We start from the raw sequence: 72,089 nt of genomic DNA on the forward strand, positions 1-72,089 counted from the left end.
TAGCTCACAAACCGACTCACATTCTAAAATGTGAAGTACGAGTGTTGTTCGGAAAGTAAGGATTAGTCACGAAATGGAAACCACAGTGAAAATCAAAACTGTTTTCTTTGCACATTTAGCTACACCTTCCAAGTACTTCTCTACATAGTCGCTGCTCCGACTTAGATATTTGTTGGAGCGTTATACCAAATTTCCAACACCATCGTCACTAGTCTATAGCGTGTAGCCCGCGCCCAAGTGTTGTCTTTGTATCCTGTGTTTCATCTGAACAGAGGTGATACTCAGGACGAGCCAATTAGGGCTGTGTTGTGGGTGATCGAACATTTACCGTCGAAAAGGCTGCAGGAGCGTCTTCACTGCCCCTGCAGAGTGCGGCTCAGAATTGCCATGAAGAAGGAAGTGCGTGGCTGCTGTGTTAGGTGGGCTGCATCCATTAAGGCGAAGCCTCTTAGCGGGCCCTCCTACTTGGCGGGAGACATTATTGTTCTAGGCACCTTTACTCGCTCACAGTGTGCTCACAACTGAAAAGAGCATCTTGAGGCGATCGACGGGAATACTAGAGACACTGCCTCGTCGGATTTTCACAGTGGTTTCCATTTCGAGACCGATCGTTCCTCACTTTCCGAATAGCCCTCGTACTTGGAAATGAGCGTCTGGTAAGGTGTACTGTAGGGGACACCAAAGACTGAATGTACACAGAAAGATCGAGGTGCACGTCTGCAAGCGTTAACATGCTTTCAGCAACTGCTTGTAGGGATCTTTTGTATTCGTGAGATGTATTTCATTTATCTAATTTCAACAGAAACCATTTTGTCCTAATAATATTTAATACTAGCTGAGTACCAGGCATTGATCAGATATGTTTTTCTTCCCACTTCTATTCCTTTTCTTCTGTCCCTCTCTTCCTCCCCCCATGATCTGACATCTCCTCCCATCTTCCTCTTTGTCCATCTGCTCCTCCCTCCTCTGTCCATCTGCTCTTCTCACGTCTTTCTCTCCATCACCTCCTTCCCCCACCTCTTCTTCAGCCCCTCTTAGTCCATCTCCACCTCACCCTCTCTCTGTCCATCTCTTCCTTTTTCCATTTCCTTCTGCAGCACTCCATCTTACCCTCCCACATCTCTTTGTCCATCTGCTCCTTCCCCTTTGTGCATCTACTCTTATCCCTTCTAAGTTCATCTCCTCACACCCTGTAAGTAAGTTATTCTCCTGCCCCCTCTCTCTCTGAATCCCCTCCTCTCTGTCTTTCCATCCATGTAAGCCTATTCCCTTTCTGTGCCCATTTCCTCTTCCCCTCACCTTACTCACCTCCCCGTCACCTCACTGTATCTCTCCATCTCCTCCTTACCCCTCTCTGTCCATCTCGGCCTTCCACTTTTCTCTCCAAGTTATCTCCCCCACCCCAATATCAAATTAGTGGTTCTTATAGTGTTTCTTTTTAGATAAGGAGTAATAGGTATACCAAGTTTCGATGAAATCGATCCAGGGTTGTAGGAGAGCATTTCATCGGCGTGTTTACCAGAATACACACATTAAACATGAATTTCATATATATTTCACACATTCCACGACTATTTGTACACATATTTCACCTGTAACTATAGCGAATTTCGTCCTGTAGTTTCGTTTCTGCACAGCTCAATCTTGACGGCGTCATATTTCCTAAAGCATGTGGCATACAGTGATATAATTTTGTACATTCATTCAACGGCAAATGTGGGTACACTATCTGCGAAATTTTTTGCGAATAAAGTTAGTAGCAAAGAAGTAATAAATTTAAACGTCATGCATGATGTGGCAGTATTTCATACCTCTCAGTGTTTATGACGTCATATCTCCTGATATTCTGCAGCTACGTTCAGTGGCAAATGTGAATACTGTCTGCAAAATGTAGAGCGAATGTGGTTAGAAGTAAAAAAGTAATAAATTGAAACGTCATGCGTGATGTGATAGTTTTACTGCACGAACAGCGAAGATGTAGTAAGCCATAAAAGTTTCTCTTTCATAATTTTATGTGGGTTGTCAGAGAGAAAAAGTTTCGTAATGGTTTGAAATAACGTTCAAAGTTCGCTGCTAGTCAATAAGAGCTCTCGTTCTCAAATACTTGATGAATAAAGTTAGAGTATTCGCGTGTCGTGGGCTGCCCTGTTATTTTCACCCCCACTGCCACCTCTTTGATAGGTAGGTGGTTCTTATACCTATAATCTTTCTTTTCAGACAGTAAGCGCCCGGTATAGCAGGTTTAGGTGAAATCGGTCCGGTGGTTTGGAAAAAGATGTGAAACAGACATATATACAGTTTCATAATAAGTATGATTATTTCGACGAAACATAGAATGTGTCGTCGTCGTGGCCCTCAGTCGTTATCTGCAATAACCCAAAACTGTTCCTTACCTTTTTTACTGTTACTGGATCGCCATCTGAATGCTACATCGAACTGCGACATGAATATACTTACTCTGTTTTACTATACTTTATTAGCTGCTGGTGGGCTGTCATAAGTGGCTGTATTTATTACCAAAGCTGACGTTATTCTTTAATAGCAAAGCTGACGTTATTCTTTAATTAATTTGACTGACGTTACGTAATTCATAGTTAAACTTTTTCTTGACAACAATAAAATTTTGCAAAGTTTTACGTTGATTGTTTTTGGGATGGATTATAATCAGTTATGCAATATTGCTGGCAAAAATTAATTATATTCCGAATGAAATCATTTTACAAACGTTTAAATGGGATTTGCTTTTTACAATAATCTTACAACTAGCATTGCGCAAATACACCTTCAGTAGCCTTGAGTTTCTCAAAAAAATAGTTCAATATTATTAGTTCCTCTTATGATAATAGTTAGCTGATGTCTCTGTACATCCGTTTATAATCTCTTGTAAATCACAGCTGGTGGCTGGCAGGCACACCGCTCCTCTCAACCTCTCGCTTCAGACCTGCTACCGACTCGCTTCACATTTCGATTACTACTGACTTCCAACGAACGCTAAAGTCCGGTCTCTCCTGCCAACAATACTTTGGTGCAGACATTCCCTGCTACCACAATTATTTCCAACATGACAAATATTTATTATTCCTACTTAATCTATTAATAAAATACAAACATCTTTCATAAATTGTGGTTTGACAATAGACAATAGATATACACGTCTTACATGTTGTCTTTGAGATTTTTGCCAGACAAAGAGAACCGCGTGAAAGCTCTGTCTTTTAGACTCACGTGAAGATGGCAGTGGGCCATGCTAGGGAAGCTCCAGCTTGGTAAATGACAGATGAACTAACGATATTTTCTGGTTAACCAACACCATAGCATTGCTCCTGTTTTCCCTTATTTCTCAGTTTGTTTATAGTACAATGTGACAGTCACTTGTGGTACATTTTTGACTTAACACTTCTGGCCAAAGACCATTAAATTTTCGATTGATCTTTTGACTTGTGTACTTGTGTTCATAGATTGTGATACAATCACGCATAAGGAATCTGTTTTCTCTTCATTTATGGAACTTCCGATCGTTATGATATTCGTAGAATTTGTCCACAGACCTCATCCTTACTGTGAGTTGACTATTCAGAGACGTCTTGTGAAAAAATTGTGTCTAGGCTGTTCGCTTCGTTTCCTGGCCTTAAAGAACCGTATAGTATATGGAACCTCGGCTAGTTCTTATTATGTAGCCATTTCCGCATTTGCACTATCCTTCCTAAAAGTCTTGTCTTTAAAAAATCAGATTATTGTGCAAGTTGGGTAATTTACTACCCTGTCTTATCTATGCTATGTGCACATGATTCCACCGTGTACTACCTGCACCAAAAAGAGTATAATAAATATCTTTCGTGTATAGTGCAGTGAAGGTTGCTCTTTACGGTTCAACCCCTGTACTTCCTCAGCAACCCTAGTTCATTTACAGCACTTTGAAGTTATGAGAACTGTCAGATGTCATGTTAGCAGGTAAGACCATCATCCTCAAAAGGTAAGGACCTTAATTTTAACCTTCTAAGAGCACACATCTCTTCGCCTTCCCAAGCAGGAAACTGAAAGGTTAGGACCAAAACAGTAAATTCTGGAATTTTTGGACCTCTTAATTTAGGCCAACTTGTCAAGATTCCAGACCATAGCAGTAATGAGGAGTATGTGAGGCTGACAGTCTGTCTCATTTGGATATGCACTGCTTTATTCCAATAAAACAAAATCTGATTTTTTGTATTCCTTCTACTTCATCCTACGTTGTTTTATTATTGCTATGCAGCTTGCTTATGAATTCCTTCGAGACATTTTCTAATATCTAAGACAGAAATTTGCCAGAAGTATAACGTAGGATGGCTCCTGAAATAGTGTGCCTGACACGAAATGTGTCACTTTAGTTCTTCAAAACGAGATCTACTTTTCACAGATAATGGACACGACCATTGATCGTTCAACTTGTCTTGGAGCTTAAAATTACAGGAAGAGAAGGGAGGTGATAACTTTGGGCAGAAAATTTTACTGATTATGTTAACACGTTGACTCTTCCACTTACCACAAAGATGCTCTGCGCTGAACGTTGCTCCTGTAGGTTACAGCAGAAATAAGTTAAATAAATCCCAGCGACAACAGTAAGCAGTAACAGTTTAGTAAAATAATTATGTCACGATTAGAAACCCAGACATTACACATTAAACATCGGTCTCCAAACTATGCAAAACCCAGTAGTATACTAATTTTCTGATCGTAGTTGAGCTCCTCGCCCAGATAAAAAGATTTATTTTTTACATAGCTTCTTTAAACAACTGGTAACAAATGACGTGATGGTTTCTTTGCGTAGTTAAGTACTACGAATTATGACGTTGAGGGAGACTACACCACACAATTCCTAATGCCAGCAAACCAGTTACTGGCCGGAAAGAGAATACACTAAAGCAACCGAATGAAAATTCACTTGCCAGCGCTGTATTTGAGTGGAAATGATTAAAAAGTTAAACCTAGGAATGTGATTCCGAATTGTTTCCTGAAACAATAACCCTATCACAGTTTGTAATCAAACAATGTCAGTTCTCGTTTAAACAGCACATAGAATGGTATTTGATAAAGAATTGTTTAGGGTACATAACATCAAGTTACCTTTAGTCGACAGTGGATAGTTCGTGTAAATATAAAATATATTATGTAATGCAATTTCACTGTTTTTGCCGACAAACCATATCTATTGGCCTGAAGACACCACACTCAGATTATGCTGTCTCATAACAATTTGACACATTTCAGTGCACAATTTAAAAAAAATGTAACTAATCTAAGGAGGCTTCGCAAGGTAGATGGTATGGTAAATCCATCACCTCTTAAATGGCTTCCCAAATTCACCTACATGGAATAAATAGCGTGATTTGGTGTACGGTGCTTTTGACGATGCAAAAACTTGTAAGACTTTAGCTTAATGTACATGTATTTCATAGGCGTCGGTATTTTTTTTTGGTCATCAGTCTACTGACTGGTTTGATGCGGCCCGCCACGAATTCCTTTCCTGTGCTAACCTCTTCATCTCAGAGTAGCACTTGCAACCTACGTCCTCAATTATTTTCTTGACGTATTCCAATCTCTATCTTCCTCTACAGTTTTTGCCCTCTACAGCTCCCTCTAGTACCATGGAAGTTATTCTCTCATGTCTTAGCAGATGTCCTATCATCCTGTCCCTTCTCCTTATCAGTGTTTTACGCATACTCCTTTCCTCTCCGATTCTGCGTAGAACCTCCTCATTCCTTACCTTATCAGTCCACCTAATTTTCAACATTCGTCTATAGCACCACATCTCAAATGCTTAGATTCTCTTCTGTTCCGGTTTTCCCACAGTCCATGTTTCACTACCATACAATGCTGTACTCCAGACGTAAATACTCAGAAATTTCTTCCTCAAATTAAGGCCGGTATTTGACATTAGTAGACTTCTCTTGGCCAGAAATGCCATTTTTGCCATAGAGAGTCTACTTTTGATGTCCTCCTTGCTCCGTCCGTCATTGGTTATTTTACTGCCTAGGTAGCAGAATTCCTTAACTTCATTGACTTCGTGACCAACAATCCTGATGTTAAGTTTCTCGCTGTTCTCATTTCTACTACTTCTCATTACCATCGTCTTTCTCCGATTTACTCTCAAACCATACTGTGTACTCATTAGACTGCTCATTTCGTTCAGCAGCTCACTTAATTCTTCTTCACTTTCACTCAGGATAGCAATGTCATCAGCGAATCGTATCATTGATATCCTTTCACCTTGTATTTTAATTCCACTCCTGAACCTTCCTTTATTTCCATCATTGCACCATTTTATATTGTCGAACGCTTTTTCCAGGTCGACAAATCATATGAAAGTGTCTTGATTTTTTTTTAGCCTTGCTTCCATTATTAGCCGTAACGTCAGAATTGCCTCTCTCGTCCCTTTACGTTTCCTAAAGCCAAACTGATCGTCACCTAGAGCATTCTCAATTTTCTTTTCCATTCTTATGTATATTATTCTTGTAAGCAGCTTCGATGCATGAGATGTTAAGCTGATTTTGCGATAATTCTCGCACTTGTCAGCTCTTGCCGTCTTCGGAATTGTGTGGATGATGCTTTTCCGAAAGTCAGATGGTATATCGCCAGACTCATATATTCTACACACCAACGTGAATAGTCGTTTTGTTGCCACTTCCCCCAATGATTTTAGAAATTCTGATGGAATGATATCTATCCCTTCTACCGTATTTGACCGTAAGTCCTCCAAAGCTCTTTTAAATTCCGATTCTAATACTGGATCCCCTATCTCTTCTAAATCGACTCCTGTTTCTTCTGCTATCACATCAGACAAATCTTCACCCTCATAGAGGCTTTCGATGTATTCTTTCCACCTATCTGCTCTCTCCTTTGCATTTATCAGTGGAATTCCTGTTGCACTCTTAATGTTACCACCGTTGCTTTTGATGTCACCAAAGATTGTTTTGACTTTCCTGTATGCCGAGTCTGTCCTTCCGACAATCATATCATTTTCGATGTCTTCACATTTTTCCTGCAGCCATTTCGTCTTAGCTTCCCTGCACTTCCTATTTATTTCATTCCTCAGCGACTTGTATTTCTGTATTCCTGATTTTCCAGGACATGTTTGTACTTTCTCCTTTCATCAATCAGCTGAAGTATTTCTTCTGTTACCCATGGTTTCTTCGCAGCTACCTTCTTAGTACCTATGTTTGCCTTCCCAACTTCTGTGATGGCCCTTTTCAGAGATGTCCATTCCTCTTCAACAGTACTGCCTACTGCGCTGTTACTTATTGCTGTATCTATAGCGTTAGAGAACTTCAAACGTATCTCGTCATTCCTTAGTACTTCCTTATCCCACTTCTTTGCGTATTGATTCTTCCTGACTAATGTCTTGAACTTCAGCCTACTCTTCATCACTACTATATTGTAATCTGAGTCTATATCTGCTCCTGGGTACGCCTTACAATCCAGTATCTGATTTCGGAATCTCTGTCTGACCATGATGTAATATAATTGAAATCTTCCCGTATCTCCCGGCCTTTTCCAAGTATGTCTCCTCCTCTTGTGATTCTTGAACAGGGTATTCGCTATTACTAGCTGAAACTTCTTACAGAACTCAATTAGTCTTTCTCCTCTTTCATTCCTTGTCCCAAGCCCATATTCTCCTGTAACCTTTTCTTCTACTCCTTCCCCTTCAACTGTAATTTCAGGCGTCGGTACAGTAGTGGAAATCTGAGGATGGTTTATACACTGCCCAATAGAAAAATAGTACACCCTCCAGAGGCTTCGAATTCAGTAAATATTTATTGCTACAGTAGTGCGTATGGAGTACACTAAATGATTACATTTAAAAATCAGTGCCCAGGCGGTTCAGTGGTATGGGGTAACGACCTACGCTGAAACACTCGGACATTCATCCGATCGTAGAGATTGCGGATACTCTCCTGGGATACGTTCTGTCACGCCCCCTCGACCTGTTCGCGTAGTTCTGTAAGAGTTGTTGGTTCGCGAGCTACACGAGTCAGTTCTCGTCCCATCATATCCCACACGTACTCGATTGGAGAGAAGTCCACAGATCATGCTGGCCAGGGAAGTTGATGCACGTTTTGTAGAGCACGGGACCTTCCTGGCGCGATCTAACAACATTCTGCGCTGGTTATCATTCCCTCCAGGAACACCAAAGCTGGGCGAGACTTGTAACTCATCGCATCGCAGACCATGACACCTTGGTTGGGGCCAGTGTTTCTTCGACGAATGCGCTCTGAGACCAGGTATACGTTGTACGCGCGATCGACCACCACTTGCGGTGCAGGTGGAACGTGCTTTCATCGCTGAAGACCACGGTGCAACATTTCATCCTCCAAGTGATCCTTTGACGGCAGCATTCAAGCCGTGCTCTTCGATGCTGTGGCGTGAGTGTAAGACGGGCTGGACGTGTGCGTGGCCGTAGTTAACACAGCTAGTTAGATTAGAACAGATTAGTACTTGTTCCATATACCATGAATACGACAATTCGTAATGATGTGGAACATGCCAGATTAATAAAAGGTGTCTATACAAGATATTACATTACACAAAATATTACATGACACTTAATATTTATTTTTGGGAGGGGGGGGGGGGGAAAGGAGTTGCCATTCAGAAATTCTTTTAATTTCCCTTTAAATGTTATATGGCTATCTGTCAGACATTTGATGGTATTAGGTAAGTGACCAAAGACTTTTGTGGCAGCATAATTTAACCCCTTCTGAGCCAAAGTTACATTTAACCTTGACTAGTGAAGATCATCATTTCTCCTAGTGTTGTAGCCATGTACACTGCTATTACTTTTGAATTCGTTCGGATTGTTAATAACAAATTTTATAAGTGAATATATGTATTGTGAGGGTACAGTGAAAATCCCTAGCTCTCTAAATACGTGTCTGCAGGATAATCTTGGATGAGCTCCAGCACTCTTTTACTCAATGATGAGTTGCCCCAGAATATGATGCCATACGAAATCAGGGAACGAAAATAGGCGTGGTAAGCTAATTTACTGAGATCTATGTCCCCAAAATTTGCAATGACCCTATTAGCATAAGTAGCTGAAATCAAACGTATCAGTAGATCCTCAGTGTGTTTTCCAGTTCAACCCCTCATCAGTGCATACACCAAGGAATTTTGAATATTCTATCTTATCTACCGATTTCTGGTCAAAGTCTATATTTATTAATGGTGACATTCCATTTACTGTGTGGAACTGTATACTCCGTGTTTTGTCAAAGTAAAATGAGAGCCTATTTGCAGAGAACAACTTAATGATTTTCTGAAAAACATCGTTTACAATTTCATCAGTTAATTCTTGTCTGTTGGGTATGATAGCTATACTTGTGTCATCGGCAAAAAATACCAGCTTTGCATCTTCGTGAATATACAATGGCAAGTAATTAATATATATAAAGAACAGCAGAGCACCCAAGGTCGAACATTCCGGCACCCCATTCTTGATTGTTCCCCAGTTTGAGAAATCATCACTTTTCTGCATATTACACTACTGGCCATTAAAATTGCTACACCACGAAGATGACGTGCTGCAGACGCGAAATTTAACCGACAGGAAGAAGATGCTGTGATACGCAAAAGATTAGCTTTTCAGAGCATTCACACAAGGTTGGCGCCAGTGACGATACTTACAACGTGCTGACATGAGGAAAGTTTCCATCCGATTTCTCATACACAAACAGCAGTTCACCGGCGTTGCCTGATGAAACCTTGTTGTGATGCCTCGTGTAAGGAGGAGAAATGCGTACCATCACGTTTTCGACTTTGATAAAGGTCGGATTGTACCCTATCGCGATTACGGTTTATCGTATCGCGACATTGCTGCTCGCGTTGGTCGAGATCCAGTGACTGTTAGGAGAATATGGAATCGGTGGTTTCAGGAGGGTAATACGGAACGCCGTGCTGGATCCCAACCGCCTCGTATCGCTAGCAGTCGAGATGACAGGCATCCTATCCGCATGGCTGTAACGGATCGTGAAGCCACGTCTCGATCCCTGAGTCAACAGATGGGGACGTTTGCAAGACAACAACAATCTGCACGAACAGTTCGACGACGTTTGCAGCAGCATGGACAATCATCTCGGAGACCATGACGGCAATTATCCTTGACGCTGCATCACAGACAGGAGCGCATTCGATGGTGTACTCAACGACGATCCTGGGTGCAAGAATGGCAAAACGTCATTTTTTCGGATGAATCCATGTTCTGTTTACAGCATCATGATGGTCGCATCCGTGTTTGGCGACATCGCGGTGAACGCACATTGGAAGCGTGTATTCGTCATCGCCATATACTGGCGTAACACCTGGCATGACGGTATGGGGTGCCATTGGTTACACGTCTCGGTCACCTCTTGTTCTCACTGACGGCACTTTGAACAGTGGACGTTACATTTCAGATGTGTTACGACACGTGAATCTACCCTTCATTCGATCCCTGCGAAACCCTACATTTCAGCAGGATAATGCACGACCGCATGTTGCAGGTCCTGTACGGGCCTTTCTGGATACAGAAAATGTTCGACTGCTGCCCTGGCCAGCACATTCTCCAGATCTCTCACCAACTGAAAACGTCTGGTCAATGGTGGCCGAGCAACTGGCTCGTCACAATACGCCAGTCACTACTCTTGATGAACTGTGGTATCGAGTTGAAGCTGCATTGGTAGCTGTACCTTTACACGCCATCGAAGTTCTGTTTGACTCAATGCCCAGGTTTATCAAGGCCGTTATTACGGCCAGAGGTGCTTGTCCTGAGTACTGATTTCTCAGGATCTATGCACCCAAATTGCGTGAAAATGTAATCACATGTCAGTTCTAGTATAATATATTTGTCCAATGAATACCCGTTTATCATCTGCATTTCTTCTTGGTGTAGCAATTTTAATGGCCAGTAGTGTATGTGAACTGCTTATTTCAACTTCCTGCGCTCTTCCAGTTAGGTATGATTAAACCTACTTGAGCGCTGGTCTGCCACAGTTCCTCTCATGTGTTCTGTGGCAGCTGTATGACCTGACACCGCTGCGCTTTCAATGCCACGCTCCCCACGGGCGTTTGTGCTGCGTTGACATCCAAAAATTTGTCTACAGGTTCACGTGACCACTGGCACCAGCATCGATGGAGAGTAGATGTAGCACTCTATGAAAGGGTAGACACAGATGGTGCTCTGGTAACTATGCCACTACGCTGTTTGTTGGTGGACGACGTTCAAACCATTATCAGTAAATGTACTATCCCCCAGGTGGCACACGGCATCATCGCATCAAAATTGACGTCGTCTTTTCCGGCAGTGTAGATGGTCAAAGCAAGTAGAAACCTAAGTCAAGGGGCAATTATATTTTTGTGGCAGGTTTATTTTTATTTATTTATTTATTTATTGTTCCGTGGGACCAAATTAAGGAGAAGTCTCGATGGTCGTGGAACGAGTCAATACATGAAATTATAACACGATAGAAGAAACAGATAAAATGAAATATAAGAAATATATTCAGGCGACAAGTCGTAAGTTTAAATAAAGAAAATCAATAATGTAACACTGGAATTTGCTTAATTTTTGACCTCTTCCAGGAGTTCCTCGACAGAATAGTGAGCTAGGAGGAAACTCTTCAGTTTAGACTTAAAAGAGTTTGGGCTACTGCTAAGATTTTTGAGTTCCTGTGGTAGCTTATTGAAAATGGATACAGCAGAATCTGCACTCCTTGCTGCACAAGAGTCAAGGAAGTGAATTCCACATGCAGATTTGATTTCTGCCTAGTATTAACTGAGTGAAAGCTGCTAACTCTTGGGAATAAGCTAATATTGCTAACAACAAACGACATTAAAGAAAATATATACTGTGAGGGCAATGTCAGAATTCCCAGTCTATTGAATAGGGGTCTACAAGAGTTTCTCGAACTTACACCACATATAGCTCGAACAGCCCGTTTTTGGGCCAAAAATACTCTTTTTGAATAAGAAGAATTGCCCCAAAAAATATTACCATACGACATAAGCGTATGAAAATATGCGAAGCAGACTACTTTTCGTGTTGAACTGTCACTTATTTCAGATACTGTTGTAATGGTAAATAAAGCAGTATTCAGTTTCTGAACAAGATCCAGAACATGGGCTTTCCACACCAGCTTACTATCTATCCGAACGCCTAGGAACTTGAACTGTTCCGTCTCGCTTATAATATGCCCATTCCGTCTGATCAAAATATCGGTTTATGTTGAACTGTGAGTTATAAACTGTAAAAACTGAGTCTTACTGTGATTTAGCATCAAATTATTTTCCACAAGCCACGAACTTATTTCATGAACTGCATTATTTGATACTGTTTGAATGTTACACACAAGATCCTTCACTACCAAGCAGGTGTCATCTCCAAAGAGAAATATTTTTGAATCACCTGTAATAATAGAAGGCATATCACTTATATAAATAAGAAACAGCAGTGGCCCCAGCAACGACCCTTGGGGTAACACTGGATATCTAGTTAGCTCATACAACTGCGACTTCCCTCTCTGAACGTGTCGCTGCAACCGGAGACTTGGGCAGCGATCTTCCACAGACGGACGCTCCTGCCGGAGGAAGGGCCCGTCGTATCGACTGGTTCTCGTATTTTTCCGCAGCGTCGCGTCACGTCGGGCGCGCGCTGGTTATTTGTGTCGCTGGTGAGGCCGGCCGCCTATAAGGCCAGTAATGGATCCTGCGGCGAGATGAATGGCCGTCTGAATAGCGACGGCGCACGCAATGATTTATTGGAACGGCCCGCCCCCCACCCACAGAGCAGCAGCCAGCATTCGCGCTGCTCCGCGAGACGACGCCGCAACAGCATTAGGAGCGATCGGAGCAGCGGCGCCCATTCGCCCGAGAAAACGCGCCGCCACGAGAGAAATCGTGGCAGCGTCTCGTCCCGAGAGTTATTTGGCCCGCCCTGCACGACATTTATTACCATCCGTCATTTGTTACACATTCGTGTAAGATTATTCTGAAGTTTTGTAATACGCACTAAAGAAAAAAAAATCACAACACCAAAAAATACACTACTGGCCATTAAAATAGCTACACCAAGAAGAAATGCAGGTGATAAACGGGTATTCATTGGACAAATATATTATACTAGAACTTACATGTGATTACGTTTTCACGCAATTTGGGCGCATAGATCCTGAGAAATCAGTACCTAGAACAATCGCCTCTGGCCGTAATAATGTTTTCAATTGTTGAGAGATATTGGTTCAAGAATCATGAAAGAATCTTGTATACATGGAAGAAGCCTGGAGACACTGACAGGTTTCAGATAGATTATATAATGGTAAGACAGAGATATAGGAACCAGGTTTTAAATTGTAAGACATTTCCAGGGGCAGATGTGGACTCTGACCACAGTCTATTGGTTATGAACTGTAGATTAAAACTGAAGGAACTGCAAAAAGGTGGGAATTTAAGAGAATGGGTAGCTTTGAGGGATGAAGTAGTGAAGGCAGCAGAGGGTCAAGTAGCTACAAAGACGAGGGCTAGTAGAAATCCTTGAATGACAGAAGAAATATTGAATTTAATTGACGAAAGGAAAAAATATAAAAATGCAGTAAATGAAGCAGGCAAAAAGCAATAAAAACGTCTCAAAAATGAGATCGACAGGAAGTGCAAAATGGCTAAGCAGCCATGGCTAGAGGACAAATGTAAGGATGTAGAGGCTTATCTCACTAGGGGTAAGATAGATACTGCCTACAGGAAAATTAAAGAGACCCTTGGAGAAAAGAGAATGACTTGCATGAATATCAAGAGCTCAGATTCAAATTCTAAAGGTGATAGGGGTAAAATACAGGGAGCGAAAGGCTATTTACAATTTGTACAGAAACCAGATGGCAGTTATAAGAGTCGAGAGGCACGAAAGGGAAGCAGTGGTTGGGAAGGGAGTGAGACAGGGTTGTAGCCTATCCACGATGTTATTCAATCTGTATATTGAGCAAGCAGTAAAGGAAACAAAAGAATTATTCGGAGTAGGTATTAAAATCCATCGAGAAGAAAGAAAAACTTTTAGGTTTGTCGATGACATTGTAATTCTGTCAGAGACAGCAAAGGACTTGGAAGAGCAGTTGAACGGAATGGACAGTGTCTTGAAAGGGGGATATAAGATGAACATCAACAAAAGCAAAACGAGGATAATGGAATGTAGTCGAATTGAGTCCGGTGATGCTGAGGGAATTAGATTAGGAAATAAGACACTTAAAGTAGTAAAGGAGTTTTGCTATTTGGGGAGCAAAATAACTAATGATGGTCGAAGTAGAGAGGATATAAAATGTAGACTGGAAATGGCAAGGAAAGCGTTTCTGAAGAAGAGAAATTTGTTGACATCGAGTATAGATTTAAGCGTCAGGACGTCGTTTCTGAAAGTATTTGTATGGAGTGTAGCCATGTATGGAAGTGCACCGTGGACGGGAACTAGTTTCGACAAGAAGAGAATAGAAGCTTTCAAAATGTGGTGCTACAGAAGAATGCTGAAGATTAGATGGGTAGATCACATAACTAATGAGGAAGTACTGAATAGGGTTGGGGAGAAAAGGAGTTTTTGGCAAAACCTGATTAGAAGAAGGGATCGGTTGGTAGGACATGTTCTGAGGCATCAAGGGATCACACATTTAGCATTGGAGGGCAGCGTGGAGGGTAAAAATCGTAGAAGGAGACCAAGAGATGAATACACTAAGCAGATTCAGAAGGATGTAAGTTGGAATAGGTACTGGGAGATGAAGAAGCTTGCACAGGATGGAGTAGCGTGGAGAGCTGCATCAAACCAGTCTCAGGCCTGAAGACTACAAAAACAACATGGAGAATGTGCTGGCCAGGGCAGCAGTCGAACAATTTCTGTATCCCGAAAGGCCCGTACAGGACCTGCAACATGCGGTCGTGCATTATCCTGGTGAAATGTAGGGTTTCGCAAGGATCGAATGAAGGATAGAGCCACGGGTCGTAACACATCTGAAAAATAACGTCCACTGTTCGAAGCGCCGTCAATGCGAACAAGAGGTGACCGAGACGTGTAACCAGTGGCACCGCATAGCATCACGCCGGGTGATAACGCCAGTATGGCGATGACGAATACACGCTTCCAATGTGCGTTCACCGCGATGTCGCCAAACACGGATGCGACCATCATAACGCTGTATAAGAGAATCTGGATTCATCTAAAAAAATGACGTTTTGCCATTCGTGTACCCACGTTCGTCGTTGAGTACACCATCGCAGGCACTCCTGTCTGTGATGCAGCGTCAAGGGTACCCGCAGCAATGGTCTCCGAGCTAATAGTCCATGCTGCTGCAAACGTCGTTGAACTGTTCGTGCAGATTGTTGTTGTCTTGCAAGCGTCCCCATCTGTTGACTCAGAGATCGAGACGTCGCTACACGATGCGTTACAGCCATGCGGATAAGATGCCTGTCATCTCGACTGCTAGTGATACGAGGCCGTTGGGATCTAGCACGGCATTCCGTATTACCCCCCTGAGCCCACCGAATCCATATTGTGCTAACACTCATTGGATCTCGACCAACGCGAGCAGCAATGTCGCGATACGATAGACCCAAATCGGATATACTACAATCCAACCCTTATCAAAGTCGGAAACGTGATGGTACGCATTTCTCCTCCTTACACGAGGCATGACAACAACGTTTCACCAGGCAACGCCAGTCAACTGCTGTTTGTGTATGAGAAATCTGTTGGAAACTTTCCTCATGTCAGCACGTTGTTGGTGTCGCCACGGGCGCTAACCTTGTATGAATGCTCTGAAAAGCTAATCATTTGCATATCACAGCATCTTATTCTTGTCGGTTAAATTTCGCGCGTGTAGCACGTCATCTTCGTTGTGTAGCAATTTTAATAGCCAGTCGTGTATTTGATGTACAGAAACGAAGTTTCGGAAATATACACTCCTGGAAATGGAAAAAAGAACACATTGACACCGGTGTGTCAGACCCACCATACTTGCTCCGGACACTGCGAGAGGGCTGTACAAGCAATGATCACACGCACGGCACAGCGGACACACCAGGAACCGCGGTGTTGGCCGTCGAATGGCGCTAGCTGCGCAGCATTTGTGCACCGCCGCCGTCAGTGTCAGCCAGTTTGCCGTGGCATACGGAGCTCCATCGCAGTCTTTAACACTGGTAGCATGCCGCGACAGCGTGGACGTGAACCGTATGTGCAGTTGACGGACTTTGAGCGAGGGCGTATAGTGGGCATGCGGGAGGCCGGGTGGACGTACCGCCGAATTGCTCAACACGTGGGGCGTGAGGTCTCCACAGTACATCGATGTTGTCGCCAGTGGTCGGCGGAAGGTCCACGTGCCCGTCGACCTGGGACCGGACCGCAGCGACGCACGGATGCACGCCGAGACCGTAGGATCCTACGCAGTGCCGTAGGGGACCGCACCGCCACTTCCCAACAAATTAGGGACACTGTTGCTCCTGGGGTATCGGCGAGGACCATTCGCAACCGTCTCCATGAAGCTGGGCTACGGTCCCGCACACCGTTAGGCCGTCTTCCGCTCACGCCCCAACATCGTGCAGCCCGCCTCCAGTGGTGTCGCGACAGGCGTGAATGGAGGGACGAATGGAGACGTGTCGTCTTCAGCGATGAGAGTCGCTTCTGCCTTGGTGCCAATGATGGTCGTATGCGTGTTTGGCGCCGTGCAGGTGAGCGCCAAAATCAGGACTGCATACGACCGAGGCACACAGGGCCAACACCCGGCATCATGGTGTGGGGAGCGATCTCATACACTGGCCGTACACCACTGGTGATCGTCGAGGGGACACTGAATAGTGCACGGTACATCCAAACCGTCATTGACCCCATCGTTCTACCATTCCTAGACCGGCAAGGGAACTTGCTGTTCCAACAGGACAATGCACGTCCGCATGTATCCCGTGCCACCCAACGTGCTCTAGAAGGTGTAAGTCAACTACCCTGGCCAGCAAGATCTCCGGATCTGTCCCCCATTGAGCATGTTTGGGACTGGACGAAGCGTCGTCTCACGCGGTCTGCACGTCCAGCACGAACGCTGGTCCAACTGAGGCGCCAGGTGGAAATGGCATGGCAAGCCGTTCCACAGGACTACATCCAGCATCTCTACGATCGTCTCCATGGGAGAATATCAGCCTGCATTGCTGCGAAAGGTGGATATACACTGTACTAGTGCCGACATTGTGCATGCTCTGTTGCCTGTGTCTATGTGCCTGTGGTTCTGACAGTGTGATCATGTGATGTATCTGACCCCAGGAATGTGTCAATAAAGTTTCCCCTTCCTGGGACAATGAATTCACGGTGTTCTTATTTCAATTTCCAGGAGTGTAGTTGTATAGGTAACAGATTTGCGTGATTAAAATTGCAAGATTATAGGTTAATGTAGGCATGACGTAATCCACTGGAAATATGGAATGCTTGTACATAAAACCCTTTAGTGACCACTTTTTTGCTTTCGCTGTAAGTTCAATGGTAACCCGTTTTCCCACTTCTAACTTGTGCTGTCATCTCTATTATGGTATGCTAAATACATGTAGATTGTGGACGGGTGTGCGAAAATGGTTGTATTTCTACCTTGTTAGTCAGTCGATGCAGAAGCGCAGTTTTCGCGTGAAAATGAGCCACTGTTTCGACCGCTACAGCGTTTTTTGTACAGTGTGCTTTCCTTTTGTGTGTGAAATGACTTGTGTTGTATTACCTACTTTTATATTTACGAGGGAGATAGTGTTCATGTATATTTGCTTTATTTCACTGAAAATTATGTAAATAATACAAGGTAAGTTAGTGGGAACTATTTTTCCCACTGAACTTGTGTGAAGTGCAATGCATATGGCTGTGCAATCAGCATCGTAGTTATTGTTTGTTTCTTATTGTTTAGAATGTGTGGACTGATGCCAGATGAGGTTTTCAGAAATTTGTACGCTTTACCAGAAGATGTAGAAGATAAGCGAAGAGGAAGGCCCGTTCATTTTCAAACACCAGAAAGAGGCGTGTCTGGAGTACCAGATGAAGTTCATCTGAAGAAAGTTGGAACTCATTTTCCTACAAAAGGTACAACAAATAGAATATGCCGCCGATGTAGCACCAAGAACAAAGAAAAGATAACAAGAATAATGTGTAGCAACTGTCGTGTACCTTTGTGTGTAGCGCCACGCTTCTCTAAGTTCCACAGTACATCACGTTAGTGAACTCAAAGGACAATATGAACTAATACAAATATAAATGTAATAAAAATAAAGGATATACATTTTTTTTTAAATTAGCAAGTGAAGTTACTCCAGAGTTCGGTGGGAACAATAGTTCCCACGAATTTTTTTATATTCGTAGGCTAAACTCTCACTTTCAAAATTTAAACTATGATTTTGTGAATGGTTTCTTAGTCCAATAAAGTGCTCATAAAAAGTCTACAACTTCTGGAAATAGTTGGGTCACTAAAGGGTTAATAACTGTTGTAGAGCCGACCATTGAATGCAAGCATACAAATATGTACGCATTGTGTTATACAGCATGTGGGCTGGAGTTGCGTATGTGCTGCACCGGGTCGGGCAATACAGCAATGGTTAATGTTGGAGTTGTCGTCCGATAAATATAAATGTCGTGTGACTAGGGCCTCCCGCCGGGTAAACCGTACGCCACCGCAGTGACTTGCGCGTCGATGGGGATGAAATGATGATGATTAGGACAACACAACACCCACTCCCTGAGCGGACAAAATCTCCGACCCAGCCGGGAATCGAACCCGGGCCCTTGGGATTGACATTCCATCGTGCTGACCACTCACATACCTGAGGCGAACGTCGTCCGATGATATTACATATGTGCTCGATCTCAAGATACAGCTGCCGCAGTCAACTTATCGACAGGGGTTGCAACAGCGAAACGTGGGCGAGTGTTATCCTGCTTGAAAACACCCCCTGGAATGCTTTTCATGAATGGCACAGTTGGAATCACCAGGTTGACGTGCAAAATCGCAGTCAGGGTGCGTGGGATAACCACGGGAGTGGTCCTGTTGTCAGACAAAATAGTACCCCAAACCATTACACCAGGTGTAGGTCGAGTGTGTCCAGCACGTATATAGTTTGCTTACAGGCCATCAACTGGCCTCCTTCTAACCAACACACGGCCGTCGTTGGCACCATGGCAGAACCAGCTTTCATCAGAAAAAATGGTTCAAATGCCTCTAAGCACTATGGGACTTAGCATCTGAGGTCATCAGTTCCCTAGAACGTAGAACTACGTAAACCTAACTAACGTAAGGACAGCACACACATCCATGCCCGAGGCAGGATTCGAACCTGCGACCGCAGCAGCAGGTTGGTTCAGGACTGAAGCGCCTGGAACCGCTCGACCAGCTATCAACAGAAAACACAACAGGCTTCCACCCTACCCTCAAAAAATTTTTCACTTGAAACTTCCTGGCAGATTAAAACTGTGTGCCGGACCGACACTCGAACTCGGGACATTTGCCTTTCGCGGGCAAGTGCTCTACCAACTGAGCTACCCAAGTACGACTCACGCCCCGTCCTCACTTGGCGGAAGTAAAGCTGTGAGGACGGGGCGTGAGTCGTGCTTGGGTAGCTCAGTTGATAGAGCAATTTGTAACCTCCCCCTCACTTATCGACCTTAATGACAGTGAAAAATTAAACCGCGTGTACCTAATGGAAATTTGGGAAAAGCAATCGTCACCGAAGTTAATCTGTCCGTAAAGAGGGAGGAAAGGGTTACATCTAAATGAAAGGAAAAATGCTAATGAAACAGGTGAGAATTAATTTTGAAAAGGGGTGAAGTTAATAAAGAAAGTAAATGTGCGGCCGTTACGTTAACAATTAACTAGTGGTAATTAGATATTTGAGATTTGGGGGAAATTACGGTCGCCAGTCCTAAGGACAAATACTATAGTAACTGAAAAAGAAAGGTTATTACACATATAATTAGCACTAGAAGCGTGGCAACTGAAGGTTGACACGCGCAGTGTGAAAACTGAAAGTTTGTCAGAAGTAATAAATTCCGCTACACTCTGACTTAATTTAGCAAAAGAATTAATAAAACCGGAAAATTGAAAGTTAATTTAGTGACTGAAGTTAATAGTGAGCTTTCTTTCGGAAGCACATCGAAATTCAGTAAAATACGGTTAGTCTTGGACTACCTCAACAATCATTTCAAAAGTTACTTGAATCTACGCAATTTAGAAATAAGAGATTTAACTTTGAACTTGAATTAAATGATTCTTAACAATTAACAATAGTAAAATTTAGTACGTACCAAGCTGAGCTGCAGTCACAGGTAAGCTGAAATACGGTAACAAAACTCGCACTCTTAATTTGTGCTTGTGTAATCTGAATATTGTAGCCAGCTATGAATACCTTAACTGAACTTTGAAATTAAAGCAGCGAAATAGGATAATGTTACTTTAATGCTGGCGTTTGAATTTCAACGACACTCGGGTTCATTCCGGAAAAGGAAGGGACCCTGCTTGGTAATGCAATTGGGACAATGAGCAACGAAGGTTCATTCTACGTTGCTGTAATTTTGTGATTTGAACCGTTTTAAAAGCTGAGGTCTGCCATACAGTTCTAAAACTTTACGTGCGTCCAGTCTTCCTTGTCGGTTGATTGAAGGTTTGAAGCCGTCGATCGAGGAGGTGGCGACAGTCACTCATTGTCGGCCGTCGCTGTTGGAGAAGCTGGATGTTAGCGCGCCTTCTTCTCGACACGGTCACCAGACGAAACGGGCTCTTGATGTGCGCTAGCTAATGTTTCCCGCCCGCGACACCGTGTCAGAAACTATCATCGCAAGTCGAGCGCAATTACTTGCTGCCAAACCCCGAAAGCGCGGCAACTCGGCGGGAGCTTCACACAACACACCTCCTCCACTCGCTACTCCCGCCAGACTCTCTCTGCTCTGGCCGCGCTCCACGCGGCAGAGTTAACACTACCCAAGATCCTACACACTTTGATTCTCCACACGACTTATCGACGTATTCGTTCGATAGCATAGTTTTCCCTAGGCAAGACCCAGCGTAAAAATACAAATAATATTTACAAAACAACCAATTATACATCGACATAAATGCATAAATATATATATATATACAAATAGTAAAACAACTACAATATGTAAAGACACAGAAATGTCATATATCCAGGTAACAAAAATAAGGAAAACAAATTTATAGTATAATAGATGGAAATAGGAGGATATGCATTTCCGGCGTTAGAACTTGCCCGCGAAAGGGCAAAGGTCCCGAGTTCGAGTGTCGGTCCGGCACACAGTTTCAATCCGCCAGGAAGTTTCATATCTGCGCACACTCCGCTGCAGAGTGAAAATCTCATTCCAGTTTTCACTTGATACCACTATAGTCGCAAATGAAGCTGGTTTGTGGTCACTGCAATGCACGCTACAGGGTGTGTGGCTCAGAGCTGCCCTTCATGTAGCCGATTAGTGATAGTTCTTTTTGCGGCACTGTGGCGCCAGCTGCTGCCCACATTGCTGCTGCAGATGCAGTACGATGCTCCAGAGCCGTAGACCGAACGTGGTCTGTCTTCCCTCTCAGTAGTGGCACGTGGCATGCGGTGTTCGGCCTTCTTGCGATCGTACATTCCCGTGACCATCGCTGCCAGCAGTCATGTACCGTGGCTGCCAAGTCTATCTGCAGTATCACAAAAGGAACATCCAGCTTCTTGTAGACTTCAGAGGTCCTGAGAATGGTATTTTTGTCGCCTTAAAGGCGTTCTTGACTAGCATCAGCTCACGAAGTCCAATCTCAAAAGTAACTTGAGCTCCCGGCCGTTACACCGCGTGTTTAAGGCAAACCCGATTTTCATGCTCAGAGTGGCACTACTAGCGCCACTCCTATGCGACTGGAGCGACATTTGAATATACGTCATCCTTAAGAGGTAGAAACTCCTAACAACTTTCGTTTACCTCGCGCAACTTATTCATTGTGTTGAGACGTTTCTTATATTTATTTTCATAGCTCAGAGTTTCTCTAACACGTTCATGTGAGATGCCGAACTACCTTCTTTATTTTTATTTTATTTTATTTTATTTTTTAGCTTTCGGAGTGACAGAATCGATTCAAATGGTTCAAATGGCTCTGAGCACTATGGGACTTAACAGCTGTGGTCATCAGTCCCCTAGAACTTAGAACTGCTTAAACCTAACTAACCTGAGAACATCACACACATCCATGCCCGAGGCAGGATTCGAACCTGCGACCGTAGCAGTCGCACGGTTCCGGACTGCGTGCCTAGAACCGCGAGACCACCGCGGCCGGCAGAATCGATTCAAGAAGACTACATTAATGATGTGCTCGCCCAGTAAGACACGAACCAACCGTTTGAATAAATTAGTGGAGTAAATCAATGGTCAAAGAGACCTGTTCAAATTGGATGCCAACGGAACGCAAGTGGTGGAGTTGAACCATCTTGATTGTTACGCCACGTCATCTTCAGGTTCTCCTTACGCGATCGATCTTTAGAGCAGTCTCCTCGGACCCGAAAACTAACTGCGGAATTTCGGTAAACGCCACTTCGATTAGTTCCTTGCTGTTTTTTTATATCTAAATTCCAAATAATGTTAAAGAAATCTGTATTTTACTGGTACATTGCAGTTGTCCTATTCACTACTAATAAAAGGTGATTTAATGAATATTGTTTACTAAATTACTTTTTTGTGGAGGTATTTTAAACAGTAAATTAGTTTTCGCTTTTCATATCCGAATACTGTGGATGAAAACACGCAGAAAAAACGTCTATTTCTTCATGGAGCCTTTGCAATGTTTAATAAACCGAATGAGTATGAAGGTGAAAAAGACGCAGACGCACGAAATGCGCACTACAGAACGAGTCTGCGCGTCATAATCTCAACGATAAACCTTGACAATGACATTGTGTTCTTTCCAGTTCTGTTCTGGTGACAGTGTGAGTGACTGTCGTCATTAGAAAGCTTTGTGCGTAAAAAATTTTGACGTTCTGTTTTGTACCGACAAGTGTGAAATGTCTTTAAGATTACTACAGTATAGATTGCATAACCAAAAAAGTAGTAGAAGGAAGAATTACTGCAGGATATGGACTTGATAGTCGGGATGAGAAAGGAGAAAGACTGAGCTCTGCAATAAATTTCAGCCAGTAAAGGCAAATACACTATTAAAAAGTCATGAGAGGAATGGCTGCACTTCGAAATGGCTTGGAGCTACGGAAAGATTCCCGTTGGATTAATGTCACACAGAGATTCCAAAATTAGATATTGCATTAGAAGAAGAAATAGATTCGGATCACTATTTAATAAAGATGAACTGTAGGTTGAAACTGAAGACATTCTTCCGGAACGTTCAATAGGTGAAGAAGTGGGATACTGAAATAATATGGTACGATGAAATGCATTTGAAATACCCTGAGGCTACAGAAATGATATCATCAATACCATAGCAGGTAGCCCAGTTGAAGAGGGATGGACATCTGTAAAAGGACAATCACAGATTCTTGGCAGACTAACTTAAATAGAAGTAAGGTAACTGGGAAGGAACTATAGGCAATAGAAGAAATACTTCAATTTACCTATGAAGGAAGGAAGTATGAAAGTGTTTGAAGACATTCAAGAATACAGAGATATAAATCAGTCAGGAATGAAATAAACAGAAAGTAGAGGAAAGGCATAGCGCGCTGGCTGATGTAACAATGTGAAGAAATGGAAAACGAGCTGACTGCCATAATCATGGTGAACTAGAACTCCTCCGACAAACTTTCAGATGGTGTTCGGGGAATTTCGCTTAGTATTTCGACGTAAAGAACGCACAGTCCCCACCGGCTAGTTACAGAGATATTACATTTCGTTTCGTTTCTTGTTCCAGTATCATCTGTATCTGCTCTGTACTCAAAACAGAGAACGAGGGTGCAAATGTCGGGCGGCCGGTGTGGCCGAGCCGTTCTAGGCGCTTCAGTCTGGAACCGCGCGACCGCTACGGTCGCAGATTCAAATCACACCTTGGGCATGGATGTGTGTGATGTCCTTAGGTTAGTTACGTTTAAGCAGTTCTAAATTCTAGGGGACTGATGACCTCAGATGTTAAGTCCTATAGTGCTCAGAGCCATTTTTTTTTTTTTTTTTTTTTTTTTTTTTTTTGCAAATGTCGGCTGTATGCGCTGTGTGTCTAGTTTCCTTTCGCTCTGGGCATCTCCCGTTGACAACAGTAATGTGGAACTTACCTCATTGAGGTGAGGAGGACATTAAGGAGGACACTCTGATATAATTCCCGCATTGTTTTAAAAGATATCCTCATCCCACTAGTCCGTAACACTTACTCCTAGTTCCCCGTTTAGAACGTTCTAATAGAAAGCAACTCTCAAAGATCGTGCCACATTTCCACCAAGTGCCGCCTATCCAAAGTCCCTGTCCATCTCTTCCATTCTTGCGACTCAAAGAGGTTCCCCCAGGATGTCGGACGTACTTGTGCATGTGCACTGCAGAAGGTGAATCCATCGCCCATATAGGCGAATCATGAATACGTGGTGCCTGTTCTTTAGGACATGTCCAAATGAACAGACACCAACCATTCATATATTTTGAGCCAGACGGAGTGGCCGAGCGGCTCTAGGCGCTACAGTCCGGAACCGCGTGACCGCTACGGTCGCAGGTTCGAATCCTGCCTCGGGCATGGATGTTGTGATGTCCTTAGATTAGTTAGGTTTAAGTAGTTCTACGTTCTAGGAGACTGATGACCTTAGAAGTTAAGTCCCATAGTGCTCAGAGCCATTTGAACCATTTTGACCCACCAGGAACGTCTGTCCCTTATACCAATATATCCAGAAGGTATAACTGAAAAATTCTGTGCGTCTGATTGTGGAGTCATGGTTTATCGTGTTGAAAAGTAAAAATGACTTTCGGTGCAAATCAGAGTAAGGTGCCCTGAGTGAGAAATACATGTATAACCAACTGGCTGCAGTGTCCTTCGTTGTCAGGGATGTTTGGTACCTCCCAAACAATGTGGTTGGTCCTGTGCCTTGTTGATACGAGGTGCATTCAAGTTCTAATGGCATCGATTTTTTTTACAGAGAGTGTCTTTCATTGTTGGAAAAATCCAAAAGTCACTAGGAGCCAAATCAGGTGAGTAGGGAGCATGAGGAATCACTTCAAAGTTGTTATCACGAAGAAACTGTTGCGTAACGTTAGCTCGATGTGCGGGTGCGTTGTCTTGGTGAAACAGCACACGCGCAGCCCTTCCCAGACGTTTTTGTTGCAGTGCAGGAAAGAATTTGTTCTTCAAAACATTTTCGTAGGATGCACCTGTTACCGTAGTGCCCTTTGGAACGCAATGGGTAAGGATTACGCCCTCGCTGTCCCAGAACATGGACACCATCATTTTTTCAGCACTGGCGGTTACCCGAAATTTTTTTGGTGGCAGTGAATCTGTGTGCTTATATTGAGCTGACTGGCGCTTTTTTTCTGGATTGAAAAATGGCATCCACGTCTCATCCATTGTCACAGCCGACGAAAAGAAAGTCCATTCATGCTGTCGTTGCGCGTCAACATTGCTTGCCAACATGCCACACGGGCAGCCATGTGGTCGTCCGTCAGCATTCGTGGCACCCACCTGGATGACACTTTTCGCATTTTCAGGTCGTCATGCAGGATTGTGTGCAGAGAACCCACAGAAATGCTAACTCTGGAGGCGATCTGTTCAACAGTCATTCGGCGATGCCCCAAAACAAATTCTCTCCACTTTCTCGATGATGTCGTCAGACCGGCTTGTGCGAGCCCGAGGTTGTTTCGGTTTGTTGTCACACGATGTTCTGCCTTCATTAAACTGTCGCACCCACGAACGCACTTTCGACACATCCATAACTCCATCACCACATGTCTCCTTCAACTGTCGATGAATTTCATTTGGTTTCACACCACGCAAATTCAGAAAACGAATGATTGCACGCTGTTCAAGTAAGGAAAACGTCGCCATTTTAAGTATTTAAAACAGTTCTCATTCTCGCCGTTGGCGGTAAAATTCCATCTGCCGTACGGTGCTGCCATCTCTGGGACGTATTGACAATGAACGCGGCCTCATTTTAAAACAATGCGCATGTTTCTATCTCTTTCCAGTCCGGAGAAAAACAATCGGAGGCCTTAGAACTTGAATGCACCTCGTACATTAGCTGATGCAAGCCGCATGGAAAAGTGCAATCGCTTTAAAGCGAAGGGCGTATTTGAATCATTGGGTGTGAACGGAATGCGAGGAATGAATACGTCTTCACCTGCGGTATATCCCCCGATAATGGTGGCCTCTATTACGTTCGGCAATAGCTTCTCCACAGCCAGCCTGTTTCCGTTGCACAGCGAAAACGGGTCGATATTTGGTAATAATATGCTAGAGGATCCTGTTTTTGAAATGAGATTGTGTTTCGGTAATCCTAGAGGTTGGAGTGCACTTATATATACTCGGGTAATGCACAGCTTTCTGTGTATCCATTACTGAAGCAGTAGACGTAAAGGTGACTGATGCCGGGAAGCATTTTCTGGATCAGCTTATTAAAGTATTCAATACTGTAATATTTTGGGGCTAAAATGGTGCTTTCCCATAGCCACCGACGAGAGTTACAATTTTTGCGTAAGTTCAGAAAGACATCAGCTGTTAGGTCGTTGAGTGACTTGACCATATTGCAGAAATTTGTGGGATACTAAACTAGATCGGTAGAGGTGTCGCAGAAAATTTTCCATTGTCGAGTGACAGTAACTGCTGTGCAAACTATTCAGCATTCCTTTCTCCTCAAAAGCGAACCTCATATTCGTTCTGATATGCATTTTGCGCGCCTGTCTCCATAAGGTCGATGATTTAATGCAGGCAGAACAACAACAGACCACCCATGAGCCGCCAATCTCCGTTTATGTCTTGGAAAGTGCAATTAAGCGCTTCCCGTGCCCTATTGTTAGACATGGTTCGTTCGTCCCGAACTATCACTTTACACTGCTGGAGAATTTCAGCTTGATCGAATCCTGTACTTCCGTTGTAAATGGGCCGTTCTAAAACCTGCAGATTCAACGGCAATTTCATAGCTGAATGTGCTCCTTGACCGCCAACCAACAGTGAAGCTGCAAACGCCGAAGATGATATAGCCAAGGCAACTTCACTTCTTTAGCGAATCTCAGGCAGCAAAACATTTAACAGAAACGTTTTCCCAGTACCGCACTGTGCGTCAATGAAACAAGGACAGACTTTCCAGCCTGAATTTGATGTAAATCGGCCAAGAACTTTTAGAGATTGTTGGTAATATTCTTTCCCCTTACATTACATACATATACATGTAAATAAGACGGAATTGCCACAACGTAACACAATACGATGCCAGTGATCCCAGATGATACGTGGTCAACACAAGGATCAGAATCTCCCATGTAAACAACAACTAGAGAATGACTTCTTGTGCTTGGCGTACCCAGCCAAAACGGATTTTTCGAAGAACATTGTCGTGATATGGTAATATAGGCCTAATAACTTCAGATAAAACTTCCGGACTGAGAGGCTATGATTGACAGATAAAACTGTTCCCTGACGTTTCGTCTCCGAGTGTGGGACACATCATGGAAAGTAAAACGGCTGTTGTCGTTTTACCTCCACAGATTTGTCCCGCAGTCGGCGACTAAAAGTCAGGGAACAGTTTCACGTATCGATCACGGCCTCTCAGCCCGGAATTTTTAAGTGAAATAGACACCGCCCCTAAGATCCTACATTGCATGACACAGTTATTTGACAGGATATGTATTTAATTGTAAAATTCTTATGTAGGCCACAATTTCGCGAAAACTGCCTCAAATATCGCTATGTTTGTGTAATGGCCGGATATTTTTGACTTATACTAGGGAACCATTTCTAGCCCGTGACTATGGTCGAAGCGCCGAAATTACAAGCTATATTGCAAAATGAAAAGAATGAAACATTCCACTCAACAGCAGGAAAATGGGGTACTTCAAAAAAATCACGCGGAAATAGTAGAAGCATAAGAAACATCTGTTTACGAGACGGAAACAGTCTACTTTGTAGCCCGAGCAATGTGATGCACTCTTGTGCATAACCAAGACTGATAGTTTAATCGAAATTGCTTTTGATGTTCCGTAATAGAAATGGTCCACAGTGTTTACCCTATAATCTCCCAAGTTTTCTGCTGAAAATCCTGGTTGTAATGCGAGTAAAGTAGTTTATCGAAATTTGCAGATAAGGAAAATAAATTTTCCCTTAAGCTTCATGGTCGATTAAAACTTTGTGTTGCACGAGAACTGGAACCCAGAACTTTGCGTTCTTTGTTAAATGCGCTTACCGTGTGGGCTATCGATGCAATACTCAGATTTACCGCTGCCAGTACTTCTCCACAACTTTCTGAACTTCACAGAATCTGTCTTGCATTGAGCAGTCAACATTTTCCACTGCATTATTTATTTGTATGTATGAATTCGCGGTGGTGAATTGCAGATTAAAGAACGGTACTGTTGACCAACATGAATAAAAATTGTTACTCTAGGGTCGGAGAGCCAGCACACAAGGTTCTTGAAGGTCGGAGTGGAATTAAGACTAGCATATTTCAAGGATAGCGCTGCATGCTGTTTACTGATACTTACGAGAGTAGCTTATTGATTCGAACCCGTGGTCATCTGTCGTTGTTGTTGTCTTCATTCCTGAGACTAGTTTGATGCAGCTCTCCATGCTACTCTATCCTGTGCAAGCTTCTTCACCTCCCAGTACCTAATGCAGCCTACATCCTTCTGAATCTGCTTACTGTATTCATTTGTTGGTCTCCCTCTACGATTTTTATCCTCCACGCTGCCCTCCAGTAATTGATGCCTCAGAACATGTCCCACCAACCGATCCCTTCAGTATTGGGACAAGGCCGGCACCATTCCAAAATACCGTCACCAACCCCCACCCCCCTCCCCCCACCTACGTATACGCGCTAGACATGAAATGTTTTCATAACATGTTTTTCCAAAACATCGTTAGTCGACAAGGTCGCACGCAATGTATCCGGCATGTGTTGCCTCTCTAGTCGTTATTACCGTAGTGGGTTGCGACATAGAGAGAGATGGCGGTGGTGGAAATGGCTGTATCCAATACGGTCCCTTAATTGAGTCACATGTTCGACTTCTACCAATAGGATTCAACTATCCTATGACCTCATTGTAGGACATATATAGGTTAAGTTCCGGGACCTCAGTCTTGGTCACTCAGTCAGCGGGAGACTAAGAAGAACAATCATGAAGCACCAGTCGACCTCCAGTGCAGTCACTCAGAACAGGATCAAACGGAAAAGTAAGTATCATATTTCACATTATTCTATCTCGTTCATTATCCTTATTATTCAATGTTTTCACTTATTCGCTAATATCTAATCATTCATCTTCTTTTTTCAACAGAGTCAAACGCAACCATGCTTAGCTCCGCAGACGTGTCCGAACATGCATCATCATTAGCTTCGTTAACCATCTCATCCGGACCTACACCAGCGACAGCCGACTCATTTGATCCAGTAGCGACCGCGTGGGATCCTGTAGCTCACATGTTGGAGCAGGACAAGGAGTTGCTGCTCTCCGTCCCACTCAGCAACTTGTGTGATGAAGACGCTCGATCTGCTCACCACACAACGAATTCAACCATTGGTGGTGTTAAAGATCAACTAAATGGTGGTCAGTACTGGATGCCTACATATAACTCATCACAATCGAACACTCCCTTGATAGTGCAACCACCGAGTTTTGATACTGTAAATAAAAAGAATACGTCTAGTGCGGCTACGCTATTCACCACGACATATAATTTAACCTCCAGTGGCTCCAAACGTGTGAACATTGCTATAGACGTCCATCATGTCTGGGGGATCCAAGCTATAATGGAGATTGAAAATATTTCCAAAAGTGTTAAAGTCCCGATTTCCGAGTTCGACTGGGCCGGGATCTGTCATGCAGAGCGCTACATCAATCAACAAATGACCACTGAATATGACCCAACTCACCCCCCACCAGAAATTCGTCTTGCCGATGTCATACTTTCCATTACTACTGTATATGATGACTGCGCCTTATGCATTAAATCAGGTGTCGACAGCGTCTATCTAAGGCATCCATCAGTTATCAAATTATTCACCCTAGACTCCTCTATACGGTTTGCTCTCGAGAGACTGAATCGTTGGGTTCCTAGCATAGAGGCAGCATATAATGATGTTAAAAACTCTCTACGTGTTAATAATATACATATTGACGATTTTGAGCAGCATCTTCGTTCGCATATGGCCATTAAAACTACAGACATCCAATTGAAATGCGTGTGTCAAAAACCAGAGTACTCAGAGTCACCTATCGGATTGCGTGAGATACGTGCAGAATTTATTGCCAACCAAAGAGAATTATTTGGTATATATTGTACAGGTTCTAAGAAGAAACGTGCAGATTATGATAACACCTCAGAAATAGTACATCCAATGTATGATTTTTAAATAAATAATTTATATTTAATCTTCTGTTTCTCTTTTATTTCAGACCACCACTCCTATTATAATCAAATTGATCCAATAATTTTTTTAATTCTACTCAAATTATGACCATCTTACTCTTCATACATGTGTTCCTCGTGTAGGCAGTATAGCTCAATCGGTTAATTGATCGAACTATACTGGCTACACACAAATATTATTATTATCCTCTCAGTTATATTTTCTATATATGTCAAGTACTTGTTTGTACATGGCTCATTTACCATCATGGCTGGCTGGGTGAAGCACCCTCACCACAAGGACTTTGTTGTCGGTGACTGGTCATGTGAAGATTCAAGTGAAGAGCAGAAGAAGAACAAGAAAAACGGAATTCTCCTTCCCGATAATATAAGAGCAATTATTGTAGGCCCATCCAACTGCGGCAAGACTAATGTCCTCATGACTCTGCTAACTCATGTGCAAGGTGTCCGATTTGAACATGTCTGTCTATTCTCAAAAACACTCTTTCAACCCAAGTATCAGCTATTGCATGAGATATTTCGAGGTGTAGATGGCGTTACATACACAACATTCAGTGAAAGCTCTGATATCCCCCCACCTGAAGAAACAAAACCAAACACAGTATTCATATTTGACGATGTTGCAGTAGAAAACCAAGACCAAATTCGCAAATATTTCTCTTTCGGTCGCCATATGGGTGCTGACGTATTTTATCTAAGTCAAACATATTCCAGAATCCCCAAACAACTTGTTAGGGATAACGCAAATCTCATTATAGCCTTCAAGCAAGACAATCTTAATTTAAGACACATTTACCAAGCACATGTGGGGACGGATATGTCGTTCAATGATTTCTTAAAGATATGTGCAGACTGTTGGAACCATTCACAGTATGGGTTTCTCGTTATTGATAAAACAAGAAAACTGTATGAGGGTAGGTACAGACGAAACTTTCAAGAATTTTTGCATATATAACAAGGTAATAGACGTTAACACATCAGTCTACGTCATACCATGGACAAATTCGCGCGTATGTCCACCTCTCAACCTGAGATGATTGGTGTACACAGACAGAACATTCGCTTGTACATGGATGCGAAAATTCAAGCTATGGCTCTTAAAGTTGCAAGTATGCGCAGGGAACTAGAGACCTATTACCAAACCCTTCTGAGAATGGTGAATCAGTTAAATGAGCTAGTTAATCAAGTCAGTAAGAAAGTAACCGACTTAACTGAAAAGGTCGATCATATTCAGAGAAAAATAGATGTAGACCTCATTGTTGTCGATAAGGGTGATCGTGATCATACTAAGAAGCTGAAGAAAATGAATGCATATATAAAGCCTCATGTCGCAGAGACGTCTGATTAGTATACGTTGAGATGTCGACGACCAAACAGAAAGTCATTCAAGCCCGTAAAGCAGTCCGAGAGAAATTACGGTTGCTTAGGTTAGGGTATATTGATCGTCAGCAAACACTAAGAGAGACCTTTAAGCCCGTTACTGAGTCTCTCCGACAGCTCTCACCAAAAACAAAAACGACCCAAAACGACAGTCAAGCCATTGATGAATTCATTATTAGTCACGCACCAGGCCAGATAGATAGAACATTCGGCGTTAGCCCAGGAAGACCATACATGTTGGGCACGCATCCCATAACTGTAACAGAAGACAAAATACAAATAGCTGATAGACAGTTTGACCGAACACCAGGCTTAATGAATCTTATTTTCCTAAGACCAACTAAAAAACCTATAAATTATTCAGTTAGTGATAAGGACACGTACCGTCAAATACTACACATGACTGGTGTACACAAGATCACCAAAAGCCTAACCAACAGGAAGTATAAAACCATTATAAAACCAATACTTGAAGACCAAAACAACAACAACGGTGCCAGCAGCGGAGATGGTATTGACATTGGTCTTAAGACAGTGAACAATCGAGTCCCTCAGTATATATATTATGACGACCCCAACGAACTAATAGATCGACTACGTCTGCTCATGGCATCAGCTGCTGCAGGTAATACAGCTCATTCGAATGAAGTTATCTCCATAATCTCTGAGCTTCGAGAGAGAGGTATCATCGAATAAGTATGGAGACCGTAGTTCGAGAACTACACAAACCAGCACGCAAAACATACCCGCGCAGGCATGTCATGATTAAAGGGATAGATGACTTGTGGCAAGCTGATCTTGTAGATATGCGACAATATTCACATGACAATAATGGCTTCAAATACATTTTAATTGTTATTGATACATACTCCAAATTTGCATGGGCAGTACCAGTCAAGACAAAAACCGGACCAAATGTCGCTGATGCTTTTGAACGCTTGCTACAGATAGGAACCAATCGATGCCCTGACAATCTCCAAACCGATCATGGTGGTGAGTTCTACAATAGGTACTTCAAGACAGTGATGCAGCGGTATGGAATACATCACTACTCGACATTCACTCACCTGAAGGCAAGTATCGTAGAGCGCTTGAACAGACCAATAAAAGGTAGAATGTGGATGCGGTTTAACCTTCGTGGCTCATACAAATGGACAGATATCCTCCCAGAAATAATTGCTCAATATAATAGAACCAAACATAGCACAATAAAAATGCGGCCAATTGATGTTCGTGATAACACACTCATGGATACGGTATACTTTCACATTAAGATACTGGATCCACGCAAACAGAAATTTAATGTAGGTGATTTGGTGCGTATCTCAAAACACAAGACCGCATTTGAGAAATCATACCTACCGAACTGGTCAACTGAGATATTTACAGTTTCAAATGTGCAGCGAACGAATCCTAGAACTTATTTATTGAAAGACAGTAAAGGTGAAGAAATTGCAGGCTCCTTCTACACTGAGGAGATGCAGAAGAGCTCACAACCAGATCTTTTTCTCGTGGAGAGAGTCATAAGACGACTTGGAAATAAAGCCTTAGTCAAATGGCTTGGTTTTCCTGCTACACAAAACAGTTGGATTGATGCCAGGGATTTGCTATATAATGAACATTCATCGTCCACAACCACCACAGTAGCCTGACATGCGCGATCGAGGGCACATTAGAGGAGGCGGTGGTGTTCTGGACAAACTACCTTTGGAATTACACATCCCGGGGTATAACTACTGCGGACCTGGGACAAAGCTTCAGAAACGCTTGACGCGAGGTGATAAGGGAGTGAATCTGCTTGACGAAGCGTGCATGGAACACGACATTGCATACGAAGCAAATAAAGATCTACCAAGTCGTCACATTGCAGATAGGATTTTAGCTGATAAAGCTAAGGCGATACGGAAAAGAAAAGATATTGGTATAGGTCAACGCATCGCAGCATACGCAGTCGATAAAACCATGCGCGGAAAAATCAAGTTAGGATTAGGAGTGATGAATTTCAAGCGCGTTATGAACGCTGCACGTCGCGCACTAAACATGAAGAACAAGAAGGGTTCTTTGAAGAAATGTATCCTGACAGCGATGTATGCAGCTAAAAACGCAATGAAGGACAAAGAATCACCAACGAGAAGATCCGTTAAAGCACCTCGCATTCTACCGATACCCAAGACATCCGGCGGTTTTATTCCTTTTCTCATCCCAGCCCTCTCCGCGCTCTCAGCGGTAGGTTCGCTCGCCGGTGGTGCTGCAGCTATCGCTCGAACAGTCAAGAATGCGCAAAACTCGCAAACCCAGTTAGAAGAGGCGAGAAGACATAACCGCATGATGGAAGCAGCAGTCATTGGAAAAGGTCTATACTTGAAACCGTACAAGAAGGGTCTTGGTCTATTCATAAATAAATAAAAAAAAAGCCCAATAGCGGTCCTACCAGATCGACCACTCACAAATACAGACCTTCTTAAGTTTGTTAGACATAAATTCAAGATACCAAGATTCCGTGGTGTGTTTATGAGGGATACATTACCTAAGACTATGTGGAAAACTGGTGAATGCGGTATTGTGAATTTAGATGTTGTCGGAGGTCCTGGCACCCACTGGGTGGCGTACGTTATGAAAGACGCTGGGGTAGTCTACTATTTCGACTCCTTTGGTGACCTGCAACCACCCGAAGAATTACAGCAATACTTCACTCACAGAAGACATGTGCTATACAATTATCAACGGTATCATGACTTTAATACATACCTCTGCGGACATCTTTGCATCATCTTTCTCTTGACGTTCACAAAGAAGAAGAATAAGAACAAGAACTAACGTATATAAGCAGGATGTTTAAACCTTCATTCATCAGTTGACGTTCAGATGCAATGTCGTACACTTTGACGTTGAAAGGACGGTCATCTGTATTGCGTGCAAATTACTTCCCACCAATTGATTTGAGTGCAGGTCAATGGAGTGTTGCATTGATTGGACTGGAGACGTACAACAGCATCCCGAATATCACCAACACTAACAATAAATTGCATCTCGATATTAATGGTGAAAAAGATATTCTTGAAATAGAATCTGGTGCATACGATATCGACGATTTAAACGAACTCTTAAAACAGTCTGGAAAAGGTATTGAACTACGTGCAAACATCAATACACTTAAATCTGAAGTAAGGACGCTAAATGCAACGATTGATTTTAGCCAGAAACATTCAATAGGACCCCTACTTGGATTCACAAAGGGCAGATTTTGAAGAAAGATCCAACTAAATTTTACAAGTCCAATCAGTCTGTGGATATACTCCCAGTCAGCACAATACGTGTCGAGTGTAACATTGCTACGAATTCCTATCTCAACGATACTCTCATTCACACTATTTACGGATTCTTCCCCTCAGTTGCAGCGGGGTATAAGATTGTTGAGACACCTGCCAATGCAATATACCTTCCGGTGACTGCTCAGACATTGGGCTATTTGGAGCTGCGTATTGTGGATCAGAATAATAAACTTGTCGACTTTCGCGGTGAGGAAATCATTATACGATTACATCTAAAACAAGATGGGCTTGCGGTATAAAACAAGTGCACGCAATACACAGCGCGCCACTTCGCTACTGAATAGCAAACTGATAACACCTGTGAACTACGAATTTCTTAAATCAGTTGGTCTCAAACCCTGCAATGACGTCATCACTCAATATAACCAATCCAGTAGAGTATGATGACAGAATTATACGTCAAGAATACTTCTCTCATAAATCTTACGCTTCAACCACGTTTAACAAGAATGATGAAATCAGGATTGTCATACAACACCAGGACACACTCACTCTTCCGTGCAAGAGTTTCATATATCTCGAAGGGTCATTCAAGAAAACTGATGGCACCGATACAGTGGGGTCCAAGCTGACACGCAATGCATTGGCATTCCTCTTCCAAGAGATTCGCTATGAACTGAATGGTTCTGAGATTGATCGTACACGCAATGTTGGTCTAACATCGACCCTTAAAACATACGTCTCGGCATCACCAGCAGATCTGCACAGTTTAGAAAATGCTGGATGGTTCATAGACGATGCGGAGGGTAGAACACCCCAGGAGTACAAGCGATTTACTGCATGCATACCTCTAAAAATACTTATGGGATATTTTGAGGATATGAGACAGATTATTATGAACGCTAAACAGGAACTTATTCTCGTGCGGAGTGCGACAGACAATAACTCGTACATTCAAGGAGCTCAAGAAGAGAATAGGATCACAATCAACAAATTAATATGGAAAATGCCTCACGTCAGTGTATCAGACGAGGAACGATTGAAGCTTTTGAAAGTGTTGAATTCAGGTACATTTCTGTCACTGACCTTCCGCTCATGGGAGATCTTTGAGTATCCAGTGTTACCGACCGCGTGCAGACAAACATGGGCTATTAAGACCTCCAGTCATATCGAGACACCCAGATTCATTATACTTGCGTTTCAGACTGATAGAAGAGCAAATACATCAAACGATTCCACCGTGTTCGATAACTGCAAGTTAACTAACGCCAAAGTCTACCTCAATTCAGAATTCTGCCCATATGACAATCTACATCTGCAATGGAATGAAAATGTATACAGCCTCGCGTATGACATGTATGCAAGGTTTCGTCCTTCTTACTATGAAATTGCTGAAGGAGAGGGAGGGGGGTGTCTACTGAGTCCTCGTAAGTTCAAAGAGCTTTCACCGATCATTGTAATAGACTGCTCTAAACAGAATGAGATAATTAAGTCTGGACCTATAGACGTTCGAATTGAATTTGAATCATCGACAAATTTCCCAGAACACACCGCTGCATATGCATTAGTCCTACACGACAGAATAATTAATTACTCACCGCTCACAGGTGTTGTGCAACGAGCTGTATAAAAGAAAATATGCTGTCCTATGCATTGATCATTTGACGATGGCAACTCAGCCTGTGAAGATCATTGCAGATGTTCAAGGGTTCCATGATGGAGAGCGAAGACAGTTCGTATTTAAACAAGTTGATTTTGTGGCCTACACACAAGACGCAGGAATAATTGAAACCTTCTCCGCAAATATTCGATCACCAAGACCGTTCACGCAAGTGAAATCTTGTAAAACACGGACCAGTGCATTGTGGTTAACTAATTTTTATCATGGAATTCACTGGGATGATCCCGGCATACCCTATAAAGATGTGGTGATCGCACTTAAATTATTCGATCACAAGGACACCATCGTTTACGTGAAGGGAAAGGACAAAACCTCCTGGATGCGTCAAATATTTAAATTTGCATCTATTCAAGACCTTGAATGGTACGGTTGTCCATCCATCCATCGACTGAAGAACGATTACCAAAAAAGTGCATTTGTATCTGCATATGAGAATGTAAAATTACTTTTCACTTTTATTAGAAATAAATAATAATTTATAAGATTGAGTGTTTTTTTCTTTCTATGACATCCAACGTCCCTAGTATTGTAAGTTTATTCTTTTTATATTGTATATGAAGGGAACTGTCCGAGAGAGACACATACCCTGGCCTTTGACGTGGAATGAGCCTACTGTCATAGTTAGGCGCGGATGCCGATCTCGCGGTCTCCGTCGAAATCGGCAGACACGCGCAGCCGCTGACGCTTGGTAGGGGGTTGCACCAGTTGTCGACCTCGCGGCCGCTGTGGAAAGCGATGCGTCAGATTACGCTCTCTAAAGTATCTGTTGACGTAGGACTGTAAGAGATAGCGATGCATTGGGCTGTGTGTGTTCGTGACAACTAGCAGAAGTCCTGCACTTGTGATTAAAAGCAGGAAACCTTATAACTTTATGCATTGCGATGTGGCTATATGTACGTATTCTGCATACACACATAAATAAATTTATAATATTTTTAATAAAAAGAATAATCATTATTAGGGTATCAAATAATAACAACATTTTTTTAGAAGGAAATAACTGAGTTTATTATTGAAATCAGAATTTAACATTTTTCACATTATATATAAATATGAGTTTACAGATATAAGATTGGTTTTTAACCAAAAATCTGAAATTCCACATCTTTTTAAATAATTTTTTAACAATTTTAGATAATTAAGAAATATATATAAGCATTCTCTTCAGATAAATTATATATAATTTTAAAGCTAATGCAGAGGTACTACCCTATCTTACAAAGTATCTAATATCGCTAATGAAGTTCCACCAGAAAAACAAAGCACTTTTAATTAATACCAAACCTATTTGTTTCAAGTCAATGACTCTAAACATTTTCGAAAAGAACAACAACAAATTGAATATATATTTTTTTCCAAGTAAGTCGATTTAAAGATTTTCAACTACAAGAACAAGGTGAACATATATATTTTTCTTTAAAGTGGACGTCTAGAAACATTTTCCGCTAGAACAAGCAATTGAACACATAGTAAGAATTTAATTAGTGGAACTCATACACTTAAAAACTAGTTCTGACTGGATGGCTAGCGGTAGGTGAAACTTACAAACTAAAATCTAAGCTCTATAATGACTAGAAGTGATGGATATATTAAGTGAGAAAATTTTATTATTTTTTTTTTTGTTCATACAGAAGTTAATTGGCTAAATTTATAGCCTTTTCATATATATATTAATAATGGTCAGCAATATGTAGATATAAAGACTACTTTATTTATTATGATTTTCTTTGAAAAAATAATGATTATATTTACATACACACACACACTTAACACAAGTTCGCGCTCATTCGCACACTCAGACATGCATGGAAGCACGCAAACTGATACACGCAACAAAACACTCTCATCAACTATTTACACTATGATAAAAGAGCCATACTATTTCCACGCATAGCTCACATTCATAACATTCACACGCTCATTCCCTCTCTATCACTCAACCAGAGTCCCCCACCCCTACTTTCGTTTCAAGTAAATAGTGTGAGTATGGGAGGGTCCCCACCCCATCCTCACAAATGACTCTTTTATCGTCATGAGGAGACAGTCCGACTTTAGACTGCAGCACAGTGTACACCTCGTGAGCTCGTGATCGAATACTAGTTTGTTGAACCATGTGTGGATGAGCGCCTTCAACGCTACGACCGTACAGGCACTGCAAATAGTCCTCGACCGTAAGCGCACGAGACGCGATCCGTCTAACACCCTTTGCCCGCCTCAGAGTGCTCCCGTCTACTGTGCGATATGCATACATTTTCGATCTCAGTCCCACAAACTCTACAATTGGTAAACCATTCGACTCGTCTTTCATGAGACCGATAACCTTCTTGTTCTGTGGAACAATACCATAAGGATTATTGATCTCATAAGAAGAGGTGTCGAATTCTTTACCATTGCACCTAATTACTTCATATGGATCGCAGTTCTTGATCCAGTAGATAAAGCTGTCTGTATCCATATAAAGTAATTTTGGATCTATGAAATGAGGTTTCGCAAACTCATAGTGGAATCGGTACATGTAGAATTTGGAGATATCGAGTATACACATCCCCAAATAGATGGGTTTCATAAACTCTACAGCAGTCTTCGACATCTCCACAGCAACAAAGTTTTCATTGAAGATGGTGGCACGCTTAAAATTTGGCCTGGCTATACATTTTCTCACGCCGTAACGCCCTTCCCATGCGGTTCTAATAACAATATCGCGTTCATTTCTTACATTTTGCATAGTTTTCCCGAAAATGGAATTATTCATTAATTTATAAAAGTCTTTTTCAAAATCATTACTCGCGACCGCCCTCTTTTCGGTGTTTAGTTCAATATACTCCTTCAACCAGGGGGATTGCTTGAAGGAGATTGCCCGGGTGATTTTAATGAGCTCCATTCCTAATCTGAGACACTGCTGGAGGTTACGATAATGAATAATATACCTCTGCTTATCCCCAACAGTGGCCATCAGTTTAGGGATGGTGCTTCCTCGTGGAATTTGTTGCTCTGGACATAACGGCAAGTCGCTTGTCTCTCCATGCAAATTATTAGGGTACGCGATGTCTGCCTCAAGCACATACCCTACATCAGAATCGGCCGCAAGACCCATTATCTGTCCACCTAATCCCTTCAATTCGTCTTCAGGCACCCATTGGAACCCGGCAACCGGCAGCGGTTGCTTCATAGCATGCCCATATAAATTGTTAACATCTAAGTACAAAATGTAACTAGAATCAAGGGATGCGTTGTACTCGACACCCATCCGCGGATTATTTGCCTTGGCGTGTCTGTGAACACATTGACAAAGTCCGCCGCGGATCCCTCGCTCAAAAAATAAAAGCATTGAAGCATCAGTCAAAAGTTCAATGTTGCAATCCGTTTTTTTGAGCATAGCATCCCAGGACAACCCAGGTGCCGTGTAATAAAAGGCAGGGTCCAGAGAGTACGTGGTCATACATACACTCCGGAACTTTTCGAAAACATCTGCAAGCAAACGAACGTCCGTGTCCATGTATAACCTTGCATATTCTCCCAAATTGGAGATGTTGAATTCCTGCCATACATTAACGGCATGCTCATAATCTGTGTTAGTTATGGTATCGCCAGTGAGAGTACTGGTAAAAGAAGTTATGTCGGGAAGCCTGGTTTCATTGAGTTTTGCCATACTATCAAGATACTCGTACGGGAAAACTCCTTTCCTCGTCGCAAGTTGAAACTTTTCCTCATCGGTAAATGCAGATCGAGTGATATGCATATCATTCCGAGGTAAAGTCTCAACAAGTTTCTGGAGCGAAGTTTGCATAAATCGTAGAGAGTCAAGGAAGCGGAGCGTAATTTTCGGCGTCATTCGTTTTGAAAAAGAAATGTACTTTTCAACACTTTCAGGCAGGATATTGACCTGATCCTTCTTCATACCGAACTTAGCCAAGTGCTCAACGAGAAAATGAGCGTCATACCCGCTCAGATTATGAAAAAAGACGGGTATGTGTGTAGGTAACTGATACTTCAAGTTGCATGCTTTGTGGGCTGCACCGCGGAACTTACCCGTAAGATGATAATGGTCTCTACGAGGAGTTTCCGCTTTTCTATCTAAGGCCAGCCCGCAAATATGACAATTAACAGCCTTTTCATACAAGTCATCATTTTCCTTTGATTTGGTCATGGGAATATTGATGCTGTAGAGCTTGTGAACTTGCCATGAAAGTTTTTCAAGCTCAGTGAGAAGCCAAACCGCCGGATCGTCCCCTACATAAGACTGATAGCTATTAAGTTTACAATCATATGCGCATACAACTTGGAACGCAGCCGCATAAGGTACGTGTTTTTGTGTGAAGGTTGTGTGTGAGGCTAAGGGATTCCCTTCACAACGAGTAATAGGAGCCAGCAAGCATTCAAAATCGGCGTACACAACAAAAGGACAACGCTGCTGGTGGTGAGCATTTTTAAATTTAATGAATTTATTTTCCTCAGTGGGCATAACAACACGTACCGGGTCCTTGCATGCACAATCTAATAGATGTGTCGCTAATAACTCTTGAGATGAAAAATAATTCAAACACCTTATACAAATATGTCGTTTATGATCATTTTTACTTAACTGGGAGGAAATGAGTCGGGACATGTCTTTGATCCAGACGTAGTGATAATTATCACGTTCGGAGAAGAGCAGCATGTTGACATGCAACTCTCGTTCACCTGCAAATTTTGAGAAATGGAGGGGGCCTACTACTGTATGCTTGTTCTGCTCATCTGACTTGCTTTTCTTCTCCAGGCCATAAACGTGGACCGATATTGCGGTATTCTGAGCCTCAAACTTAGGGAACTCTATTCCGTCAAAGTTATACAGTCTCTTAATATCTTTGACTTTGTAACTGCTGGGACGCTCGGGATGATGTTTGTAATTGTAATTTCTCTCGCAAGCCAGGACTGACCATGCAAAACACGCATTATCATAGTTATTTTGAACATTAATGCACGCCTGCTTTTTCTCAATATCTATAGGGAGTTTAATATAACTGGACCCTCCATTCATTGGATCATAGACATGTATATGGATGTCGAGGTGTGGTATACTGCTGAGCGCTTTAGCGGATCCACGTACTTCCATCTCGGAAAATCGGGCCATAATAGCGCTCAAGGTGGATTCTCTATACCACTCAGCAATCGATGTGCTCCGAGAAATAACGCCATTGTCACCCCATATATAATGCAGAGTAGCCGTCTCCGCGCCACCTTGATGTTTAGGGGGGTGACTCAGTTCACAGCATAACACAGCACTGCATTTAAAGGCGTTAAATTCTGGATCTTCTAAGAGTTTGAGGAGCTCGGTCTCCAAGACGGGGAGGCACGCCTCCAAAAACCTTACAGGATCGCGATACCTCCCGCCTGGATTCTCAATTCTGGTGAAAGAGATTCGCCCCTCAAACGCTCTAGCAACTGCTGAGTATTCTAAGGGAGTCATTACGCCGTTATTCTGATCGACTTCGTTATCGATAGGACGGGTGAGAGAACTACCGCTAGCCATAAGGAAATTACTATTATTACTGTTGCTACAACTAGGAGTCCACCCGATAGATGAATGGGTTGGTGATGGGTGATCGTAATCATCATCATCATTTGCGGGGAGAGGTATACGTCTCGGAACGCGTACCTTGCGTGGGCGGCGGCGGCGAGCTGCTGCTTCTAGAGGAGGAGGGGGTGACAGCCGGTTTGAAGGGCCAGGCTGTGGCGACGACGGACGGGCTGCGCAGCCAAACGGTTGCGACAGCGCTGGGGGAGGAGCTGGTGCGTGTTCTGCATCCGCCTCCCGCGAAGCCCTTATAGGGGCTACGCAAGGCGCGGCGTGTCTTTGCGGTTCGGTGCGCCCGAGTCCCGCCCCCGCAACCACCGCTCTAGGAACACGGCCTACGCCGTGTGATATACCTGTAAGATAAATAAGGAAAAAAATTAATTTAATGATTTATATTTAAAAGAGCGATACATAATAACAATAAGAGTAGATAATGGTGGTTATGTGAAGGAATGTTAATGTTCAAAATTATTCACCTTCTCCGCTCTGACTCCATGGTTTGAGCAACTCATTGCCAAAATCAAGTAGATCCTCAAACCACTCAGGTAGGTTGATCTCCTCCTCAAACGGGTCAGGCAGGTTGGTCTCCTCCTCCTCTAAAGACTGAATGTCCTGTGTGGCGGACGCCGTTTGAACGCTACCGTCGCTTCCTTGAACGTTTTGGGTGGTTGAACCGAATTCTGAATTAGGCGCATCTACAAAGAAAAGACCGGCTTATGAGGAATAAATGTATACAATCAGGAAACGGGTATATATTAGATGAAATTATTTAAGTTTAAGAAGTGTGATTGTATTATAAATGTACTTACATTCGAGCTGCGCTTGAGCTCTTTCCATCTCGATCTGATTGTCTAGATTAACCAAGATTTGCTGGAAGAAATGTAGAAAGATGGAGAAGACTGAATATAATATCGCATATGGAAAGGGGAGTGTGCTTTCAGTTAAGTGATAGAGAAATAAGCGGACCAGCAAATTTAAAAAAAGGAACGAAATGAAATATTTACAAAGAGCACTGCACAACGAATATAACAGATACACAACACGTGGAAGCTCTATCTTTATAGCGGATACGGTAAATTAATTATAACACATACAACATGTGGAAATTCATTCTTTACATTGAGATGTCCAAAACGGTTATAAGACTTAACACATACACAAACATAGAATCCGTTAAAAGACTTAGTAAACTTTACAGAGAGAGATCGAAAACTGGTATAACATGTAACATACAACACATGGATGAACAATATTTATAGAGAGCAGTACAAAACAAATGTAACAGTTAAAATAAAAGATTCAGACACCTAAGTTAGAGGTAAAAAAGGCGTGGATAAGCAATTTTTATAGAGAGAGAGATTCAAAAGGGTGAAAAACGTAAGCAGGAACACACACATACCAAGTGGAGAAGCGATCTTTATAGAGAGCATTATAAAGATATGTAGCACTCATACACAGAGTTAAAGGGTGTAGATATCAGAATTCTGAAAATGTACTTACCAGGGAATGGAACTTCGTCCACATGAGCACGTTTGCTGCTGCTGCTGCTGCTGTCACTGGCGGTTCGTTTCATTTTTACACGTTTAATTACGAAGACGTGACAAGTATTGGATGAATGAAGTATACGAGCAGTGTGAGAGTGAGGTAGGTCGGGCATTGATTTATATAGGTCCTGCCTAGCGCGTCACAACCCCGCGCCGGTAATAACGACTAGAGAGTCAACACTTGCCGGATACACTGCGTGCGACCTTGTTGCTGTCTACTAACGGGGGTTGTGACATAGAGAGAGATGGCGCTAACTCTCTCTCTCTATGTCACAACCCCGCGCCGGTAATAACGACTAGAGAGTCAACACTTGCCGGATACACTGCGTGCGACCTTGTTGCTGTCTACTAACGAGGCTTTGGAATGGACTCTCTCTATGTCACAAACCGCTACGGTAATAACGACTAGAGAGGCAACACATGCCGGATACATTGCGTGCGACCTTGTCGACTAACGATGTTTTGGAAAAACATGTTATGAAAACATTTCATGTCTAGCGCGTATACGTAGGTGGGGGGAGGGGGGTGGGGGTTGGTGACGGTATTTTGGAATGGCACCGACCGTGTCCCAATACTCCCTTCTTCTAGTCAAGTTGTGCCACAAACTCCTGTTCTCCCCAGTTCTGTTCAATACCTCCTCATTAGTTAAGTGATCTACCCATCTAATCTTCAGCATTCTTCTGTAGCACCACATTTCGAAAGCTTCTATTCTCTTCTTGTCTAAACTATTTATCGTCCATGTTTCACTTCCATACATGGCTACACTCCATACAAATACTTTCAGAAACGACTTCCTGACACTTAAAACTATACTCGATGTTAACAAATTTCTCTTCTTCGGAAACGTTTTCCTTGCCATTGCCAATATACATTTTATATCCTCTCTACTTCGACCATCATCAGTTATTTTGCTCCCCAAATAGCAACACTCATTTACTACTTTAAGCGTCTCATTTCCTAATCTAATTCCCCCAGCATTACCCGATTTAATTCGAATACATTCCATTATCCTCGTTTTGCTTTTGTTGATGTTCATCTTATACCCTCCTTTCAAGACACTGTCCATTCCGTTCAACTGCTCTTGCTACGAGGGCAGTTCAATAAGTAATGCAACGCATTTTATTTCTCGGCCAATTTTGGTTGAAAAAACCGGAAATTTCTTGTGGAATATTTTCAAACACTTCCGTTTCGTCCCCTAAAGTTTCATTGACTTCCGACAGGTGGCAGCGCTGTACGGAGCTGTTAAAATGGCGTCTGTAACGGATGTGCGTTGCAAACAACGGGCAGTGATCGAGTTTCTTTTGGGGGAAAACCAGGGCATCTCAGATATTCATAGGCGCTTGCAGAATGTCTACGGTGATCTGGCAGTGGACAAAAGCACGGTGAGTCGTTAGGCAAAGCGTGTGTCATCATCGCCGCAAGGTCAAGACTGTCTGATCTCCCGCTTGCGGGCCGGCCGTGCACAGCTGTGACTCCTGCAATGGCGGAGCGTGCGAACACACTCGTTCGAGATCGACGGATCACCATCAAACAACTCAGTCTCAACTTGACATCTCTGCTGGAGGCACTACGCGGATGATGAAGAAGTTATTGATGCAGTACGACGTTGGCTCCGACATCGACCAGTGGAATGGTACCGTACAGGCATACAGGCCCTCATTTCAAGGTGGCGTAAGGCCGTAGCATTGAATGGAGATTACGTTGCAAAATAGTGTTGTGTAGCTAAAAGATTGGGGAATAACCTGGTGTATTTCAATGCTGAATAAAACAACCCCTGTTTCAAAAAAAAAAAAAAATATTTTGCATTACTTATCGAACTGCCCTCGTATTTTATTTTATAAAAGTAGTGGGGTAGCAATATATCATTTCAAACCACACATCACTGTCAAGGCAAGAAACTGAACATACGGCGTTTGTAATTTTCGGGTCACCCTTGATGCTTTCAAGTAGATGAGCCGTGAATCCATCGATCGGCGGCCATAACGAACGCTCCTGCCGACGCAGTTGGCAGACAAGAGAGTGGGTTCCGCGTGATATATTGAGGAGTGAGGCCGCAGTGTTAAAAGTCCATCCATCAGTGCGCTTCGCATGGGCGGATCCACCCGCCCGCCGGGGTGGCTGTGCATTAAGCGCGGGTCCTCTGCCGGCTCCCGAGAAAAGCCGAACGGCTCTCGCGCCGCCCTGCTCTGTTCTATTTGTCACCGAGACCGCGGGCGGCTGGTACCTCAGCCGCAGCGCTCGCAAAGGTCAGCGGTGCAGTGCAGGTAGAGCGAAACATTGCCGAGGAAAGTGACGTGATTTAAAATTGCTTTCCTCCGGGAACTTGCCGCAGGCTTACTGAATTTCTGATATACTAACGGTATCGCCATCATTTATAATTACAGTTAATTTTCCATTATTGGAAAATTTCGGATTACCGAGTTGGAGCAGCCGTGCACGAGGACAGGTATGCCACGAAGCTCTCCAAGCATCAGCATACAGCGGGAGAACATTAAACTGATAGGTAGTTGAGCGTAAATTCGGTACAAGAACATTTAAAGAGCGATTACAGAAACGAGAACATCTGACTCGTATTGTGCAGTGTTCTCCTTTTTGCAACTGCTTTTTAGCTGTTCTACTACCGGCTTCACGTACGACAGCTTATCAGGAAGTTTTATGTTCGTCCACCACATGCTGCAGGGTGATGGCTGGACAGCGTGGTGGCCTACTTGTCCTCATACATGTCACCTCTAACGTGACAATGGCATGTTGTTGTTGTGGTCTTCAGTCCTGAGACTGGTTTGATGCAGCTCTCCATGCTACTCTATACAGCGCAAGTTTCTTCATCTCCCAGTACCTACTGCAGCCTACATCCTTCTGAATCCAGTGTATTCATCTCTTAGCCTCCCTCTACGACTTTTACCCTCCACGCTGCCCTCCAATACTAAATTGGTGATCCCTTGATGCCTCAAAATATGCCCTACCAACCGATCCCTTCTTCTAGTCAAGTTGTGCCACAAACTCCTCTACTCCCCAATTCTGTTCAATACCTCCTCATTAGTTATGTGATCTACCCATCTAATCTTCAGCATTCTTCTGTAGCACCACATTTCGGAAGATTTTATTCTCTTCTTGTCCAAACTATTTATCGTCCTTGTTTCACTTCCATACATGGCTACACTCCACACAAATACTTTCAGAACTTGCTGACACTTAAATCAATACTCGATGTTAACAAATTTCTTTCCTTCAGAAACGCTTTCCTTGCCATTGCCAGTCTACATTTTATATCCTCTCTACTTCGACCAGCATCAGTTATTTTGCTCCCCATATAGTAAAATTCCTTAACTACTTTAAGTGTCTCATTTCCTAATCTAATTCCCTCAGCATCACCCGACTTAATTCGACTACAGACTACAATGGCATAAAGTCACCAATTTTTCAATAGCGGAAAATTAACAGTATGTAGCCCTGGTTTTGGATCTAGAGGTCCTGGCTTCCTGACCTGTTGTCGGCGTTTTCTTAAGAAGTCGTCAGTGACCTTGAATTTGACCTTGAACGTGATATAACAATCCAAGATGGCATCACCAACATAGCAGATTGCAGGAAATTTAAACATCTGAGATGGCAGACGGTGCGATGTCTGTTACAGATTTAAACTCAGTGTCTTTCAAAATCTTTATCAAGTCGATCTGGAACTGTTACTTGGGCCTGAGTTTAGTTTTACAAGTTTATTTTTTGTGATGAACACTTGTTTCATATTAATGTATCACTCTTAATCCATGAGCACCACTGTGTTTCCTTAACTTGCTTGTGTAATAACGGTGTTGTTTCTGCAGCTTCTTTCTGAGGTTTCTCAGTGTTACGGAGTCTGTATTATTTCGTTTTCCATTGTTTTCTTTCATTTCTGTAAGTATGGTTCTCATGTCATTGTTTACTATCCCCTGTTTGACCAATGGTTACGTTGCTTGTTTCATTTCTGTGTTCTTGTATGAGTTGCTTTGTGACTCAACTACAAGCTTTTTTTAGTTTATGTATTGACATTATGCTTCAGACATGTTTAGAGTAGTGTCAGTGTGGCTTACCTCTCCTCGAGAGAATTTATGTGCATCGTTAGACTGCATATAATTTGTGATGTTGCTAGGTTTTAATGAGATTTTAAAATGCTATCTTTCTTCCAAATTTTTTTTCACTTTTTCTCTGTATATGTACGACTTTCAACCATGCTAAAAAAATTGGCGAAATCAGAAGTGCGATTGATAACTTTTTAGTATATCCTCAAAAAGCTGGCAAATTGGTGCGAAGCTGCGGGGTATGCGTAGGTATGCGAGTAATGGGGATAGCTCCGAGTCCCTACAAATGACCAGAAACGTAAACGGCCTCGCTGCCGAGAGAAGAGCTCCGCTAAAGGTCTACATAAAGTTGTACTACATTCCGTCCTACATATGCATATTACGCTCGGTCTAGATCTTATAACGTTTACATCCTGCTTTTCCTTCTTTTATTACGTATACTTTGCCCTAATAGTAAAAATCTTATTCTTCAATGTCAGCTATAAAATGTCTGCTTTCACTTAACTTATTTAATGATGTCAACTCTGTCATTTTAAACACTGGATTACTTATCACACATACAACTTTATAATGCTCATATGTCTCCCACTTGGAAATAATGACACTGATTCGCAGAATTTTAATTATAAAGGAGACTGTTTTCACATTTTGACGTCACATACAGAAGACGCGCACACTTGGCCCTAGGAGTCGGAGAAGAAGCCATGTACAGCTTATGCCACCTATATCTGTGTATAAGCCTTGTCTTTCAGTTAGTATCATGACGCATGCATGTATGCATGTATATTTCATGCATTATACGGTGAGTCTCGGGTATCGACGTATTGTATTTTAAATTTATTGTAAACTATATTTGACCAAGTAGAAGAGAAATGATTTTTATATTTTGTGTCTGTAATTTGATTTTTATGTATCCGTTGCAGTTCCTGAATACGAGGCAATGTAAATATTTTTTGGTTGCGTCCGAAGGAAAATTAAGAAAATTGTTGACACACCCAATTGTAAAATTTTTTCAGTATATTTCTTGTTCGAACGTCTCCAATATCCTTCATGGCTCCACGTGAGAGCCCTTGGCCCTTCTAAATACAGGAGCCGCGCGGGGTAGCCGTGCGGTCTTAGGCGCCTTACCACGGTTCGCGCCAACCCCCCCCCCCCCCCCCCCCCCCCGTCGGAGGTTCGAATCCTCCCTTGGGCATCTGTGCGTGGGTTGTCGTTAGTGTAAGTTAGTTTAAGTTAGATTAAGTAGTGTGTTAGCCTAGGGATCGATGACCTTAGCAGTTTGGTCCCATAGAACTTACCACAAATTTTCTAAATACCGGAGACATTGAGTAATTCGGACAACGAAGTTAGGGGACCGTTCCTTGGCCTGTTCTCTTTTCTTCTTTTAGTGTTCACCCCTGAGGTTGGTTTGCAGCAGAGCGTGATTCCTCTCTTCTGTCTGCCTTCCTCTTCATTTCCACATATGTGTTACATCAAACGTCATTCATGATCTCTTGCATGTATGATATCCTTGGTCGCCCCCGCCTATTCCTTCCCTCAGCAGCTCCTTCTGCTATTGTTCCAGTGATGTTGTTGTGTCGTAGGATGAGCCCTACAAGTTTGTCTCTCCTCGTTTGGATGTGCCTCCACAGAGATCTGGTTTCCTGTACTCTTCTAAGCACCTCTTCATTTGCTACTTTGTCTCTCCAGCTGATCTTCATCATCCTTCTATAGCACCACATCTCCAGGGCCTCTAGCCGTCTTCTCTCTTCTCTTCCAACTGTCCAAGGTTCACATCCGTAAAGGGCCACACTCCAAACGAAACCTTTCACGACACGTTTCCTTATTTTCAGACTAATGTTGTTGCTGGTGAGTATGTTCCTTCTCCGATTAAATGCAATTTGGGCCTTTTATGGGCGCAGATTACACTGGTCACAAATTTCACTGGTCACAGTCCACAGTACACCCTCAAGAAGGCTGCCAGTGGTCAGAGGTCGCTTGGACGAGAGAGTCTGGGTGCACGTTACCTCTCACCGTGAACAGGGTGTTACTACGTCGAAAATCTCGCGATTCATCCCAGCCGGCCAGAGTGGCAAAGCGGTTCTAGGCGCTGCAGTCTGGAGCCGCGCGACCGCTGCGGTCGCAGGTTCGAATCCTGCCTCGGGCATGGACGTGTGTGATGTCCTTAGGTTAGTTAGGTTTAAGTAGTTGTAAGTGTAGGGGGCTGATGACCTAAGATGTTAAGTCCCATAGTGCTCAGAGCCATTTGAACCATTTGATCCATCCCACACGCCCGCGAGGTAATACCGTGCCTTTTCGGAATAAGACACAGGAACTTTCTCCCCCATCATATTGTACTCGTAACTTCTGCAACATTAATGAATAGGACCGCCTTAAGAAACTGAACTTGCTACGATAGTGTCCCGTGCGATAATCTGCCACTTGGCGGGAGTGGTAATTCGACAAAATTTGGAAATTTTTGGTAAGGTCTTATGGGACCAAACAGCTGAGGTCATCGGTCCCTAAGCTTACGCACTACTTAATCTTACTTAAAGTAACTTACGCTAAGGACAACACACACACCCATGCCCGACGGAGGACTCGAACCTCTGACGGAGGGAGCCGCGCTGGCCGTGACAAGACGCCCAAGACGGAGCGGCTAATCCACACGTCCGGTAATTCGACACATACGAGACAAAATCATAAGGAATAACTACTCGCCATCGTGGAATAAGTAACTAATGACAAGAGATCATGGAATGCAAAAACAACGAAAGGTAACTGCATGGGAGCCTAATCCCGTAAGACCTTTCCAACATGTGTATGGTAACTTCTCGAGTCTCCTTATGTTGGTGACGGAGGGTAGTTTGTGATCCACTGTCAGTTCCTCAGTTTCCTGTTCCAGACGCCTGTGGTGCGAGTAGAGCAACCATTGAGGGTATGTCTCCGCTCGAATCGTCCTGATGTTACCTTTATAGACGTTTCTCGTGGTATATGTAGGAGGAAGCAATATATTGGATTATACTTTCAGGAATGTACGTTCCCGGTATTTTAGCGGAAAACCACTCAGTAATGTAGATTTTTGTTTATAACGGTTTCGATGGTAAAATACTATTGATGGATGTGGATTTGATATTAATTTGATTTATTTAATTTAACTGATATTGGCTCTGAGGTGTGTACACATGTCTCTATGGACTTTGCGTCTTCTCCATTTCGTCTATTAATCTCGACTGGTAATGGTACCAGACTGATGAGGAGTATTCAAATAGTGATCGAAAAAGTGTTTTTTAAACTACCTTTTTCATGAGCGGACCACACTTCCCGAGAATTCTTCCAATGAATATCTATCTGTCATCTACTTCTCATTTGGTTAGCCTTATGTGGTCATTCCACTTCGAATCACTACGCTCATGTACTCTCACTTGATTTTTCGGCAGCCATTTACTCATACAGTAATGCGTCTTCACTACAATTTATTAGTTGTACGTTACACTTAATTATTTTGGAGGTAACTACTGATCCGTGCAGCATCCTCTTCACAGACATGTCTGCACTAGTATCCTGAAGATATAAAACACGAAACAGATAAAAACAGAAGAATTACTACTTCAAAGAATACCGTTAATTCATTAGGTTACTACTTCAACGAATCCAGTTAATTGATTAGATACATATCACGTGGTGGCTCTCAACGTGCGTACTGTACCTAATAACTCTTTTCTCTGGCTCTCACCTACCGGTAATGTAATAACTGCGAACAAATTGTTCACAAAACGTTTATTTTGGGGTACACAACTTATTGAATAATAATCAACGTACCGCTATCCTGATGTGAATAAGAACAATCTGATTACCTTATTGCTCGCGTCAACACACGTGAAAAGAGCAGTAATTGTAACACACTGAATCTTTGATATTATCGCATCTTTTTAATTCAAGAAGTGCATTTGAAACCATCGTTTTTCCAAAATTACTCATCTAAGGTAATTTTCACACGGTTGGTAGACGCTTTACTCTTTAATGCTTAAACTGTTCAAGAAACTGAGAGTTACATGAACAATTGTAAACCACTACCACCACATTCCTCGATACAAAGACTGTTTCACTGCTATTACAGATGAATAATTGCTCTGCTCTGCATTAACGTTGGATGCTACATGTCTGCAGACTAAGTATTCGAATAACAGTACATAAGAAATATATGGTTACAGGTTCGAGAGTACTGTAACTATCCAACTATGTAGTCTAATGAACAGTACTTATGTGTAGTTTCTAAATAGTCATAATTATTTTCTGACAACTTCACAGCCTGAAACGGAAAGAATTGTTCGATTTTTGAGAGTCACACTAACTTAACACGCATCATTCCGCAACCAAACCTTGCATACTTTATATTTCACCATGGTAATGCTCTCGTAAATAAATAGCTGGCTCATATTAGCAAATTCTCCAAGTGTTATTTCATCAGCTATTTGTGATCACCAGCCTCATTCTGCCAACGGCCTTGTCAAAGAGGGCGGTGGAGCGGATAGAGGTTCAGGGCACTCTCTTGTCCTAGGGGTGGGAAATTGCCCCTAAAGGCGGAAGAATCAGCAATGATCAACGACATGAGGATGCAGAAGGTAATGGAAACCACTGCATTAAAGACACGTAACGTGTATCCACAGGACATGTGGCCTGTAATTGAAGAAGTGTCAAGATGATCTCTCCATTGGCAAAAGATTCCGGAATAGTCCCCCATTCGGATCTCCGGGAGGGGACTACCAAGGGGGAGGTTACCATGAGAAAAAGATTGAATAATCAACGAAAGGATAACGTTCTACGAGTCGGGGCGTGGAATGTCAGAAGCTCGAACGTGGTAGGGAAACTAGAAAATCTGAAAAGGGAAATGCAAAGGCTCAATCTAGATATAGTAAGGGTCAGTGAAGTGAAGTGGAAGGAAGACAAGGATTTCTGGTCAGATGAGTATCGGGTAATATCAACAGCAGCAGAAAATGGTACAACAGGTGTAGGATTCGTTATGAATAGGAAGGTGGGGCAGAGGGTGTGTTACTGTGAACAGTTCAGTGACCGGGTTGTTCTAATCAGAATCGACAGCAGACCAACACCGACAACGATAGTTCAGGTATACATGCCGACGTCGCAAGCTGAAGATGAACAGATAGAGAAAGTGTATGAGGATATTGAAAGGGTAATGCAGTACGTAAAAGGGGACGAAAATCTAATAGTCATTGGCGACTGGAATGCAGTTGTAGGGGAAGGAGTAGGAGAAAAGGTTACGGGAGAATATGGGCTTGGGACAAGGAATGAAAGAGGAGAAAGACTAATTGAGTTCTGTAACAAGTTTCAGCTAGTAATAGCGAATACCCTGTTCAAGAATCACAAGAGGAGGAGGTATACTTGGAAAAGGACGGGAGATACGGGAAGATTTCAATTAGATTACATCATGGTCAGACAGAGATTCCGAAATCAGATACTGGATTGTAAGGTGTACCCAGGAGCAGATATAGACTCAGATCACAATATAGTAGTGATGAAGAGTAGGCTGAAAGTTCAAGACATTAGTCAGGAAGAATTAATACGCAAAGAAGTGGGATACGGAAGTACTAAGGAATGACGAGATACGTTTGAAGTTCTCTAACGCTATAGATACAGCAATAAGGAATAGCGCAGTAGGCAGTACAGTTGAAGAGGAATGGACATCTCCAAAAGAGGGCCATCACAGAAGTTGGGAAGGAAAACATAGATACAAAGAAGGTAGCTGCGAAGAAACCATGGGTAACAGAAGAAATACTTGTTGATTGATGAAAGGAGGAAGTACAAACATGTTCCGGGAAAATCAGGAATACAGAAATACAAGTCGCTGAGGAATGAAATAAATAGGAAGTGCAGGGAAGCTAAGGCGAAATGGCTGCAGGAAAAATGTGAAGGCATCGAAAAAGATATGATTGTCGGAAGGGCAGACTCAGCATACAGGAAAGTCAAAAGAACCTTTGGTGACATTAAAAGCAACGGTGGTAACATTAAGAGTGCAACGGGAATTCCACTGTTAAATGCAGAGGAGAGAGCAGATAGGTGGAAAGAAAACATTGAAAGCCTCTATGAGGATGAAGATTTGTCTGATGTGATAGAAGAAGAAACAGGAGTCGATTTATAAGAGATAGGGGATTCAGTATTAGAATCGGAATTTAAAAGAGCTTTGGAGGACTTACGGTCAAATAAGGTAGAAGGGATAGATAACATTCCATCAGAATTTCTAAAATCAATGGGGCAAGTGGCAACAAAACGACTATTCTCGTTGGTGTGTAGAATATATGAGTCTGGCGATATACCATCTGACTTTCGGAAAAGCATCATCCACACAATTCCGAAGATGGCAAGAGCTGACAAGCGCGAGAATTATCGCACAATCAGCTTAACAGCTCATGCATCGAAGCTGCTTACAAGAATAATATACAGAAGAATGGAAAAGAAAATTGAGTTTGCGCTCGGTGACGATCAGTTTGGCTTTAGGAAAAGTAAAGGGACGAGAGAGGCAATTCTGACGTTACGGCTAATAATGGAAGCAAAGCTAAAGAAAAATCAAGACACTTTCATAGGATTTGTCGACATGGAAAAAGCGTTCGACAATATAAGATGGTGCAATGATGGAAATAAAAGAAAGGTTCAGGAGTGGAATTAAAATACAAGGTGAAAGGATATCAATGATACGATTCGCTGATGACATTGCTATCCTGAGTGAAAGTGAAGAAGAATTAAGTGATCTGCTGAACGAAATGAGCAGTCTAATGAGTACACAGTATGGTTTGAGAGTAAATCGGAGAAAGACGATGGTAATGAGAAGTAGTAGAAATGAGAACAGCGAGAAACTTAACATCAGGATTGTTGGTCACGAAGTCAATGAAGTTAAGGAATTCTGCTACCTAGGCAGTAAAATAACCAATGACGGACGGAGCAAGGAGGACATCAAAAGTAGACTCTCTATGGCAAAAATGGCATTTCTGGCCAAGAGAAGTCTACTAATACCAAATACAGGCCTTAATTTGAGGAAGAAATTTCTGAGGATGTACGTCTGGAGTACAGCATTGTATGGTAGTGAAACATGGACTGTGGGAAAACCGGAAGAGAATCGAAGCATTTGAGATGTGGTGCTACAGACGAATGTTGAAAATTAGGTTGACTGACAAGGTAAGGAATGAGAAGGTTCTACGCAGAATCGGAGAGGAAAGGAATATGCGGAAAACACTGATAAGGAGACGGGACAGGATGATAGGACATCTGCTAAGACATGAGGGAATGACTTCCATGGTACTAGAGGGAGCAATAGAGGGCAAAAACTGTAGAGGAAGACAGAGATTGGAATACGTCAAGCATATAATTGAGGACGTAGGTTGCATGTGCTACTCTGAGATGAAGAGGTTAGCACAGGAAAGGAATTCGTAGCGGGCCGCATCAAACCAGTCAATAGACTGAGGACAAAAAAAAAAACAAAAAAAAAAAAAAATTAAGTAGATTGCGTCAATTATGCGACTGGATTAACGATTTCTGATCCGGAAGATCACAATACATAGGCCTACTGACGGGAAAACAGCTAGTGAACCCGAAGTAATATATGGATTTCTCGTTTTGCTGCTCTCCATATGCAGTGTGTTTTAGGGAGAATAGTAATTTTAGAAGTTGGTAGTATTAACTAATCCGAATAAAACACTCATATATAGAAATTTACTGATTGAATCATCAGCGTTCAGCCCACACGGCTTTGGATAGAAAATTGACATTTGGAGAAGGTCTTAATCTTCGGTGATCTTATACTGCAGGCACATCACTTACATCACTTAAGAAGGGATATGATTTCTCGGTTAGAAATAAAGAAATACGTGTTTCGGCATGTTAAGAAACTGAATCATGGGGGTAAAATGGGGTGGCATTTTTTAAAAATTTATCATCATTAAAGAACTACCAAATCAATTTTCAAGCTACATCTACGAAAATTAGTGTTTGCTTTAGTTTTAAATTAGAAAAAGTTTTATAACAGTATTTCATTATTAAGGTATTTTTAAAGTTAAACCTACGAAAATTTGAATTTGGTTTCTCGGTTGGAAGGAAAAAATTACGTGTTTTACTGTCTTATAAGGGATTGTTCGAAATTCCACTCCTAAGGGAGTGAAGCCGGGGATGAAAGATTTGTCTGGAAGTTTGTCGCAATCAAGGCAAATTTGAAGCTAGAACTACGAAAAGTGGTATTCTGTTTCCCGGTCAGAAATACAGTATTATATACTCCAAATTTTTGAAAATTTTACCACTATTGGGGTAAAATAATGAGCGAATTTGTTTGATAATATATCATAACTAAAGTATTACTAAACCATTTTTAAAGCTGCATCCTTGAGAAGTAGTATTTTACTTCTCGGTGGAAACAAAAAGAAAGTTTCAGTATTTTTTGGAAATTCATTCCCTAAGGGAGTAAAACAGTGCATAAAAATTGTTACAAAATTATTTCCTTATACACAAATCAAAAAACTTTTGCGTTACTCCGGTTCCCAGAACTCCTGAAGATAGACTTAGACTGTGGATATTGTATCAAAGATACAGTCCCTTTGACTGTTCAGAGATGCCACTAAACTCGCCCAAAGGTGTAAACAATCATGCATGAACAGCGCATTTCTACATCTACGTCTACATCCATACTCCGCAAGCCACCTGACGGTGTGTGGCGGAGGGTACCTTGAGTACCTCTATCGGTTCTCCCTTCTATTCCAGTCTCGTATTGTTCGTGGAAAGAAGGATTGTCGGTATGCTTATGTGTGGGCTCTAATCTCTCTGATTTTATCCTCATGGTCTCTTCGCGAGGTATACGTAGGAGGGAGCAATATACTGCTTGACTCTTCGGTGAAGGTATGTTCTCGAAACTTTAACAAAAGCCCGTACCGAGCTACTGAGCGTCTCTCCTGCAGAGTCTTCCACTGGAGTTTATCTATCATATCCGTAACGCTTTCGCGATTCCTAAATGATCCTGTAACGAAGCGCGCTGCTCTCCATTGGATCTTCTCTATCTCTTCTATCAACCCTATCTGGTACGGATCCCACACTGCTGAGCAGTATTCAAGCAGTGGGCGAACAGGCGTACTGTAACCTACTTCCTTTGTTTTCGGATTGCATTTCCTTAGGATTCTTCCAATGAATCTCAGTCTGGCATCTGCTTTACCAACGATCAACTTTATATGATCATTCCATTTTAAGTCGATCCTTATGCGAACTCCCAGATAATTTATGGAATTAACTGATTCCAGTTGCTGACCTGCTACTTTGTAGCTAAATGATAAGGGATCTATCTTTCTATGTATTCGCAGCACCATACACTTGTCTACATTGAGATTCAATTGCCATTCCCTGCACCATGCGTCAATTAGCTGCAGATCCTCCTGCATTTCAGTACAATTTTCCAATGTTACAACCTCTCTATACACCACAGCATCATGCGCAAAAAGCCTCAGTGAACTTCCGATGTCATCCACAAGGTCATTTATGTATATTGTGAATAGCAACGGTCCTATGACACTCCCCTGCGGCACACCTGAAATCACTCTTACTTCGGACGGAGGGGGTCCGACAGCCGATCAGTGCCAATCATTCCACCAGGGAGGAAGTACACGGCTCGTGTTGTCTGTAGTTTAACCATGCCTAGACGTTCAGTACCGCGGTTCGATCGAGTCCGCATTGGTACTTTGTGCTAGGAAGGGCTCTCAACAAGGGAAGTGTCCAGGGGTCGCTGAGTGAACCAAATCGATGTTGTTCGGACACGGAAGAATACAGGGAGACAGGAACTGTCGATTACAAGCCTAGGTCAGGCCACCCAAGGCCTACTACTGCAATGGATGACCCCTACCTACAGATTATGGCTCGGAGGAACCCTGAAAGTAATGCCACCATGTTGAACAATGCTTTTCGTGCAGCCAGAGGACGTCGTGTTACGACTCAAACTGTGCGCAATAGGCTGCATGATGCCCAACTTCACTCCCGACGTCCATGGCGAGATCCGTCTTTGCAACCACGACACCTTGTAGTGAGGTACAGATGGGCCCAACAACATGCCGAATGGACCGCTCGGGATTGGCAACACGTTCTCTTCACCGATGAGTGTCTCACATGCCTTCAACCAGACAATCGTCGGAGACGTGTTTGGAGGCAACCGGGTCAGGCTGAACGCCTGAGACACACTGTCCAGCCAGTGCAGGTGCAGGTTCCCTGCTTTTTTGGGATGGCATTATGTGGGGCCGACGTACTCCGCTGGTGGTCATGGAAGGCGCCCTAACGACTGTACGATACGTGAATGCTATCCTCCGACCGATAGTGCAACCATATCGGCAGCATATTGGCGCGGCATTTGTCTTCATGGACGACAATTTTCGCCCCCTTCGTGCACCTGTTGTGAATGACTTACTTCAGTATAACTACATAGCTCGAGTAGAGTGGCCAGCATGTTCTCCAGATATGCACCCTATCGAACATGCCTGTGATAGATGAAAAAGGCTGTTCGTGGACGACGTGAACCACCAACCGCTCTGAGGGATCTACGCCGAATCGCCGTTGAGGAGTGTAACAATTTGGACCAACAGTGCCTTGATGAACTTGTGGACAGTATGCCACGACGAATACAGGCATGCATCAGTGCAAGAGGACGTCCTACTGGGTATGAAAGGTACCGGTATGTACAGCAATATGGACCACCACCTTTTGAAGGTGTATGGTGGTACAACATGGAGTGTGTTTTTTTCATGAGCAATAAAGAGGGCATAAATGATGTTTACGTTGATCTCTATTCCAATTTTCTGTACGTGTTCCGGATCTCTCGGAACCGGGGTGATGCAAAACTTCTTTTGATGCGTGTATTAAAACATTTTTGAAGCCAAATCTATGAAAACTAGTATATGGCTTCAAAGAAATACGTGTTAGGGGATTAAAGTATCTACTGAAGTGTCACCACTAGGACTCAAAGACAGGATTAACAAAAACTGACTCCAACTACCAGAACCGCTTTTTGGTCAGAAGTTCGTTCGGAAAAGACCACGCCTTGCGGTCATAAATAGCCTAAAAAGACTAGAAGGTGTAGCAGTTTGTGAACGACATAAAAATTGGATTAACGAAAAAAGAAATTTGTGCAGAACATAAAGTCCACACCAGCGAAGCTGCGGACACCAAGCTTGTTTTTTATAAGCTGCAGAGATACAGCTGTTTACAGAGAACAGTTTTCATTGCGAGTGCTGATACTCAATTTGCTGTGGGTCTGTTGTTATTCTTGTTTAAAGTTCAAGCTGTGAAATTGTGCCTGAGTTTATAAAATAGAAATGTTCAGCAGTGATATCTGTTGACCAATTCCACTGTATTATTCAAGCACGCCGCACGTATTTATAAATGCTGAATATCTCGCTATAGTATTTGATTACTGCTTTTGTGATGCTCAATCTGCTGCTACTTGCAGAGAATGAAGTATAAGAGTCCCTAATTGTAGAGTGCCAGGTTGAAGAGCGTATTTTCGTGTTTCCACTTAACTGGTCCAGTATCTAGCAGTCGCATTTCACCTGTACACGCAAATTACCAGAGCTTGTATAAAGTAGAAGACATTATTTGTTTGGTTGAACGTAGTCATTCAACAAGCACACCTTAAGGGGCTCCGGAAAGGCTCAAAATCATGAAAAGTTCAATTTTTACTTTTTTGCGTTTTCTGAATCTGCAGACCATTACCTTTTAATAGATATATAATTTATTCAATTCCGAAGACTACAACTATTTTTAATTTTTTTTTTGAAATGTGTTCTACATGGGCGTGACCCACTGTGGCGCTGTTAAACTGCTGTCAAATGGTGTTATTATTAACGTCCGTGATCATCAGGTACATTTTAGTCATGTGAGATAAAGTATGTGTTGAGGCTAACCTGTGATGGTTCAATATATATCGCTGGTGTGATTGTCGATTGTTTCATGTTTATTTACTCTGTCGTTATCTCGAAAATATTCGTAATTAATTCTGTTTCTTGAGTCTCTGTTTTGTTGAAGTATAATAATGAGTAAAAGTAAAGTTGCTGTTGCGACTTTCAATGATGGCAACATTGTAAGGTGCAAGGTATTTAGAAATATGGGAATGAAGATAGGTTCTAACATGGTACGAGCGATGCTTGCTTTAGACAAGGAACGCCTTCGGGCTGCAGACAGGGCTGTAAAGAGTCTAGAAATACAAGCAAGAGTAAACAGGAGGAGTAACTAGAGGAAGCTGGAGGAGGAGTTTGCAGAGGATGAAGATAATCCATCCTATGGACCTGGAATGCACTAAAAAGTTAATCCAATCTTTGTCGCTCGATTCCCATAACTTTTATTTTCTCATACTAATTACATGTTTTCTAAGGATCTTCCAAACATATTTGTTTCAAACTTTCAGTAAATGTTACACAGTACCTTCTGCATAATTTAACACAGCCTTTTTCCAAAAAAACTGTATATTTTTGATTATATAAATAAAAAATTGCAAAAAAATGTTGTGAATTTTCATTACAATTGAAAAAAAAATCATCTTTAATAACTGAACTAAAATTTTGTAAAATCCCTGTGTTAAGTTGTAGCCCATATTCCAATAAATAATCTGTAAAAAGTTCAACTTCCTACCTCAAATACTTTGTGAGGAAAGATGTAATTTATAAGCGTTATTTTAACATTGCAAGTATATGGCGTTCCGGAGCCCCTTAAGTTCTACTGTATCGGTGTTCCACATATGTATGGCATCTATTCCTACCAAAGCATTCAACATGTTCAGGGAAGAAGATGGAGATCGACGAGGGGAATTTTGTCTCTGGCTGTTAGCAGAGTGCACCGAAATCTCATTAGTAGTTGTCACTGGTAATGCCTCGTTCACTGGTGAAGATATATCGGCAACTTCTCGTCTCACAGTAGCAATTACAACTTACGTCCTCAGTTATTTGCTGGATGTATTCCAGTCTCTGGCTTCCCCTACAGTTTTTAACCCCTACAGCTCCCTCTGCTACCAATGAAGTCATTCCATGATGTATTAACATAACAGAGTTCCCATCATCCTGTCCTTTCTTTTCCTCCTGGGTGTTTTCTATTATTCCATTGCTGCCCGATTTTGAGGAGAACCGCATCACTCCATACCTTATCAATCTACCTCGTTTTCAAAACTCTCCCTTGCACCACATCTAAAATGCTTCTATTCTCTTCTGTTCCAGTGTTTTCACAGTCCGCGTATCACTACCATAAAACACTGGGCACCAAACACACATTCTCAGAAATTTCTGTTTCATATTAAGCACTGTCTTTTCTTTTATGTCCTCCTTGCTCCATCCGTCATGGGTTTTTTGCTGCCCAGGTAGCAGAGTTCCTTAACTTCATCTACTTCGTGAACCAAAATTCTGATCTTAAGTTTCTCGCTATCCTCATTTCTGCTACTTCTCATTACTTTCGCCTTTCTTCGATTTACATTCAGTCTATATTCTCTATTCATTAGACTGTTCACTCCATTCACCAGATTCTGTAATTGTTCTTCACTTTCACTGAGGACAATAATGTCATCACGGAGGTTTATCACTGATATCCTTTCAACTTGAATTTAGTCCCTCTCTTGAACCTTTGTTTTGTATCCGTCACTGCTTCTCCGATGTATGGACTGAACAGCTGGGACGAAAGACTACATCTTCGTCTTACACGCATCTTAATCCGAGCATTTCGTACTTGGTCTTCCACGCTCGTTATTCCCTCTTGGATCTTGTACATATTCTACATTACCCGTCTTCACCCAATTTCTGACAGAATTTCAAACATCTTGCCTATCCCTTCCGTCTTATGGCGGTCCTACGAAAACGGAAGTGCCTCTGTGGAAACATAGCTCTCAGAATACTTCTCTGTAACTGTGTGGTTTCTTATGATAGACAGTCAGCTGATTGGTTCTTCTTTTATTTACCACGTTGCCTTACAGGGACTTATTACTCATTTTTGAAAATAGGGTTTCACATTATTTGAAGAGTTCCTTTAGCTTCACGTTGAGGTCCATTGCAGCATGACCGTCCGCCGCATAGTCCAGTCGGCAAGTAACAAGTCATCTAAATCTAAGATTCCTCGGAAGATGGATGGGCAGATATGGTTACGTACCTTGACCGTCAACGCTCCCCAGGCCACACACCTTCAGATTTTTACCTGCGGGTTGGCTGAATGGCGAAGTCTATAAAGAAAAAGGAAACACAAGAAACGAATTGATTGTTCGCATTATGAATGGTACTGACATCATAAAAGAACTCTCCCTCCGAAACGCTATACGTGGTGTTGTCAAAAGAATTCGGGTGCACTGAAGTCAAAGATAGAATTGAAAAAAAATTTGATCCTGACGATCAGTGTTTGTTCAACATCTTTTGTCATTGATTGTTTCAGGCAACAGATCCTGTAATTCATCTTCAATTTCGTTGACTACAGCAGTGTCATCAGCGAATCTTATCATTGATATTCTTTCACCTTGCGTTATAATCCCACTCTTGAACCTTTCTTTTATTTTCGTAGTTATTTCTTCAGTTTATTCGTTTTAACAGTAGGGACGAAAGGTTGAATCCCTGTCTTGTAGCCGGCCGGTGTGGCCCAGCGGTTCTAGGCTCTACAGTCTGGAACCGCGCGACCGATACGGTCGCAGGTTCGAATCCTGCCTCGGGCATGAATGTGTCTGACGTCCTTAGGTTAGTTGGGTTTAAGTAGGTCTAAGTTCTAGGGGACCGATGACCACAAAAGTTAAGTCCCATAGTGCTCAGAGCCATTTTTGAACCATTCTTACAATCTTTCTAATCTTTCATTCTTGGCCTTCCAGTCTTCTTGTTCCCTATTGGTCCTTGTACATATTGAATCTCCCTCGTCTTTCTACTATATCTTACCACTATTTTTCTAAGAATTTCAAATATCTTGCACTAATTTACACTGTCGAGCACTTTTCCAGGCCGACAAATCCTATGAACGTGTCTAGATTTTACTTCGTTTTATATTCTCTTATCAACTGCAGCGTCAGAACTGCCTTTCTGCTGCTTTTACTTTTCCTAAGGCCATCTTCATCTACACACAGGTTAACAGTATAGATACTTTTTCATGACATTCACTGGAACTGATTCCATTACGACGATACCTCGTATGTTCCATTGAAGATGAGATGTAGATTTGCCACTTTAAATTTTTCATCGTGAAGTTTGGACTATACTATATGTTGAAACTTCCTGGCAGATTAAAACTGTGTTTTCGGACCGAGACTCTAACTCATTCTATACTATATGTTACTAAGAAATTGGTTAAATAAAATAAATATATCGTGAGTTCGTAAATAGAATCAGGATGATACAGATTAAAAGTATTTGGTTAATTATAACTTCAGTGAATGTGTTTCGTTTTTTTAATTTTTGGTTTTAGTTTTCATGCCCAACCCATCAGCACGAAGTTAAGAAGAGCTGATAGACAACGCCGTCATTTTCATTTAACTCTTGGAAAAATGAGAGTGGAGTATAATGTTTCAGGAATGAAAATTGGGGGATCTCCAGTCTCGGTTTTCATCTTATGCATTAGTAAGGTGAAACTATCCATAATTCTTGATCGGAACTGGAAGGTGTAGTAATTTTTAATTTGTGTGTAGGTCGATGTTGACCTTTGTCAGGGAGATATCAGTATTTTTCATATGAAATGTCCTCAGGTTTAATCCGTTACATGCAAGTTTTTATAACAGCTTAGAACTATTTGTTAGACGCTAAGGCCGACTGTCCAGATTTCTAAATGCCATCGTTCACAAATGTTTGGGTGGATTGCGGGATGTTGTCATTTTTGGCTGGTGCTACTATTCAGAATGGATTAGGGCAGTTAATTAGTTACTTGGCATATCTCTCTCTAACAATGTCCGGAGTTACGGGATTACCTAAAAAATACATAATGATTTCTCAAATTTTCCCACTATATTAGGCTCAAAGGTGAACTACTTATCTTGCCACACAGTGGCAGCACTGATTGTAGAGGCTCGGGATTATCTTCGAGGGTGTAGGGTGGCTGTAATTCCGGAACTTACAAGCACTCATCTACATACTTTGCCGTGATTTACAATCGGAATCAGGTATAATCTGAAAGGTTCTATATCGTATATATGAATATTTGAAGAAGATTGACATTGTCACGTATATCTTGTAAATACACTCCTGGAAATGGAAAAAAGAACACATTGACACCGGTGTGTCAGACCCACCATACTTGCTCCGGACACTGCGAGAGGGCTGTACAAGCAATGATCACACGCACGGCACAGCGGACACACCAGGAACCGCGGTGTTGGCCGTCGAATGGCGCTAGCTGCGCAGCATTTGTGCACCGCCGCCGTCAGTGTCAGCCAGTTTGCCGTGGCATACGGAGCTCCATCGCAGTCTTTAACACTGGTAGCATGCCGCGACAGCGTGGACGTGAACCGTATGTGCAGTTGACGGACTTTGAGCGAGGGCGTATAGTGGGCATGCGGGAGGCCGGGTGGACGTACCGCCGAATTGCTCAACACGTGGGGCGTGAGGTCTCCACAGTACATCGATGTTGTCGCCAGTGGTCGGCGGAAGGTGCACGTGCCCGTCGACCTGGGACCGGACCGCAGCGACGCACGGATGCACGCCAAGACCGTAGGAACCTACGCAGTGCCGTAGGGGACCGCACTGCCACTTCCCAGCAAATTAGGGACACTGTTGCTCCTGGGGTATCGGCGAGGACCATTCGCAACCGTCTCCATGAAGCTGGGCTACGGTCCCGCACACCGTTAGGCCGTCTTCCGCTCACGCCCCAACATCGTGCAGCCCGCCTCCAGTGGTGTCGCGACAGGCGTGAATGGAGGGACGAATGGAGACGTGTCGTCTTCAGCGACGAGAGTCGCTTCTGCCTTGGTGCCAATGATGGTCGTATGCGTGTTTGGCGCCGTGCAGGTGAGCGCCACAATCAGGACTGCATACGACCGAGGCACACAGGGCCAACACCCGGCATCATGGTGTGGGGAGCGATCTCCTACACTGGCCGTACACCACTGGTGATCGTCGAGGGGACACTGAATAGTGCACGGTACATCCAAACCGTCATCGAAGCCATCGTTCTATCATTCCTAGACCGGCAAGGGAACTTGCTGTTCCAACAGGACAATGCACGTCCGCATGTATCCCGTGCCACCCAACGTGCTCTAGAAGGTGTAAGTCAATTACCCTGGCCAGCAAGATCTCCGGATCTGTCCCCCATTGAGCATGTTTGGGACTGGATGAAGCGTCGTCTCACGCGGTCTGCACGTCCAGCACGAACGCTGGTCCAACTGAGGCGCCAGGTGGAAATGGCATGGCAAGCCGTTCCACAGGACTACATCCAGCATCTCTACGATCGTCTCCATGGGAGAATAGCAGCCTGCATTGCTGCGAAAGATGGATATACACTGTACTAGTGCCGACATTGTGCATGCTCTGTTGCCTGTGTCTATGTGCCTGTGGTTCTGTCAGTGTGATCATGTGATGTATCTGACCCTAGGAATGTGTCAATAAAGTTTCCCCTTCCTGGGACAATGAATTCACGGTGTTCTTATTTCAATTTCCAGGAGTGTAGTTGCTAACGCTTATTGTGTGAAAGGTGATGGAGTGTCTTTATTATTAAAACGGCGTAATGAATGATTACCTATACTAGTAGAGGTTGGAATGCCGGTGGAAATGAGCGGCAGGCATAACTCAGGCCCTGGGTGGAAAAGCCCGCACAGGTGTTGGTCCTGCTTAACACAGGAACTAACCCAAAACGGACGGTCAGGGCACCTGAGCGATGAAGCACAATACAGCGGCTGCTAGCTGGTATTGTAGTGGGGCCGCAAGGATAACTGGATAACACTTCGGAAACCCTGAAAATCTTGGGCGCCACAGAGAGGAACGGAGATGCGTTACCCCGGAAATCATGCAGGCTGGGTTATTTGCAAGGGATTTTACACTGAGAAGAGTACCATTGTATGTATTCCTAATTAACGAGGATAGGTATTTTCTTGCAAACTTTCCGCGCTGGACGACAAAAGACTGAATCTATAGAGAGGGCGAATATTCCGTGGTTTCGAGAATATGATTCGCCTTCTGCAGTTACGAAGGAGCCGAGCCGAGATTTGCTGGGAAGGCAGTGGTGGAGAGAAAGGGGTCTTCCGTTTTGAGCGCCCATGTCTGACAGTGGCTCATATCAGCTTTGTTGCTACAGACGGACTTGCTGTCTTGGTCTCAGGAGATTTTATAGTTAGAACGGTTAGGCACTGTACTGTTGTGAACTTATACCATTCTGAACTTCGCCTCCAGGTAGGGAGTCTTCGTTGAGTAAGCAGCGTTCAGTGATCGAGAGCACTTCTTCTGCCTGTACTCACGTTGAGACGTTATCTGAACTCCATCCTTGTGGCTGGAACTTCGCGTTTCTCATCTGTAGAACATAGAGAAGAGAAGACAGTATTAGATTATACTAGTGTATGAATGAGTTTTTTTTTTATATTTTGTGGCTGGAGTTCTTCCGTCGTTGCATACGTGTACGAGAACCATCCTTCCGACGCACCAGACGCAGTACACACGGTGATATCGCTAATTGTTTCGTGTTATTAGGGCTATAAAGCTGAGCAGCAGTGATCACGTAAATTTTATTTCCACTAAGGCTGCACACCACTGTACATCATCTTTATAAGTAGTGTCTTCTAGTGTTTGGTACGCAGATGATGTCAGTCATCTCGCTTCATTTACACTCCTGGAAATTGAAATAAGAACACGGTGAATTCATTGTCCCAGGAAGGGGAAACTTTATTGACACATTCCTGGGGTCAGATACATCACATGATCACACTGACAGAACCACAGGCACATAGACACAGGCAACAGAGCATGCACAATGTCGGCACTAGTACAGTGTATATCCACCTTTCGCAGCAATGCAGGCTGCTATTCTCCCATGGAGACGATCCTAGAGATGCTGGATGTAGTCCTGTGGAACGGCTTGCCATGCCATTTCCAGTTGGACCAGCGTTCGTGCTGGACGTGCAGACCGCGTGAGACGACGCTTCATCCAGTCCCAAACATGCTCAATGGGGGACAGTTCCGGAGATCTTGCTGGCCGGGGTAGTTGACTTACACCTTCTAGAGCACGTTGGGTGGCACGGGATACATGCGGACGTGCATTGTCCTGTTGGAACAGCAAGTTCCCTTGCCGGTCTAGGAATGATAGAACGATGGCTTCGATGACGGTTTGGATGTACCGTGCACTATTCAGTGTCCCCTCGACGATCACCAGTGGTTTACGGCCAGTGTAGGAGCTCGCTCCCCACACCATGATGCCGGGTGTTGGCCCTGTGTGCCTCGGTCGTATGCAGTCCTGATTGTGGCGCTCACCTGCACGGCGCCAAACACGCATACGACCATCATTGGCACCAAGGCAGAAGCGACTCTCATCGCTGAAGACGACACGTCTCCATTCGTCCCTCCATTCACGCCTGTCGCGACACCACTGGAGGCGGGCTGCACGATGTTGGGGCGTGAGCGGAAGACGGCCTAACGGTGTGCGGGACCGTAGCCCAGCTTCATGGAGACGGTTGCGAATGGTCCTCGCCGATACCCCAGGAGCAACAGTGTCCCTAATTTGCTGGGAAGTGGCGGTGCGGTCCCCTACGGCACTGCGTAGGATCCTACGGTCTTGGCGTGCATCCGTGCGTCGCTGCAGTCCGGTCCCAGGTCGACGGGCACGTGCACCTTCCGCCGACCATTGGCGACAACATCGATGTACTGTGGAGACCTCACGCCCCACGTGTTCAGCAATTCGGCGGTACGTCCACCCGGCCTCCCGCATGCCCACTATACGCCCTCGCTCAAAGTCCGTCAACTGCACATACGGTTCACGTCCACGCTGTCGCGGCATGCTACCAGTGTTAAAGACTGCGATGGAGCTCCGTATGCCACGGCAAACTGGCTGACACTGACGGCGGCGGTGCACAAATGCTGCGCAGCTAGCGCCATTCGACGGCCAACACCGCGGTTCCTGGTGTGTCCGCTGTGCCGTGCGTGTGATCATTGCTTGTACAGCCCTCTCGCAGTGTCCGGAGCAAGTATGGTGGGTCTGACACACCGGTGTCAATGTGTTCTTTTTTCCATTTCCAGGAGTCTATATTATATAGCATAACTATAGAATGGGGCAGATTTGGGCAATTGATCAGTCATATTAGTTAGGAAATCCATTTGTATCTCTTTATGTCCATTGGGCACTGATATATAATCATTTGTAGTATATAAAGGGGTTTCAATGTACAGTAAAAACATGGAACGTACTGAAAAACATGGGTGTACCAGACCACCTCATTCATCTTGACCAAGAAGCCACGGTGAGAACTATGTATGGAACAACGAAATGGATAAATGTTCAGAAAGGGGTTCGTCAAAAGCTGCAAACTGTCACCGTACTTATTCAATCTGTATGCAGAACATGTTATGAGGAATGCGAGGCTAGATGAAGGAGAAACCGGAATTAAAATAGCTGGAATAAATGTAAACAACCTCAGGTACGCTGATGATACGATCCTGTTGGCAGAAAGTGAAGAAGAATTGAGAACACTCTTACTGAAGGTGAAAGACGAAAGTGAAAAGGCCGGTCTTATGCTGAATGTGAAGAAAACGAAAATTATGGCAACTACACCTACCAATTCGTGGGATATAGCAGGAGAAACCATGGAGGTAGTGACCCCATTCAGTTATCTCGGTTCCCAGATCTCTTCTGATAGCGACTGCAGCCATGAAATCCGGAGACGCCTGTTGCTCGGTAGACAGGCGATGTCAAATCTTGACAAGGTTATAAGGTCCAGAGATATAACACTAGCAACAAAGATCCGTATTGTGAGGGCTATGGTCTTTCCAGTTGTGATGTATGGATGTGAGACCTGGACCATTAGAAAGGCTGAACGGCGAAGAATTGACTCCTTCGAATTGTGGTGTTGGAGGAAACTTCTTAGAGTTCCATGGACTGCAAAGAGAACCAACAGATCAATATTGGAGCAAATAAAACCAGACTTCTCCCTGGAAGGTCTAATGTTAAAACAAAAGCTGACCTACTTTGGACACACAATGCGAAGGCATGCCACGCTGGAAAAATCATTAATGTTGGGGAAGACTGAAGGAAGTAGAAGAAGAGGACGTCAGAGGATGAGATGGATCGATGGCATCACAGAAGCAATGTGTTCCTAGCTGGAAGGTCTACGGGAGAAAGTGCAAGACAGGAAAAAGTGGCGTGATTTGGTTCATGGGGTCACGAAGAGTCGGAACCGACTAAACGAATAGAGAGAGAGAGAGAGAGAGAGAGAGAGAGAGAAAAGTATAAGAAGAAACAGCATTCATCATTTGTAGTTACTAGTTCCCTTCATCATTCATTTATGTTTATGTTGTAATTTATATGTTAAAGGGCAACGAGGAGATAATATCATCTTTAAGAGATCCTAAGATCTGCTTCAGGGGGTAGACAGGCAGGGCCAAATCTTCATTTTCCCTTTCAGTATATTCCGTTGCACACATTCATTTTACACCTGCCTGGAGTAGAATCTTGGATGTGGCGACCCTGGCAGTATCTTACTTAGAGTCTTCTGATAGTAGTGATAAAGTGGTTTGAAACCTCGGAAATTTTCAAAAAATTTTTTTCCCATTTATAATGTTTAGGTGTGATTGATAGTGATCACCAGCTCGCCCGTATAGTTTGCAGTCATGAAGTCACACGATAACATTAAAATAATAGTTGTGTATTTTATTGTATTTCTTTTCAGAGGCATTACGTTACGCCGGCCGTTGTGGCCGAGCGGTTCTAGGCGCTTCAGTCCGGAGCCGACCTGCTGCTACGGTCGCAGGTTCGAATCCTGCCTCGGATATGGATGTGTGTGATGTCCTTAGGTTAGTTAGGTTTAAGTAGTTATAAGTCTAGGGGACTCATGACCTCAGGTATTAAGTCCCATAGTGCTCAGAGCCATTTGAACCATTACGTTACAGCGTGCTGCATGCAATTTATTGATATCTGTGTGGTCATTTGTCGTCGTATTTTGTTTGCATTGTTCATGACGTTACCGCTAGTTTAGCTTGTTTCTTGTAGATATTTTATGTTACGTGCCCGTTACACAATAAATATGTACTGTAAATTGTGTGTACTTTTAAGAGAGAACTGTTATCAGGGAACAGTCCATGGTAACTAGGTCGAAAGCGCTCTTAGTAGAACAACAGAGCACTAGTTGTAACAGTGTAGAAATGGCAGATACACGGTGTAGTCAAGAAAGCCTATGAGATGAGAAAGAGTTAGCTTTGTTAGCAGCACAAGGCACAGGTGAGGAGAATACCGATCCAAGGGAACTTTTTGAGGATGATAGACACAGTCAAGCCCATGGTGGGCAATCTGATAGCGAAGATGAGGAACGGAGACACACTGAGGCAATCGTAAAGATACGGGAGTAGAATGTAGGGAGTCCAAGTGAATGCGGAACGACTAAGAATTGTGGTAGATCGCCGTCAGTGACATCGTCACGAGGCAGCATACCAGGGGCGCGTGGTGATGACTTTCTCGAATACCAAGAAATGGAAAGGTAAAATGGGAGAAGACCACCTAAGAGTAGAGGAAGACAGTCACAATAGGAAAGAAGATTTAGATAATACAGGTCTGTTGGACATCCTTGCATTCCTAAACGCAATGGGAAATGGGAAATGAAATGTGAAATAAAATTCAAAAGATAAGCTCTGAATTGAGAGATTAAATAGAAAAGGAGAATGATGAAGTACGCTTTGAAATGGGAAGTAAAATCCAAAACGTTAATGCTGAAATGGGAAGTAAAGTTAAAAACGTTAGTGTTGAAATGGAAAGTAAAATTCCAAATGTTAGTGTCGAAATTTAGTCGATAAAACATGAAACGAGGAAAGTGAAAAATGAAATATTGACGCTCTAAACAAAACTAGAACGAGAGATTGTAAAGGTCAGAAGAACGCGAACGAGGTGCGATTACTAGAGAGTGGCGCAAAGCGGATTGCTCTTGAAACATTCGAGAAGACAGACAATACGACAAAGATAGGTAGAGGTGCATTAACGAAGTTGCAGAGGCGCTTGAAACATGTAGAAACAACGCACCTGCAAAAGACAGAAATTGCGCCAAGTAAGGTCTCACAATGTAAACAAAACATAGAAAGCGAAATTAAGCAATTATCTCAGGAAGTCAAGTCGCAACCTAGTCAAAAATCACATCTCAGGAAAGAAATAGTAGGCGATTTGGAAACAACAGGAACCGAAAGAGCCAGTTTAAACTCAACACGTTCATGTCCAAGCCCAGACGATACTAGAAGTGCTCGAATGTAAGAGTTGCTCGTCAACTAAAGACTGAAAGCGTATCTGCAGAGCAACGAAATATCGCTAGAGATTTGCCCCCTCCCCCTTCCCCACCCTCCACCCGTCTAAACAGGGCACGACTGGGTCGCAAATTGCGAATGCGGAGAACGGCAATGTGATATTTCATGTGCATAATTGTTACCTGATAATTTGCCTGTGAGTGGGCTATTTGTACTCCACTTATTATGGCCACCACAATTTTCAGCCCACTCACAGGCGTTATAACAATACTTGCTTACTTTTAGGGAGAGAATTCCCCAAATTCTGAACACTACACACACCTCCGAACCAGTATCTATTAAACAAAGAACATTTTCTTTAAACACTGTCACCTCAATTATAGGTTGTCCAATATATTCTTTTCTGACTACAGACTCGGATCCATCTAGTAAACCTGCACCACTTCTCCGGGCAAATTCCGGGATGTTTCCCCTGAAACAGCACGGCCGACTTCCTTCCCCCTTCTTCCCTAATCCGATGAGACCGATGACCTCGATGTTTGGTCTCTTCCTCCAAACAACCCCCCAACCCTGCACCACTTCACGCCTGTCAAAACCTACCGCTTCTGTGGAAAGCACATTTACTTTAACTGGGCCCCCTTTCACTTCATTATTAGTGGCGGCTTTCACTATCCGTTCCACTATAGACAAATCGAAGCATCTTTCTAACTTCTCCGTCCGCAGCTCGT

Source organism: Schistocerca cancellata, chromosome 2 (genome assembly GCF_023864275.1).
Source record: "Schistocerca cancellata isolate TAMUIC-IGC-003103 chromosome 2, iqSchCanc2.1, whole genome shotgun sequence".
Classification (NCBI taxonomy): Eukaryota; Metazoa; Arthropoda; class Insecta; order Orthoptera; family Acrididae; genus Schistocerca; species Schistocerca cancellata.